At 32.2% G+C, this 72,089-nt stretch overlaps 2 protein-coding genes across 2 annotated transcripts in view; both read left to right on the forward strand.

Moving 5' to 3' along the window:
- Nucleotides 1–15,104: 15,104 nt before the first annotated feature.
- LOC139510730 (uncharacterized) lies at nt 15,105–43,014 on the forward strand. Its single transcript, XM_071297255.1, has 6 exons — nt 15,105–15,294; nt 16,006–16,337; nt 17,006–17,021; nt 31,661–31,820; nt 41,676–41,929; nt 42,371–43,014. Exons 1-6 carry the CDS (start codon nt 15,105–15,107, stop codon nt 43,012–43,014), a joined length of 1,596 nt encoding a protein of 531 aa, XP_071153356.1.
- A 28,757-nt stretch (nt 43,015–71,771) lies between these two features.
- Nucleotides 71,772–72,089, forward strand: part of LOC139510731 (mucin-22-like) — a 12,005-nt gene continuing 11,687 nt past the window's right edge. The window contains exon 1 of the mRNA XM_071297256.1: nt 71,772–71,912. Within this exon, the coding sequence (XP_071153357.1) occupies nt 71,772–71,912 (141 nt within the window). The remainder of the gene's footprint in view (nt 71,913–72,089) is intronic.

A 72,089-nucleotide genomic window follows, 5' to 3' on the forward strand; every position in this document is an offset into this window, starting at 1 on the left:
GTTCTACTAGCTGTTACGATGAAAATGGTACCTTAGTTTTTAGAATAGGTTCAGTAATAAAGATTTTAAAATAAATATGAAGGTTAGCAGTTGATGTTGAAACGCGACAAAAAGTGATTTAAAAATAAATGCTGGATCATAGTGAAAAACTTCAAGTCTGTCTCATTTTTGGGTAAATTTCTAAAACTTTTCCCATTATCTTAATTTAAAATCATAAAATTACCTTAAAAGAGGACAAATTGTACAATTTTTAGGTATTTGAAAGCACTTATAGGTCAATTTTGCTGTAAATAGCATACCTAACCATGGTTTAGAAGCTCTCAAGCAGGGTGTAAATTTCTAGCAGTACTGGCATCATTAAATTTAATTAATGCCAAATTATGATATAAAATCCTGCTAAAAATGTTTATTTGACTTATTCGCATTCAAAAATATAAAGTGATACATTCTGAGGATATCATATAAAGCGCAATCTTTGGTTACAATGGCGAAGCTAATGGAGTACAAATTTAAGACCGCAACATGTCTAAGTGTCAAAATGTGTATATTTGGTTGCTAAGGACAGTAAACAATAAAATAAACATAAATTGCATTCCTAACAGATTTTTTACCTTCAGAACTAAAACAAGAACATAAAATACTAAAGATTTGTGGTCAATTTATCTTAAAAAGTGCATTTCTGTGCTTTCTGATGTGCCATAAGGTAGCACTCCACAGTTAGAAAATAAAATTAAAAATGAGCCACAAAATGTTTTATCATCTCCTATTCCTGGATTTCTAATACATTAACCTAACTGTTTGTGTTGTACATGTGCATATGTATGTAATCAGTATATTCCATAGATTTGATTTTCAAAAGTTAAAAGAGTGAAAATAAATTCCTTTTATGTGTATCCATGGCAACATTCTGCATTTATTTACCATAAAATATTGCAAAAAGGGGGGTGGACATGTCACATATCCCCCCCCCCCAAATTTGGATCAAACTAGAATTTCAATGCCTTTGAGTAATACCTTTTTAGAAACTGTTTTCATAAATCTTCCTAATGATAAAATAAAAAATGGGTGTCTTTCGCCTCATTTTTTCGTAAAATCCAATCACAAAGTTCGTGCGATAAAAAGTTGGAAAAAAACATTACAATAATTGCCGGACCAATGTATGATAGGGACATGCAAATACGGACTGTCATACAGAAAACAGCCTATATTACATACATTACATACTCTTGATGTTCATATAAACCCAATACAAAGGCTATTTTAATACTCAGCTATCCAAAAATGAATTTTATTGCACACTAGCTCTCATATTTGAAAAATCCACAGGGGCCAAAATGCGAAACTACACACCTAACCTTCCGGAGCACCTGAGATCACCCCTAGTTTTTGGTGGGGTTCGTGTTGTTTATTCTTTAGTTTTCTATGTTGTGTCATGTGTACTATTGTTTTTCTGTTTTTAGCCATGGCGTTGTCAGTTTGTTTTAGATTTATGAGTTTGACTGTCCCTTTGGTATCTTTCGTCCCCCTTTTATTAAGATTTTGTATACTATACAATCATCTTGATATAACATGGATCAACTTTTACATACTATTCTGTCATATTACTATCTTATGAAGACATCTTTTTATTTCAAGCTACCACATATTCATAACACGAGTAGACATTTATATACCAGCTGTTTACATCACAAAACCATTGCATTGTACTATCATAACAGAAGAGAGTTCTGTAAATAGCGTCGAACATATTATATTTATTTTTTTTTAAATTATTTTCTTTAATTCTGTGTTTTCAGAAATTCCAGTATGGCAACATCAAGTTAATCTGTAGATAATCATTCACCTTTAATCAACTGGGACGGATGGGAAAATTCTATCAATTTTAAATTCTTAACAATTTCTAGGAAATTTACATTATTTCTCCAAAGATAAATTTAAAAAACAGAGAACTTTTTCATGTGAAACAGATGCACACACTTTCATATAAGATCTAAAGGGCATAATTCTTGAACAGTAACAGTTACAATATCCAAATTGGAAAAAAAACACAGAAACACCAAAATATGATTTTTTTCTAAGATTTCAAGGGCATTACTCATGAGCCGTATCAGATGCAAAACCTAAATTCGAACTTGATCTGTATATTGTGGCGAAAAGCATTGTGTATAAGTTTTTAATCATTCTGCCAAGACAAACTTAAATTCGAGCACAAAAAAACAAATTGTGTGATGGATGTACGGACGGATGGACAGGATTAACACTAAATGACCCCGTCGCCTTGCGGGGGGGGGGGGGTATTCAAATAATACCGAAGTTGCCGAAGAAATTTTAATGTACTCAGTTCTTTGTGGTAAAGGTCTCTAGGTATGTGTACTTTTTTATGCAATTTTTTGGTTTTATTGAATTCATTCATTAGCTAAAGGGGGTCTGTTTTTTATGATATACATTTGACGTGAAACTGTACTTATGTATCCCGTCATACTTTGAACCACACCATTATTTTATTTATTATTATTACTTTTACTGTTAAATCTGGTTTTTGTTATATCTACTTTACGTGAGTCTGCATTTATGTATGCCGTCATACGACAAAATTATTTTTATGTCTACCTGTGCGAATTTCAAACGCGCAATTTTACACCAGTAATGAAAACCTTCTATCATTTATGGGTAGACTTTACATAGATAAATTCAGCCGTATTTGACGTGAAACTGTACTTATGTGTCCCGTCATACTTTGAACCACACCATTATTTTATTTATTATTTTTACTGTAAGTCTGTTTTTTGTTATATCTACTTTACGTGAGTCTGCATTTATGTATGCCGTCATACGACAAAATTATTTTTATGTCTACCTGTGCGAACTTCAAACGCGCAATTTAACACCAGTAATGAAAACCTTCTTTCATTTATGGGTAGACTTTACATAGATAAATTCAGCCGTATAAGAAAAGAAAAATGAGAATGTTAAATTTGATGTATGCCTTTTTGTGCTACTTTGTTACATTTGTTGTTTATGTAGTGATATTAAGATGATAACACAATATTGACTGTTGTACCCCTATTTTTGACATTTTTACTCTTTGAGTATGTTTGTTTTGTTCATGCATCGTTGACAATGTAATGGAATTTGATGCGACTGTCATACAAGTGAGAGGTTTAGCTAGCTATAAAACCAGGTTCAATCCACCATTTTCTACATTAGAAAATGCCTGTACCAAGTCAGGAATATGACAGTTGTTATCCATTCGTTTGACGTTATTGGACTTTTGATTTTGCCTTTTGATTTTTGATTTTCCTTTTTGAATTTTCCTCGGAGTTCAGTATTTTTGTGTTTTTACTTTTTACCTTGCCTTGTATCTTGAGAATGCCTTGCTTGGTTAACTTCGAGCTTTTCACTGTTGTTTTTACAGTGACTCGACTATGGGTGTTACTGTCTAACTTTATCTATTGTTCAACACGTTTTTAAATTTGAAAATACAATTGGGACATTTAAATTGACTAATTGGTATTGTTAGAGTTGACAATAGATGGTCACTCATGCATTTAAAGTCTACCTGGATTCTGTCCCTACATTCCACCTGTTTAATTATTACTGATGTAGTATAACTGACATTGGTTTTTCAAAAATTATCCATGTGACTTCAATTTTTATCTTCGTTAAATAGCAATATATCCAGTCAGTCTAAATTAGTTTATATGTTATAAATAAAGCTAGAGTATGTCCACAAGATGCAAACTTATTTCATGTTCTAATATTTGCTAAATACTGCTGATCTAATAAAAAAAATCACTTTCCCATGTTTTTCATTAGAGAATCCCAAATTTTAATCCTGGTATCTATGATGAGTTTATTTGCAACCACTGCGTCGATGCCACTGCTGGTTGAGGGTATTACAAGTCCAGTAGTCAGCACTTCTGTGTTGACTTGCGTATTTATCGATATGTTCATTATTATAAATTAACTGTTAACAAAACTTTGAAATTTTGAAAAACTAAGGCTTTACTATCTCTGGAAAAGATTACCTTAGCTGTATTTTGATAAAACTTTTAGGAATTTTTGGTCTTCAATGCTCTTCAACTTCGTACTTTATTTGGCCTTTTAAACATTTTTTATTTGAGCGTCACTGGTGAGTCTTATGTAGACTAAACACGCGTCTGGCGTAAATATATAATTTTAATCCTAGTATCTATGATTAGTTTATTTGCAACCCCTAGGTTGATGCCACTGCTGGTGGAGATTTATTTCCCCGAGGGTATCACCAGCCCAGTAGTCAGCACTTCTGTGTTGACTTGAGTTATCATCGATATCTTCATAATTATAAATAAACTGTTAAAAAAACTTTGAATTTTTGAAAAAACTAAGGCTTTTCTACCTCAGGAATAGATTACCTTAGCTGTATTTGATAAAACTTTTTGGAATTTTTGGTCCACAATGCTCTTCAACTTAGTACTTTATTTGGCCTTTTCAACATTGTTTTATTCGAGCGTCACTGATGAGTCTTATGTAGACGAAACGCGCGTCTGGGGTTAATATAAAATTTTAATCCTGGTATCTATGTTGAGTATATCTAAAACAAGTTAAGGAAATAAACATTGTATTGTCCATTTGACTTCTTTATATTTGTAGAAAAAATTTCTTAAAAATTATTTTTTATAAATCAATATTTGTTTCCTCGATGTATGTTATATATGATATATACGAACTCGGACTATTAATTTCATAATGTTTAGTCAATAATTAAAAAAGTTTCCACTTAGGTTTCTATGTTAATTTTATTTTTTGAAGTGTTGATTACCTGATGGAGTAAGTATAAGTAGTGATACGGCCTTCCAATCAAAACAAAAACAACATATATCTGCTTTTAATATTTGTTTATTTATACCATGTGACTTTGCATATTGAAATACTAAGATGACCTTTAGTGGCCAGCAAACAAAATTGGATTTCATGTCATGTGATTGTAATAATTGATCTTTATATGATAGGACTCTGCATTGTCCATTTTATGCTTTAAAAATATTAGATATATATATATATATATATATTTAGATATATATATATATATATATATATATATATATATAACTGGTAAAACAGTACTTTATAGGCAAAGGATATGAAAATGAATATTGTTTTATATGTTTACCTTTATATGTTATGTTAGTGGACTGGAGTTATGGCAGGATTTTTTTCCCTATTTTTTTTTTGCTTCAAAGATGTGCATTTTGCACATTAATAAATGCATTTTGCACATTAATAAATAACTTAATGTATATTTACTTTAATATATGTTTTAATAAAACTTTTAGAGTCTCTTTGTCTTGTTATGCAACTCACCATGCTAAAAGCATGAAAAGCTTGTGTACAGTAAGTTAACTTATATAATGACATAAAATTAATAATCAAAACTAAAAAGTGATGATCATTTTCATTGTTGTTCTTCTATATTTAAATAAGTATAGTCACATGGTACAAATAAACAGTCTATGGAAGAAGCTAATCGATAAAAACGTTTCTTATATCACATAGCGATATTGTCTAATACCAATTGTAAATATGCAGACATTCCATGCGGAAATTTTTGTTTTCGGCAGCGGAAAATAAAGAAAATACGAAATTAAAAATATAAACAACAATTAAGTCTGAATGTACATTCAGAAGTTAGTTAAAAGCAAAAGCTTATGTACGTGTAAAATTTGAAGTGCTGTGTTTTTCTTATGTATACTATTAAACAAATGCTATAAATTCTAATATCAATGCGATACTTTTAAAATATCATAGCGGTATTTTGTTATGTCAATATTTGTACTTATAAGTATTAATATTAAACTGCTGTACCTGTCAAGTATTAGCCGCTGTACATTTACTAAGTAACTGACGTCACTAACGTTACCTATTGTTTACGTAACGTTGCCTTGTGCGCAACGTCACATAACTTGAATACAATTTGATATGAACACAACGCCTTTCATTACTAACCCTAAAGCGAAGTACTAACCACAAGAAACACGATACACGATATTGGTGCCGTGACCCATGGAGAAATTAAAAGCAATTCGTGGTGGTCACCGTAGTGCAGTTACAAGATTAATTAATAGAACGAAGGAAAGAATTTCGCAAGAAGATATTGGACATGAAGAACTTTCGGCTGCCGCAGACAACCTTACAAAGAAGAGGAACCTGCTTGAATCTTTAGACTCACAGATCTTAGATGGAACCGAATTAGAAGACATGGAACAAGAAATTCTTGACGCGGACGATTATGCAATGAATATGGAAGTCGCCATTCGCCGATTCAAGGACATAGTTTCTGGAAACAAAACAACCTCATTTCAACAAACGGTGAGTGAATCAACTTATGTTCCAATAGCAAATACGCTTGCAAATCATAATTCAAACCATTCAGAAAATGTATTTTCCGTAGATAATAACTCCGTTTATACGAATGCAAACCCAACAACAGCAACAAACTTCTATCACAAACTACCTAAGCTTGATTTACCGAACTTTACGGGAGATATATTAACATGGCAGACGTTTTGGGAATCGTTTCAGACAACCATTCATCACAATCCCTCTTTGACAAATATACAAAAGTTCAGCTATCTCAAATCTCAGGTACACAGTGAAGCCGCACAATGCATATCCGGTTTATCTCTATCAAACGCCAACTATGAACACGCAATTATATTGTTAAAGGAGAGGTATGGACAGACACAAACAATTATAAACGCGTACATGCAGAATCTACTAGAACTTTCGCATCCGTCACTTACACCACAAAGCATAAGAGCATTTTACGATAAAATGGAATCGTGCATAAGGGGATTAGAGTCGCTCGGACAATCGCAAGACACATTCGGATCACTTTTAGTACCAATCATATTTGGAAAGTTGCCCGACGAAATGAAAAAACTCATGACCAGAGAACACGGAAAACGGAATTGGGATATAAGGTCCCTTAGAGAAGCAATCGGCAAAGAGATGTACGTACAGGAAACTGGTAATTCAGATAAATTAGACAGTTTCACACCCACAGCGTCATTTCACACAACAGTTGAACCCAGAATCACTGCAAGACCTCAATATGTAATAAATCAGTTCAAACCCAAAACCTGTATTTATTGCAAACAATCGCATTCGTCAGTCGAATGTACCAGTGTTGTAGACAGAGAGAGCCGCTTAGCTATCATTGAACAGAAAAAAGTATGTTACAGTTGCTTTGGAAGTCATTAAGTTTCAGAATGCCGCTCGCGTTTTAGATGTAGAAAATGTGATAACAAGCACCACACTAGTCTTTGTGACAGTAATAACAATCAAAAAGAGGAAAGCGTAATTACAGCAAAATCTTTACCGCAAAATACCATAGTAAGTACAGTAGAGAGCGAAAATGATGCATTAAAATGTTACACGTCGACATTGAACATTAAACCAAGGACAGACGTTTTGTTAAAGACAGCCATCTCACCAGTTTGGGTTGATGACAGGTCAGCTACCGCTAATATTCTTTTAGATGAAGGATCACAGAAGTCGTTTATTAGCAAGGAATTAGCCGCTGAATTGCAATTAAAACCGAATGGAACCTCGACAGTTAGCCTAGCAGCATTTGGAGATGAAAACAGAAATATACGCAATTTGGACATTGCCGTAATAGATTTACAAACTCAGAATGGGAAGAAAATACCCATGGAAGTATTGATTGTCCCTACTATCGCAGCCCCGTTACACAATCGCATGCCATACAATGCTGCTAAACTACCTTACCTCAATTGACTTACATTCGCGCACCCTGTTAGCGACATGGATAAATTCAGGATTTCATTTTTAATAGGTTCGGATTACTACTGGGATATCGTAGAAGACACAGTTATCCGAGGACCAGGCCCGACCGCAGTAGAATCAAAACTCGGATACCTACTTTCTGGACCAATGAAAGACTCAGCTGGACCCACATCCTCATCTTTCATGTTACAACACAAGACAGAAGAAGTCGATTTGAAACGTTTTGGGAAAATCGAATCAATGGGAGAAGTATCTGACAATTCAATGAAATTTAACAAAGACTATTTTGAGACCTATCATTCAAACAGCAACACAATAAAGAACAATGGTAGGATTCACACATTTAGCAGGGAACCAGGAATGATGAAAATCCACGGAGACAGAGCACCGAGTAAAACTGAAGCCAAGCTAAAGATTCAAACATGGACTTAATACTTTCATGACAATATACTTACTGGTATCAAGTGCGCCGTAATTTTGATAATGATCATAGTGAATAGACAGTTTAACAATTTCTATTTATTTACATGGACTTTAAATAGTTAATTATCATTTCACACTTTGTATGTTAATTTCTTTTTCATAATTTCAGATTAATTTTCACTTTTCGGCGCCCCCAGTGTCAAGTATTAGCCGCTGTACATTTACTAAGTAACTGACGTCACTAACGTTACCTATTGTTTACGTAACGTTGCCTTGTGCGCAACGTCACATAACTTGAATACAATTTGATATGAACACAACGCCTTTCATTACTAACCCTAAAGCGAAGTACTAACCACAAGAAACACGATAGTACCTATATTTTGACAGTTTTACCTATTATGTCTGTTTTGTTCACGCATCGTTGTAAATATGATGGAATTTGATGCGAATATCGTACAAGTGAGATGCTTAGCGCTATAAAACCAGGTTCAATCCGCCATTTTAAAATTTGAAAATGCCTCTACCAAGTCAGAAAACACGTTTGGTGGGTTTCATCATTTGGTTTTGCCATTCGATTAGGGACTTTCCGTTTTGAATTTTCTTTTTGAAGGTCAGTATTTTTGTGATTTTACTTCTAAGTAGCATTGTATGCTTAAATTAAAATTGTTTTTTGGTAACATCTTTTAAATTTCTTAATTAGTTTTGGAAGCAAAACAAATCGGATAAGGGTTTTATAAATAATGTCGTAATTAAATAGCTAGGTATCAACATTATTGTTCACACATATAACATCTATTAAATTTCTTAGTGAACGCATCGAAACAATATACACCGATAATCTCCAAACACACGCATGGCAGACTTTCTTTTTTGGTAACATGTGCCAAAGATGAATCATACTGTCCTCGTTCAGATTGATTCGTTTTTTATACAAATTAGACTGTGTGAGCAAAGGCTCCGTGTTTTATGCCATACTTTGATCTACAATGGTATATTTTTAACAAGTTGTTACTTTGGGTGAAAGTTGTCTCATTCGAACTCATACAGCATCTTCTTATATCTATAAATCCGTAAAAATTCCCCTTAAATAACTGCTTTCCAGTCCTCTAAAACCGTCTGCCTACTTCATTGTTTCGCATTGTACATCCATTTTCAGTAGTGAACCAGGTAACATCGGATGACCGCAAGTTTTTACGATGGTCACAAGCACTTGCCTCAGAAAAAAATCATATCTTTTACCTGAAAGAGAGGTTTATATACCAAGATATATTTTTCTGAGACAAGTTCGAGCGTAAATGGTGAATAAATTACATGCATGGTGGACACTTTTCTGTAATAATTCGATTTCTAATCGATTGGATTTTGGTAGGCATTCATATTTTCCTACAAAACTTTCTTCCATGTGTGTTAACATATTTTTTTCTATACCTGTGAATAGATATTTATGATCTTTTTGATAATATATAAAAAAAAATTCTAACGTCAAATGTCTACATATTATTTATTTGTGTTCTAAAAACAATTTTTCATGAGTATTTATTGAAGAATGAATTTATAACAAGCGATAATGATTGTTATTTTGCACTCAAAAAAGTCCGCGTATTCATACGATCGGTTACCAGTCAAATATCTGGCAACAATACACCGGAATGCCCTCACAGTCATCGCGATGTAAAAGAGCATCCAATCGGCGAGCTGATTATGTTCACCGAGAAATCGACTTACGACCGTGAAAAGTCTTTGATATCTAACAAGAACTGTTTCCATCTGAATATTTTTTTATATTGATAATAATGCATCTTCTGTTTGACAAGATTTTTCATTCGTGGCATCTGAATTTTTTCTATTTATAGTCTAAGGCTACTCAATTGGTATCTTCAAAGTTCGGGACATCAGCATTTGTACATTCCTAATTGCTTGAAATATTCATTTTACCATTTGAATATTCATTGCCAAGTGTAATTGGGAACCGTATTGGATTGGATTGTTTGATTGAATGTTTTTTCCCTTATTAGTAATGATATTTTTTGTCTACTTCGATATTACCCACGTGAATACATGCTTTAGCAGTGTGACCTATATTAAAATTGAATAGGTCGGCAGACTTTTTACAGTAGCCGCATTAAATTCCGCCATTGCATCATCACTTCAAATAAAATTAGTCGGAAAAACCATATGCTTGAAAACAATGGACTTTTCAGGTTGTTGACACTGTCAACTATAAATAGGGTCAAGCAACATTTTCGAAATGATTACTTCAAGTAAGCGTTAATTTTGTTACAGGCACTAAAGTTTAGTGATATTGGGCCTCAAACATTAAACCGGTCATGAACTATGTTTGTGAATTAAGTTTGCGGTTTTCTTGACATGCATTATGACGTGTTATCGTATTCATTTTATGTGAGATAACTTTCGCAGTTATATTAGAAAAATATCGCTTTCTTAAATGTTTGATATTAAAAACACATCGCTATTATATAAGACAAATATCGCGTTGATATAATAAAATATAGCAGTATCTTTGACTTATAGGTGATTGTGGCTTATCAAACAATTATATTCATCCCATTTGCCCATTTGCATTCCACTGGATTTGATACATGATATTTATTGGATGTGAACATCTACAAATGATAAATCGTGCATTTATGTATCATTTAATTAAAAATTCAATTTTCTCGTATTAAAACACCTTGCTAGTTTTTGTATTACACAATTCATGAAAATTATACAGCACTTGTATGACGTGTTAAATGTCACCCTGTTTCAAGAAAATAGTCATTACTATATACCGAGAATTATTACTTCCTTCATACAAATGTTAACATTCGTCTGAAATTTCCCACAATGCAACTCGTTGATATAAGACAATATCGTTATTTGATATAAGAAACGTTTTTATCGATTCGATTCTTCCATAGACTGATAAACAAACATTACAAGCACATGTATGTTGTTTTAGTTTTGGTTGGAAGGCCGTTACGCTACTTATACTTACTCCATCAAGTAATCAACACTTCAAATAATAAAATTAACATAGAGACCTAATGGGAAACTTTTTTAATTATTGACCAAAAATTATGAAATTAATAGTCCGAGTTCGTATATATCATATATTAAGATACATCGAGGGGGGAAATATTGATTTATAAAAATCAATTTTTAAGAATTTCTTTCTACAAATATATAGAAGTCAAATGGACAATAATAACAGTCGTTGTATCACTTGAATGAATGTATTCCTAGAAATTATTGGTCAAAAAATTGCGAAAGAAGCAACATTTAGAAGTAAAAAGAGAGATTTTTATTTAACTGTCATTTATTGAATTTAGAAATTTATACATGTTTGGGGTTTTTTATTGCAGGGTATTCAATTGCATGTTGTATAATGCACTACATTTACTCTCTATTTTTTTTTCATAACCAAATACTATTAGAGCTTGGATTTCTTTTATATTGTTGAAAAAACCTATTTTATCTCTTTGCTTTTTATAATGGGAGAAATTTGTTTTTGCTCTTGTGAAAATCTGAATTACATTATAATTTCCATACTTTTATTTATATTTATTGACATGTTCCTTATTCACATTGTTTATGCATTTAGAAATGTCAAAATCATAGATGAATGAACAATTTTATTTATTTATTGACACTGATATTTGACTACTCGTTTAGTCATTTCTTGTTTCACTATTTGAAATAATTTAAAAATATTTATCTATTTTATTAACTTTTTTAAAATATTTCTCACATTTTTCACTTTTCACTAGAGTTTTCTCGATATCCACATTGCATTCTGTTTAATTTCCCATGATATGCATCCCAATTAAACAGGTACAGAATCTTTATATAATGCAGAATTTCCTATCATTATTTTTTTATTATTTCCATTATTATATTCAACATAATTATCCTCACTCAAATATGGAATATTTTATTCATATTTTTCACTAGAATACTTGATTTTACTATATCCACAGTATTCCTATTCATTTTTTATGTCATTACCTGTGATATACTTCCAAATTAAACATTAAAAGATCCAGAATTTTAAAATGATTATTTCCAATTTCACATTCACATAAAAATTATCCTCAGGTAAGGAATATCTTGGAATATTGTACTTTTACTTTTCACTTTATCACTAGATTAGTCTGTATCCACTGCAGTAATTCAATATTTTATTTCATTTCCATAATATATATCCAACAATATTGTATGCACATTGATACCAATAGATTTCAAACATTGAAAACATTAATCCAAAATGAAAATCTTGAATGGGAAATATGAAGAAAAGCACAACATATTCTATGAAAATTGATGACTTATTTAATTTTTGAAACTGAAAAGACCTAAATAGCTATTTCTTGTTTCATTGACAACTGGGCAATACTATGTATAAGGGTTAAGATTTTAGAGAATATTTTATCATGTAAGAACAGTTTTAATTTTCAAACATATTAACATGCAGTTTATAAAATCTTTTTCTGATTTAGAAATTTTGGTAAAAATTAGATAAATCATCAATAATGGGGATTTAAAACAATAAAATCAAAAATATTTTCATCCCTATCAAATTCTTAGTAGAATAATCCTGGGTGAAAAAAAAAACTCATTAAAAGCATGTTGTAAGGTTGGGTTAGGTGAATAAAAACTGTACAGGTAGCATCAAAGTAGACTCACCTCTAACAATACCAACTGGTCAATTTAAATGTCCCTATTGTATTGTCAATTTTACAAACTTGTTGAAAAATAGGTAAAATTAAGGCCTGTTTCTTTATACTCAAATTGGTTACTGGTTAAAAACAACCTGAAACATGTTTTAGCTTAAACTATAAACATGTGGAAAGGGAGAACAAAAGTGCAACGGTTAAAGAAAACTTTTAAGCTATAAACCATTTTAAAAATATCTGAAACATGCTTTTCATTTCGGTTGAAATGGGGTTTTTAACCATTTAACCGCATGAATAAAAAAAACTCATAAAAAAACTGTGAACCATAAAAATGATGAAAACCAGATTAATGGTTCAGAATTTTAAAACAAACAGGCTTTTAGACAGTATAACCATATACGAGTCACCGTAATGATAGTTCAATGCTCTGTATACTATTTAGGTAAATTCTTATTGTTTTCCCCACTAATATGGATTTTTCATATAAACTTGGGGTTGGCAACTATAACATTGTTCGTTGAAATGGGCTTGGAACGACTCTGGACCATTATTTATATTTGTCTTATTATACAATCAGGCAAGTTTTAGCTAAAAGTGTGCTATCGAACATACAGGTAAACGGATTAATATACCCTCATGTCTGCGCTAAAATGTCAACATTAGGTTTTTGTGTATGTCCATTTGATTACAGGAAATATTTCTCTTGACTGTCGAATTTTGAGGGAAAAAAATAGTTATTTTTATTTTGTTATTGATAAAGCGCATTTGAATGCCTCTTTTGAAAATTAATAAGCAATCTATTTTGTATGGCATATTAAAAATATTACACGATTGACGGTTTATTTCAACATTCCTGTCAAAATCAATAAATTTCAAATGATTCTTTAAAAAATGACGTTAAAAGTATTTCTTTATTGAAACAAAGATAAATTCTGTACAATGTTTTGAAAAGTGCAAATTTAACAAAGACTAATAGGGGTAAATTAATGGTGGTATTTCACCTTTATAGAAGTCAAATGTATTGATACTTTTTCCAGATGGAAGGTGACTTAGACTGTTTAGTATTAACGCCAGGTTCACACCGCCTCTATGGTAGATAGTTTCACATATGTTTCAACAGTTGATATATCGCTTTAATATATAAAAAAAAAGAAGATGTGGTATAATTGCCAATGAGACAACTATCTACAAAAGGCCAAAATGACACAGACATTAACAACTATAGGTCACCATATGGCCTTCAACAATGAGCAAAGCCCATACCGCATAATAAGCTATAATAGACCCCGATAAGACAGTGTAAAACAATTCAAACGAAAAAACTAACGGCCTTATGTATGTAAAAAAAAAATGAACGACCACTGAATTACACAAGCCCAGTAATCAGCACTGTTTGTGCTGACATGAATTGTCATTGAAATGGTTATATTTATAAATTTACTGTTTACAAATTTTAGATTTTTTTGAAATACTAAGGCTTTTCAACCTCAGGCATAGATTACCTTAGCTGTATTTGGCAATGCTCTTCAACTTCGTACTTTATTTGGCCTTTTTAACTTTTTTGGATTCGAGCGTCACTGATGAGTCTTTTGTAGACGAAACGCGCGTCTGGTGTATATACTAAATTTAGTCCTGGTATCTATGAAGAGTTTATTTACAGGCTCCTGACTTGGGACAGGCACATACATAAATAATGTGGCGGGGTTAAATATGTTAGCGGGATCCCAACCCTCCCCTAACCTGGGACAGTGGTATAACAGTACAACATAAGAACGAACTATAAAAATCAGTTGAAAAAGGCTTAACTCATCAGATGGACAAAAATACAAGTGGACGTGGCCGGGTACTTATACATCCCGACACAAAAAGACACAATGAACATATCTGAGAGTACTCGCATTTATCTGACAGCTAGTTCAAAGCCACTAACAACTAATAAAAAAATAATGCATCTAAGACTAAACTAAGTTCCTTTTCAGATAGAGTTATCTTTGTAAGCGTAAAGGAGGTATTTTTCTTTAGATATCAGAAGTACGGATATGATTGAAATGTTTGTGATAAAATAAGTCATTTAAGACACAATTTTTTGTATAACTGCACTTTCCATGTTATATAGTAATATGTTTTTTCATAAACAGTCTAACACGTGTCTGGATAGGACTAAAATGGCAGATACCACCAACTTCTCATTTTTCATGGGTTAATAATGAAGAGATGGGTCCGTTTACAAACTGGGACACTGGTGAACCAAACTGCATGGAAGGAACAAATGCTGAACCAACTCCCTGTCCTGCTAAATTGTCATATGATCAAAACTGTGTTCGCCTTCAGCATTATTCAACTACTAGCTGGGTGTGGAAGACGCATGGATGTTACAAACAGTATGCCATAATCTGTCAAACTTGTAAGTTGTAATAATTTATCGACTTTGTTATCCTTTCAAATAAATTAGAACGAAAATCAGTTCCATGTATATATCTGAAAAGGAAAGAGAAATGACAATTTTGTTGAAAAAACATAACTATGGCGAAATTCTGTAGTAGTGGAAAAATGTGTAAGTAAAATTAACGTTTTTATGCCAAAATTTAGTTTGTAATGATTAATATGTTCATGACATAGTAATGGAAATAATACATGATAATTTTAGTGCGTTTTCAATAATTAAAATAAAAATGCTTGTGTCTTCCTTACATGGCTAAATGTTAAATAAACAATTTTTGGAAATGTTTCAGTTAAAAAATCGGTATTGTTTGCATTTTGTTCAAAGAATATATTTCATTTTTGTCTAAATTAAAAAAAAATCTAATTATGTTTGGCATATTTTGTAGGTGTCGCCTAGGTCACCAATAAGTTTAGGGTCAATTGTGTAAATATCAAATATACAATAAAACAAAGGGAATTGACAAAAGGCAACGCCTATAAAAATCCTTCTCCATAATAAAATAATCAGAAAGTATATTTCTGATATATCATAGATTATTCATATTGCAGTGAGTCAGGGGAGGCAATCCCCCATTTCAGGGTTAATTCTTATCAAATTTACATTGAAAGTCCATTTTTTTTAAAATTTGATTCTGTTGACAAATTTAAACCTTAAACACATTGTATTTGATAGTGTCATCATCTACAACAACCTCTATTACAACTGAGGCACAAACTTCCATTGTGTCAAGCACAACTGGTGCACAAACTACAACTGTGGCAGGCCCAACTGATGCACAAACTCCAACTGTGGCAAGTACACCCGATACAACAGTTATGGAAACCACTTCGGAATCAACGAAAAAACAATTGTTCACGTCATTTACATATTCAGTATCCGAATCAGCAGCAACTACTGTATCATCTAAAACTAACCCAACAACCTCACCAGAACCGCAAGAACTACCGATGATTACCACAACCGAGCATGAAACCTCATTTAAACCAAATACAGATTATATACCAGTAGAGTTCACAATGCTTGGAACCTTTTTCATAAACAGCACCCAAATATGCAGCTGTCATTTGCTCTCTAATCAAACTAATTTGCCGGGGGAAAATTGGAATTTTAAAATAGATAAACGCTCGACGAACGCTTACATCCGACGACACACATCTGCTTATGACGGCCGGCTATCTTCTAGAATCTTGGGATACACTGGAATTTTTGTCATTGGTGGAGTTTTATTATTTGTACTTTTTGCTGATTTAACGACCTTTCTGGATAAAAAAAAGAAGTGAACAATCAAACTAAATATGTTACTTCTTGTTTGACTTAACTTTTTTCTTAAATATTTATTGTTGTCATTTAACATTTTAACCTTGTTTTTATTTCCATGTTCATATATTGTGGATTAGATGGATCCGTCGTTCAATCAATGCTATGAACATATATAAAGTTTTACTTTCGTTTTAAATCAGTGTTATTTGTAATGTCGTTTTATTTTGAATAATGAATATATGGAGAAGTAGGCTACATTTATGGTGTTATTTATTTCAAGAACATGATTATTTAAAACATTTTTAACAGGATCACAGCTTAATATGTTTGTTTTGAGATTTCAATAGTAATCTTTTTTAATATTTTATCAGAATAAGTATATTCAATGTATCTGTTTCCGAATCTTTAACAGAGATTTCTTGATGAAGGTAAATCCAGAATCATATGCGCACATCGTACGTTTATGTTAAAACAGCAATTGCATTTGATTTCAAAACGTACCTCGAACATAAACATGTGTCTTGTCTTCTATTTGGTTGTTTTGGTTCTAGTTGTCCTCTAATTCATATTTTGTAAGAAAGGGTAAGAACTCTCAATTAATAGTTTTCACAACAGGCCGCTTCAAGACTAGAAGTCAGCACTGTCATATATCTAACGTATATAAACTAATTGAAAATGCTTCAAGGTCGCTCATAAACTACAGTTTTGAAAAAAATTTGGGAAGATTATAATGAATTTATAAAGTAATAAGTATGAACGACATTCAAAACCAAAAGTGAAAATGTCAGTGTATACTGCAGGGTTCTGTTTATATTGATTTATTATCTGCTTCAGGAGTAGGATATGTATTTAATAAAAATAAAATACATAATCCAATTGATACATCGACCATTTGAATATAGAAATTAGTATTTTTACAGAAAAATTTGCCAGTAGATTTCTGGCAAATTTCTATCTTCAACTTTACTTTGAATGAAACTTACTGCTGATATCAAAATATGGAGATTTGTGATTGCAAATGAGACAACTTTCCAGCAGAGACCAAATTCCGAAGATCACCCGTACGGCAATCAACAATGAGAATAGTGCATAACTAATTACTGATAGTCAGCATTTAAATGGTCGTAAAGGTATGACAAAATATAATACAATTCAAAGTCAAACGAAATAACAGCAGTCTAATATATGTACACAACAATGAACGATAGCAATATGAAATTAAATTGGTAAATAGAAAACAACAACCACGGAATTTCAAACAACTAACCTGCAACAGGTTCATAAAAAAATGAGATTAAACCTGTTAACGAGTGCTCTACCCTCCCCTAACCTGGGACAATTGTGTGACGATAGTAAGAAAGCTATGAATGAGGTTGTTAAATTTGATTTATGGTTTTTTTTAGCTTCTTTGTTAAATATTTGTTTTTGGGTTTTGTGATTAAGATTATAACACAATGTTGACTGCTGTACCCCTTATTTTGACATTTTCAGACATAATGACTGGGGTTTTTTTTCACGCATCGTTGTCAAAAGAATAGAATTTATTGCGACTGTCATACAAGTGAAAGGTTAAGCGCTATAAAAACAGGTTCAGACCACCATGTACCAAGTCAGGAATTTGACAGTTGTTATCCATTCGTTTGATGAGTTTGAGCTTTTGATTTTGCCATTTGATAAGGGACTTTCCGTTTTGAATTTTCCTCTGTGATTTTACTTTTTAGAACAAAACAAACACATAAAGATGCTTGAAGTTACTAAAATCTAGTCCATAGACAATTGCAAATAACAAATAAATATTTTTCACAGGGTAAAATATCGATCAGTATACATCATTCAAAAGGCTTTATTGTAAAAGTCTGAAATAAAGCATGATCTCGTCGAAATACCAAAATATAAGTAAAGATTATATTAATTGTTTACGAGTTTGTTTTGTTTTGTTGACTTTTCAATTTAATTGCCATAGATGTGGAAGTGGTGTTCTTTTTTGTCACTTCCATCCAACAAAACCCAAAAGTGGAACCTTGTTTTATAGAGCAAAAATATTAATGTTTATATGAAGGTCCGAAATCAATGGTTGTTTTTTCTATACATCCTGAACATGCTGAAGGGTTATTGTAGTTTTATCGAATTTAGGAAATCCTTCATCATCTGATTCTCTGTGTAATATATTCGGCATTTTTCTGGGTTCTTTGCAATTAAGTGATTGACACCTTTCATCAAAACTTCTGTTATGTTGAATTTATTATGCCGCTCCCCTATCGTTTTAGGTCATTGTACCGTCGCATTGATGTAAACATCTCTTTCATTGATTCATCTGTTATGCATATAGTCGATAAAAAAATTTAAAGTCTCTAAGTTATACTGACTGGTCTCAGTTTAATGTCATAGCTTGTACAAAAACATATTGACATGGTTATTCAAAAAGATTTATCTATTTGATTCAGCCATTGTTAGCTGCATTTTTATTATGGTAAATGAAAGTGTCTACTCTATTTTTCCCACAAAACATTTACAACTCAAAGGCATTAAGACATCGAATTATAAACTCGTTTCAGTTTGTTAAAATTTAAGTTCTATCCATCATGCCATCCCTCCTTATTTGTATATTATGTACATCATCTGCTTCAATAGATGATGATAATCTTACTACATCGAATGACACAAAGTTGATCAACTGCACTTTTACTTTTTTTTCTGGCTTGAATGTTTCATGTTGATATTCGATAAAATGTGAGTTTACCCTCAGCTTTGGCGTAGCAAATCTTCAGACTTGGAACAACAAATAATGAAGGATTAGCGTTTATATCAGAAAAATAAGTTATTGATAGATCATTTGAAAAATTAAACAACACTTGTAGATTGAACGCTTTTATGGTTTCAAATGTATCATTGATACATTTAAGATTTTAAAATTAATGTATCTTATCTACATATACTTGTAAATGTTTCTTCTGATTTTCAGTTTACTATTAAAGGCATTTTTTAGTCATTGTTTTTGTTATCCATTTTATATATGTTTTCTACTTGTCTTTCTGGTATCTTTTCCTGTTTAAATAATTTAGGCAGGTACAACATTTGTTTTATCAGCCAATTATTGAAATAAGCAAAGAAATATATTTGTCTCGTCTGCACTTATATCATATCTTCTTATACTTAAACACTCGAATAACTATTTTAGATATAACTTTGATGAATGTATGCAGGAATGACTAAACCATTTGTTTTAAAATTGTATACGCCATTAAAAGTTTAGTTGAATAAGGACCTAATTAGAAAAAAATCAAAGTCAAAGTCACCAAAAACAGGCTATTATTTGGTACGTCAGACGCGTGTTTCGTCTACAAAAGTCTCACAAGTGGCACCTCGAATCCAAATTGGATAGGAGCAGTCAGCAGAGGCGTCACTTTGTATTATTTTGTAAGAGGATATCATTTAAATACATTAAAGATTTTATATAGAAATAAGAATATGCTGTATGAATGCCAGTGTCACAATGTGTATAAAATAAGTAAACAATTATAGGTCAAAGTACGGTCTTCAAAACGTCACACTGAACAGTAAGCTATAGGCTAAAGGACCCCAAAATGGCAAGTGTAAAATATTCCAAACAGGAAAACCAACGGTTTAATCTATATTAAAACTAGAAACGGGAAACACTTAAAAACCACACAAGCAAACGACAACTACTTAACACCATGCTCCTGACTTAGAACAAATGCAAACAAATAAGTTTATTTTGGAATGTCAGATACACGGAAAGATAGTCGGGACGACGATGTGACGGAAAATACCAGTAATCATGACATTTAACTCAATCTATCGATATCTTGGGAGAGATACGTTTGCGCCAAAAATGCGTCCTTTTGCGCCACAACTTCTTTACTCCAATGCTACGTTTGTGCAACCTGTTTTAAAGTTACATGGTATCATTTGCGCCAAAAATAAAACATACGATTGCGCCAATTAGAAGAAACATGGCTTCACTCCTCCTTTATTCAGACTTGGAACAGGCAGTTCGAGTACACGTCAAATGTTTCCTTTTCTGAAACATACTTTCTTCTTACTGCTGCTGCATGGGTTCTTCTTAATTTAATGTATGTAGAATAGTAGCTTATAACTTCATTTTATTGTCCAAAAAGACAAACATTGAAGGATAAAATGCATAAAACAGTTCATGATAATTCCTGTGGAATGCTTCTGCTCCATTACTGGTACGTCTTGTGGTAGATCGAGATTCAGCCCATACGGATGGTTGGAACAAAGCACTGCTTCATCAACATATGTAGCTAATACATAACCAGCAAAATCTTCTATTTTCTTCTATTTTTGCATATATTGTGTTAAATATTCAGCAAAGCAATAAGTTTTCTTCTCTCTTTGTACATGGACTGTCTGATGAATTTAAAGTAATTTCTTTCAAGATGCTCATCTGCATGGTGAAATATCTCCGAACATATGTTACTTTTTAAGCCCAAAATAAGAACAAGTGTTAATCATTATATAATATTTATGACAGATATGTATACAGGTAAATTGGCCTAAATGAGTTACGAATATTAGCGCAATTGATACATTTGGAAAACAAAATTTGGCGCAAATGATGACCCTGAAAAACAGTAATTGGCGCAAAAGGACTGTTGCCGATATCTTAAGGTAATTGGGTTGTGTCGTATATATGTAATACTCAGATCGACGTCCGGTCTCTAATCGACGTCTGTTCCTCAAATCGACGTCCGAATCTGATGTCACAATAAAATATCCTTCCAAATCGACGACCAATTGTATGCCTATCTAATCGACGTCCATTTTTTGGCTACCCTTATCGACGTCCAGTTTTTAGCGTCTCTAATCAACGTCCGTTTTGGACACAGAATACAACATTGACCAGAACCGACAGCACCTGAAACTTTTAGACCTTTAAACATATTATGTGTGACAAAAAGGATCTATTTACAAAAAAATTGTTTTTAATTCATAACATACTAAACCAAATAAAACAATTATGTTAACATGCTTACAATTGTGCAGTACGCCAGTCTATGATCCTTTCAATTGGAATTATTGATAACAAAATGAAGCTCAGACACGAAAACATACATAATACCAAGCTTGTTTTAAGGGTAAAATTGAGAATGGAAATTGGGAATATGTCAAAGAGACACCAACCCGACCATAATGCAGACAATAGCAGAAGCCCACCAATGGATCTTCAATGAAGCGAGAAACTCCCGCACCCGGAGTCGTCCTTACCTACTATCTATATTCTAGGAAAGAATTGCATTACACACGATTTCGTCGCATTGAAACAATATCTTCATAGATGGTCAGAACATGTTTCTAACATTCCCTGACGACCCGAATGTGGTGTGCCAATAAATCAATTACGTCAGCAAGAGAAGGAGAGCAACTACACATATTTTTCTGGTTACATTTGGCATATTCTACCAACAATTCGTTTATAAATACCAGTTGTTGTAAATAAAAGAATGCATGAAAATGATATTATTTTAGTTTTTACCTGAACTGTGCAAAAATTAAAAAAGTAATGCATGAACGTATATATTTCTTTGTACATTTCGAGTGTGTATATCAACATTGTCCAAATTTTACAAATCAACGTAAGAATTAACTTTTCTATAGCATTTGCCTTAAGTACCGCCTCAGTGGTCTTCTGGTAGCATTACGGCCCTAATTAACAATTAGCAAAATAAACGATACTCAACTATGATGAAATGTAATAAATGATAACAACTGTCAAATTATCCAAAGAAAAACATTCATTTGCAAAGCAAATACATGTGATTTAGGAAATCTAACAAAGTAAGATAATGAAAACATATCTCGTAATTAAACACAATGCATGGTCATCTTGCGGAAAGTTATGACAAACACTGGCTCTTTAGACAAATTTTTTATCAAACTATAAAATTGCTAATTGAAACGGGGTGTGTGTCAAAGAAACAAAAACCTGACCGATGAGCAGAAAATAGTTAAAGACCACAAATGGTTTTTCACATTTTAAAAGTCTTAATAAAAAAATGTTGTAATATTCTTTGTATTGTACTTATGACGTATCAGAGAACAACCCACCAGCACAGAATCAGGACCCACCAGCACCAGTCAGAACGTAACGTTCTCTCGCAGGACAACCATTCCCACCGTGTAAATAGTCAACGATGAATTTTACGGGGCAATGGATATAATTATTTTAAACATATTTATGTATAGTGGATTGGGAAACAAGTTTTGCAACTTATATTAATCCCTTTCCACTTTGCGGGTGCGAGTGCTGCCTTGTAGAGACATTAGCCTGCTCTTTTTCGAAATCTACAAGGGTGTCTTTAACGTGCAAGATATATAACTCTCTTTTAACACGGGTTAGCCATTTATCGTCTCCTTCCGACGGACTATAAAGTTTCCTCAAGACCATACTCGCAGATGGTGTCAAGGGAGAGCCGAAAATTCAGTCTCTGAAATTTTCATCCTAAACGGGAATCGAACCAGGAACCTTTGTGTTAGTAGTCAGGTACACTTACCACTACACCACGGCTCTCTATGATACAATTCACTACAAAATATAATATATAACAAGTCTAAAAGGGTACAACATCACCAAAAATAACAATAAAACAAACAATATGTTAAATTTTTGGATAACAGATATCCTCCATCAGTATGATCACGATGTAAAATGAATCATGTCAATCTATTTTGATTATACTATCACAATCTTGAAATTTATATAATAAAACAGTTAAGGGCATACGATACAGTTTTGATCTGGTATTTACATTTTGAATAAAATTTCCATGTAAACTATTTTTTACCTGATTAAAACAAATTGTAATAAAAAATATACCTTCATGTGCTACTTTTTGAGTAAAATGAGGTCGAAATTTGGTTTATTTGCTCAAAATTCGGATTTGTAGCCGTATTTTCACTATCGAAAGAAAGACATCACTTTTTGTTTTAAAAGAAAAACACAAATTGTTTTTTGTTAATTAATTTGTAATTTCTGTATTTTATAAATATCCTAAAAATTTATACATTTTTTTATTCAGAAATAACTCATATTTATCAAATGTTCATGAATGTAGAGAAAAAACTTCATTTTTTGCTGTATATTTATCTTTAAAAAAAAATCCACTATTTATTTTATAGAGTTATCATGAACAACACTTCGGTGTATGCTTACGAAACTCTGATGGTCTTCCGGGATCAATGGATTATCCAGGCTTTATGTTGCTTAACAATTGGTTTTCAATGGTTTGTTGATTCATGAATGTAATGTTTTCCTTGCTATATTCTAATTTAAAAAAAAAAATTACTAAAAATACAATGAATCTGACATATACAACATTTTCATTAACATTTGAACGTTTTCTTCCGTGATTTTTTAAGGTTCATGTTGCTCAAATCTTGACATGTCATCTTAATCCTAATCAGCATTGGAAGTCAAGCATTCAGCTTATAAATATATATAATAGAATAGATTACAACAAATAACATGTCCATATCCTTTTTACGTAATGAGATTATGTTTTCAGTATAAACTATGATATCTGGATTGGAATGTACTGGGATGTAGCACGTAAAAAATTAATTTGGGTAAACAATGAAAAGTTGTCATGGACTCCTCCGTGGTATTTATCAAACAAAGAACCAAATTGCATGGATTCACCTAATGTTCATTGTGATCCGGGATATTCAAGTAACGAAAACTGTGTTCGAATGGGGAAAATCTTATTTGAATGGAAAACGCACAGTTGTGACAAAAGACATGGTGTTCTTTGTCAAAGTTTTAAGTATTAATGTAGGAAGAAGGAAGAGCTAATCAAATAGTAATACATAGGAAATCTGTTACAAAAAATATCACAGTCTGTTGCTGACAGCTTGCTTGACAGACAAGGAATGATATTAATAAATTAAGTTTAGTAAATAATATTACAATACGCATATGCTGAATTATTCATAGTTTTTTTTCTGTCTCATTAGTGTATAATCTCTTTTGTATTTCATGAATATTTATTAGTTGTTCCAAAATAATGACAAAAACCAAACGGAGTTAAAAAAAAAAGTATTTTGTCAGCAATTATGGTAGTATATGTGATACTTTTCTTCATGAGATTCACATAAATAAGGTATAAAAAATTTGTTGGAACATCACTTTTTCTACATGGAAATACTTTCGAGTAATACTTGAATAACACACGGTACAATAAAAAGATCGAATTTTATGACAAGAAAAATTCCCACAAATCCAAAACCCAAAAAAAAGATTGTTGCTGTTCGTTATCTGGAATTCAAAATATATATAAAACCCAAAAGTAAAAGCTCCGATATCAACGTAACTTCAGACGATCCATAGAAATGCTTTGTGTCTGTACCAAGTCAGGAATATAACAGTTGTTATTCATTCGTTTGATGTGTATGAGGTTTTGATTTTGCCATTTGCTTTGAGACTTTCCGTTTGGAATCTTCCTGAGAGTTTTAATTTTACTTTTAATTAAGATTTGTTGATCGTCCACTGATACATACCAAAATTTAAAAGCCAGACGTGCGTTTTTGCGACATAAGACTCATTAGTGAAATTCAAATAAAACAAATGTGTGAAAATAGAAGTCAAAATTTAGTACGATGTTTAAATGCATTGAGGACCAAAATTACAAAATGCTTTGCCAATTACAGCTAAGGTAATCTCTTCAAAGGGTAGACAATCCTTAGTATTTCGAAAAATTAGATTTGTCAATACTGCTAGTTAATTTATAATTATGTCCCTATCTCTTTCAAAAACATTTCTGAAACATGTTATTAATTTATAATATTTTCTTTAACAGTATCATCAATTGATCTACCTGCTACCACTGAGTCAAGCACACCTGATAAATCTACTACGAACGAGTAAACATCTACTACGGATAATTCAACATCTACTACGAATGATTCAACATCTACTACGAATGATTCAACATCTACTATAGTGTGTGATAACATTGTGTGAGGGAATTCGATGTTTGATGTACCACTGTTCACTCCAGTGCAAATTATGACAATACCCCTGCATCAATCAGAATTAATTTTTTTGCAGTGTTTTAAGAAATGATTTTGCTTTGTTGTCGCGTATTATTTGTGACACATTCAATGTTTTAAAAAGGCGAATTTTCTTTATAAAGTCAATGATTATGTTGACTTTTGAAGGCCAAACTTTCTACAGCCTTAAATACGCTAATGAAAGATCCAAAAACTATACCAATACATAACGACATGATTATGAAATTATAACAAATCTATTGGTTAACAAATTTTTACTCGTTATTGCAAAATAATGAACTTAATATATCTGACATTTTCTCCCTACCCAGTTTACCCCTATACATTTTTGTGATGTGGACTGGTCATTGTTATTGAATCGTAGGCAATTTGATTGGATTAAGTTGTTATTCAAACTTGTTTATGCTTTTCATACATGACTATTGATTAATTACAACGTGCATGAATGTGACCGGTAACTAAAATGACCTTCAAACTGGACACTGGACGAGTCAATATTATGTTTTATCAATGAAAGTTAAGGTATGAAAGGTAAGAATTGCCGCTTATTCGATTTTCACAAAATTTTCGGAATATACAGTTGGAAAGGTTATTTTTTAAAAGCCTATTGTGAAGAGTAAAGAGAAAGTTTACAAATAATACGTTTTGTTCCATTAAACAAGTCATTTTCGTAAGAGAAATACCGAAATATATTTTACGCACAACTACGGCAGGTAAAATTATTATTTATCATAATAAAAAAAAGCATTTTTCAGTCTCATTGGAACATGTTGATTACAATTAATCCCAAACTTAAGAAGTAAGTAACTAAAGTCAAAATATGTCCGATCTGCCTATTTCTGCACATCAAAAGTCAATACGATCGTTTTAAAGTCAATTTCGTCTACCTCACAAAATCTTGTTAGGCACTATACAAAATTAGCTATCACAACTGTGGCTGACCTATCTCCAAAATCAGAGGAAATGTTCACGACAACATAACGAACGCAACTAGCCACCACTGCAACCATAACCACACGTATATCCAAGACTAAACCAACAGGTTTTATAGAATCCACTGAGCAACCTTTAACTATCAACACAAAATTCATAACAATTAATAAGAACACATCTTCTAAATCCAGTTCAGAGTATACAACGTTTCGAACCTTCTTCAACAACAACATTCAATTATGCACGTGTAAATCGATCTCTATGGAAGACTTCGCCATTAGAGAACTATAGAATTGACAAACATTCAACGAGTGCATACATCCGACGACACACATCTGTTTACGACGACCGACTATCATCTATGGTAATGGGATACACAGGAGCTATTGTAATTTGTTTTGTAGTCTTTTTGATGATTTCATTTATTACTACCAATTTCTTTAAATACAACGCAACACCTAAACAAAAGTAATAATCGATAACGTTTGTCTCTCTCTTTGTGCATTAAATGTGTTGGTGTTTACTAGTAATTTTTATAGAATTGTACATGGTTGAAATATCTTCACTGGAGGTATTATACTTTTATTTCTAAAACCGTAGTCACATATTAAAATATTTCGAATATGTTTTCATTACATGTATTTGATGTCATATAAAATCTGTCTAAATTGTATAATTAATGACAAAACCATTAAATAGACATTTATTTCACCGTTTAACCCAAAATCATTTCATTTATCTTTCAGCAAAAATGTGCAAATATCATTTTCTGCATATGTTCATATAAATAAACTGAATACTTTGTTAAAAAGTATATAAATCGAGTTTAAAATCAGAAAAAAACGCTTATTGTTGATAGCATTTAGAAATATTATCATGTTTTGTAATAAACATATCATACTTAAATGCAAATATGGAAGATAAAAATAATCAAAGATACCTGACTTATAATTTGGTTCATAAAACTCCTCAATGACACTCGAATCAAATCAATTTGAAGTCCAAATTAAATTTAACGTTTAAAAGAATTTAAAATAGAACATTGCAAAACGTTGTGCAAACTGAGGCCATATATGCCTACTTATAGCTCTCACGACTCTTTCCAACGTTGAAAAGTTAGGTCTGAAATTAAAGATGAAATGTATCTCTATTTGTTTTTTGTTGATTTGGTTTTTTTTAATTTTTTAGGGAGAGGTCCCGGAACTTTTTTCATTCCCAACACTATATTGGTTACTCATCTTTTTAACTACAATAACAAACCAATAGGTGAAGCTCAATAACAGTATTATTGGTCTAAAAGATATTCAAAAGTTGCAACGTTAATATTGATATTGAGGGGAAATCAAGCTTATTATTTTGTACGGTAGACTACATAATACTCACTAGCATCGCTCGAATCAAAACATTTGGAATGCCAAATCAAATGCGAAGATGAGTAACATAACAAACCAGAAGTTCTAAGTGTGCCAAATATTGCTCAGTCAAACCTCAGTGTTCACATGTCGTAAATCCAGTCTAAATATCAAAACGGACGAAAACTGCGAAAATCGATCAAACACAAAAAAAGCGTTATACATGGACCATTTGTCACAATCCATAAAACATTTCAGAATACTTTCAGGGATTATAAGAATTCCATTGATTCCATTAGCAGTTTTTGTCTAATAAGCAAAACCATGTTATTGATTGGTTTACTGTCAACATGAATAGTCGAACCATGGAACTACAATGAGTATGCTACTACTAAATAATGGATATTCCTTAATTGGGAAATTAAAATGAATACATTCTAGCAATTCAAGAAAATAGTCCAAACTAATGCAGAGCTTCTAGGTACAGAGATATATCTGTAATTTCAAGTTAAAATACAACATACATGCAATAAGTCGCTGGAATTTGTCCAATTTGTCCTATACGGCGACAGATCATCTCAATATATCTGAATGTGATATTATAAAACTTGTCAGAATGTGTCTTCGTCTTATTTTAGGGAAGGTTTTGCGTGAAAACTTATAAATATGAAAGCAATACCAAATAAGTAAGTAGCAGTCGTTTTCAAGAGTACAAATATTAAAAAGATACCCCTTTAAACACTATAATATATATTTTTTTTTCTCAGAGTTCACAACTTTATTTAGTACTATTTGGCAAAGTCATCTATACAAAACAAACAATTAATGATAATTAACCTAACATTGTCATCATATCAACACAACAATCCTTAACATCAAAAACAGATCACACTTGTTTTTGATCTCACTTTTACGTGTTCATTATTGACACCTAATTGCAGTAATGAATGGCATGATGAACATTGCATAAAGAGTGGATAAAACAAGACCTTATTTTCATACGATTGCATACATCAGCAGAGGACGAACGACTTCCCGCCAAATTAAACGGATATAAAGGACTTTTCAAAATACGTTCATGCCACTCGATCAAATAAATATTGACTGCGTCCTCTATCAATTTATTTGTATTTGATCAACAAAAAGATGTATTGAATTCATCAAATAATCTCATTATAGATACCGGGATTGCGCCAGACGCGCGTTTCGTCTACAAAAGAATCATCAGTGCACTCGAATAAAAAACAAATTAACTATATTTTTGTATACAACAGCGATCAATCGTCCCTACCATAATGCTAAATATGAATTATTTACATGAAACCAAAATTCAAGAGGATTGGTTTGATCTCGTTGATTGCCAATAAGATAACTATCCAACAAAGAGTACATGGTAATTATTTGAACATTTACCCATCATCGTATGGCCTTCAATATTGACAAAAAAAAACATACTTTATATATTAAGCTATAAAATACCCCTTGGTATATTTCAAACAGTGCGTGGAACAAAGATCTAACAATTTTCTCTTCACCTCTGTTTTGGTTTTATAACAATTAAAAATAAGACAGTACATGATTTATGTTCCTTATTCTAATTACAAAATTGATTTTGTGACGAGAAAATCCAGGTACATTTACGACTTCTAATTCTGCAACCTTAGTTAGTGGAAATATATATAACAAACCGATTAAAGCCCAAAGAAAGGTGTACATAAAGGCAAAAGTAGTATACTGCTGTTCGAAATTCATAAATCGATAGGAAATAAAAAAAAAATCCGGGTTACAAACTAAAACTGCGGAAAATGCATCAAACATAAGAAAACTACGACACAACAGAAACACAACATTAAAGTACAACACACACTGACACACATATAGTATAACAATAGCCATTTTTCTGACTTGGTACAGGGCATTTTTTTTAAATGGTGGGTTGAACCTGGTTTTGTGGAATGCAAAACCTCCCGCTTTAATGACAATGTTAATTATAACATTCAAATGACAACATTACATGACAAGACTATAATCGTTTCCAATTTTTCTCCGGATTAAAAGAGGAACGAAAGGTACCAAAGGGACAGTCAAACAAATTAAGTATTATCTCATGTTCAGATGGAAGTTTGTTCACGTTTGTCTACGTTTATGTACGAACTACTAGTATTTAATTTATCGTCTATGTGCTAGCTGTCTAATTCAAATTTTACATTAAATATCTTTGGATATTCTAAGAAAAAGTGGTATGAAAGCTTTATGCATGAGTTGTTCGATAGTTTCTGATCCGAGCAAGATATAGATAGCAGCATCAGAAGTTCTTTGTTTAATTGTATTTTTCTGGAAATTTTCTATTTTTTGCATATCAGTTTTGGTAATGTTGAGAATTTCAATTCCATAAAGCATTCTTTGTAAAACGTATGTTCGCCATAGTTTATATGATTAAAGTGGATTTATACCATTTTTTCCATGTAATCCTGCACCTTACAGTGCATACATTGAAGCAGCAGAGATTCTTTTCCCTAAGTTTGGATCGTCTTCTCTTGTCTTCTATTACCAAGATGTTTAATGTTCTGTTTTTCATCGGTTTTTTTATTAAAAAAAAGAGATTTATTTCTTTTTTCTTCTTGTTTATAATCATTGCTTTTTTTTTTTTTTTTATCAATTAAACAGATCGGCAATATCATTATAAATGACAACAAAGCGAAGCAAAACCCGAGCAAAAGAATATAACTGTATTTTATGAAACGATATATATATAGCTTAACCCTGTGAATATTGCAACCTTACTAACATAGTGATATCAGATATTAATTGACTATTCAAACCTTCATTATTTTAATAGTTTAGCTTTATCAGTTATCTTTCAGCGGTAAAAAAAAAAGGATTTTATTTTAGAATTTTTCATTACGAGAGAAGGACAAATCAAACTTCATATCATTTTCAAGTATTTGTTCAAATGCAAATTGTACAAGATTTTTTTGTAGTTTTACTTCCAGCCAATGAATCTTACCGTAGAAATGGTATCAACTTTATTTGGTAATTGAAGATTTCAATATTTTATGCAATTGCTGATCCACGTCTTGATTCATTATTCTTTGCATCAGTTTAGAACGCGAATGTACCATTTCATATGTGTGAAGTTTTTTTTTCTTACGGATTTCTTTTTTAATTTTAAATAACAATGTTTTTAAATGTGAACAATTTCTCTGTTAAAAGAGTGTGCTGAATGTTTAAATATGAAGATCTCTTGGATGATATTACTTTTAGGTAAGCTTGGGGTTTTTTTTGTTACAATTATTTAACTGAATAGAGGTACTACTAGGGGGATAGATATAAAAGTTCTTCTTACTTGTAATGCTGTTTTTTGGTTAACTTTATAGATAATGATACACAATATTTTTTTTAAAACTCCTGAATAAGAATTACTTCGAAAAATTGTAAATCAGTAAAAAAACTAAATAAGAATTGAATAATTATTAGAATGATATGATTGAAACCAAACATAAACAGACTGTTTTACGCTAGACGCGCGTTTTGTCTACAAAACACTCATCAGTGATATTCTAAAACATATCGTTTTATTTGCGATGTTATATTCAATTGGAGGATTTTTAAAAAAAATTGCCAAAAAAAACCTGTTTCGTATACAGCTTTCCGCTTCACCCTTAAAAAAATGTGGACATCCTAAATTTGTAATCCGAATCACTAGTTTTGTTGCCAATATGTTTTTACAGGTTATGTGTGTCCCAATACTTACAAATTGAAAAAAATAGTTATGTCATGGAATGATTCTAGGACTGCATGTTTCAACGACGGTATGGATTTGGCAGTGATCAGCGACTATGATGTTCTGAAAGAAGTTCGGGAACATTTAAGATCTATACATTTTGACAGGTATGTATACCTAATAAAAAGCGTAAATAACTGCCAGGATTAATATAAGTTAGTCAACTATGTCTTTTACTATCGCGGCAAAAAATGTTTTGGGACAATTAACAGGGAGAATGTCTGATTATTTATTTGTTGTTTAAATAATATTCTTGAATAAACATACACAACTATTTTCGATTGTGGGGTGTAATATTTTCTACAACCTTTCTAGATTAAAGAATAAATAGGTAAAAAGACCATTCAAAATGGTGAATTAAGTGAACCTTGCCTCGAATTTTTAACACGAAGATTGCAAGACTAGTCAATATGATCACCTCAGTAATTTCATTTCTGTGCATGGAACAAAAGAAATCGATCATGTCAAAATTAAAGGACCCTGTTTTGTCAATCTGTACGACCCGGTTTGTTAAAGACAATAGTTGCATAATCGGAAGACGTCAATTAAAATATGAAGATCAACAACAGTTTCTTTCAGAGAATAACTAAGAATCCGTAAACACTTGAATTACTGTTATATTTGAACAAAGACTTACAATATAAATGTATTATACATCTCTAATTAGAACAAAACTAATTTCAATTTTGTTTTGTATAAAATAATATAATAAGGTAACGTGGAAATAAAAAGAAATTAAGGTTTTGTTACGCAATTAGATATTTTATGTATATCAATTATGTAAATAAACTAGTATGGCGTTCATTATCACTGAACTAGTATATATTTGTTTAGGGGCCAGTTGAAGGACGCCTCCAGGTGCGGGAATTTCTCGCTACATTGAAGACCTGTTGGTGACCTTCTGCTGTTGTTTTTTTTTTTCTATGGTCGGGTTGTTGTCTCTTTGGCACATTCCCCATTTCCATTCTCAATCATATATACCAGGACTAAATTTAGTATATACGCCAGACGCGCGTTATGTCTACAAAAGACTCATGTAAATTTAAGAATTCAAACTTAAAGTGTGTATGGCCTTTTAAATTAAAGGACGCACATTTGAGATGTTATTTTCTGTGACAACAAGATGATTATCGTAATGTTCCGCTCTTCTAAAAGGGGAGAGGCAGTATGATCGTTTGAAACTAAATGTTCTGAAACTAAATGATTAATATAAAGAAAGAGTATAAGAGAAATGTATATGCACTCAGAATCGCCCTTAAATCGAATTATCATGTGGCGCAAATGATCACAAGAATAATAAATTGTTCTTACCCCTCCTAAATTGCTACTATAATACTGAGTGTAAATAAGTATATTGGTCTCAGGCAGTCCAGAAATTGCAATTATAACTAGATTTCTACTGCAAGCAAAAGCGAATGTCCCACTCCCCGTTTGCCACTAAGCAATTTGTATTTGTTTTAATATTGAATGCACATATATTAATGCAATATATATATCTGCAAATTTTCAGAATATTTGAAGCATATTGAAAGGAGTAGGTTCAGTAAGACCACTTTTTGGCCCCAAAATATAGCAGTTTTAGAATATTATGAAAATGTAATCTTTAAGCTTTATTTTGGAAAGTAAAATGCTTCTGCTACATAAATATGAGCTGGTTTTATGACAATACAATGCACAAATATCGCGTTCTAGCATCATTAAGTAATGCTAAATTACTGAAATCTTCAAAATGTTAGCATTTCGGTTAATTTTTAGACGGTTTCCGTCTAAAATGAAAGTGGCCGCATTCGTGTTCATTCATAATATTGAAATGTAAGTTGTATTTGATGATAATACAAAACATATATAAAGGTTGAGGATGAACACGGATGCGGCCACTTTCATTTTTGACAAAAACCAACTGAAAAGTGACGTTTTTTGTCATATATGATAGATTTTTCATATTAAGCTTGAATCCGAGCGTTTTTAACGACTTAATCAGTTAAAATCTTTCACATACACTAATCGAATCAATTGAAATAGACACGTAAGTGTTTAAAAAGTGTCCAAAAACTTTCGTTAGATGAATCTGAAATTTGAGGCCAAAATCAGCCCTTACCGGACCTTCTCCTTTTATATATATTTGTTGTTTCATTGGAAATTACAAAGTCAAAAGGTAACTTTGAATATGGCAGTTAAAGTTTCTGGAAAGTTTATAGAGTTTGGAGCATTTTGAAAGTTTTCGACAATTTAGCTGTTTTCATGGTAACACTGGCCATTTCTTTCCAAAATTTAAAAGAAGGCTGTCAGATTGGCATAAATGTCATGTTTCAAACCATTATGGTTTCCCTGGCTTTGATCTATCATGCTAAGAAAGTAAATGCTAATTGATGGTTTTTCCTATAGGGTGTAATGTTTAAAACATATCAAGTTTCCATGGCAATATGTTATTTGGAAAGATTCTAGAAATACATTTATATAGTGGAAACCCCCATTTTATAAAAGTTGGATAGTTCAGAGTGCATGCATACTCAAACTATAAACAAACAAAAACAAATTTCACTTTTGATCTGTTACCATGGCAACTGCAGTCATTTTAAAGTTCCAAAGTTTAACTGCACATCTACTGTAACATATAGTGCTTCTCATTATACTGATGTTTTATCAACATTAGTGCAGTTATCTTCCAGAAATACCTCGAACAAAATGTTGAGGTATAAAAATAATAAGAAGAAAAAGAAACTGTTAGTCAACTTTTTGAAAAAAATGTACTCCAGAAATTGATAATTAGAAATTTCAGCACTTTTTCAACTTAAATACCATTTAACTTCAATATTTAATTGGAAAAATATTGTTCTTGGGTCAGAGTCGTGGGATAATTCCATAACTTATTCACTGTTCTAATTTACTGTTACATTTATACATGTCGCTTTAACCTTCATTTCCAACTCTTACATGCGCTAACAGCTATGATGTTTAAAAAAATCGAACCAAATTGAAAATATATCTACCTCCTTTTAAAGATCCCCTAACGCAAGACAGAAATTTGATAGCAAAAGGGAAGTGATTATAAACTTAGTATACATGTGAGGAAAGATCTTTCTTTTTTGTGCTAGCTTAAGGCTTTATACTAATTCATGTAGAATTAATGATATGTTGATGCACATTACAACTGGACAGTGATTTGTGTGTATCCTAACCTTGCTATCTATGATTTTTATTGATATTGTTATTTTTATGTTGATATACTTGTTTTTAATTTGATTGTATTTGAGTTGTCTCTCTTTGACTTTAGTTGTTATTTACTGTTGTTATTAATTTTGTAATTCAATCCAACTTGTACTGTCTGAGCCTTCTCTGGTGGCCTACTATTGAACCTCTCTTGTCCGACATCATAGTATTGATAGTGATGCTTGTGGTTTGAGGAAACGTTTGTTGCTATCATTAACTTTACTAACATATTCATTCAATCTATTTGAGAGTGATCAATAAATCAATGATGTAGTAGATAGTTTTCCTATCTATAATATTAAAATAAAGAGGTCCAATGTGTCAGCCGTCTTGGGGTAAAAAAGGCAATTCAAAGAATTCAACTTTGTATATAGCTGATATAGGACAAGGATGTAGATTTAAAATACCCCCCCCCCCCCCAAGACCCTTTTGTTTTCCATATAATCAATATTGCAAATAATTAACAAATTCCGGGTCGAATCCGATACCAGGGTTAGCACTACTTAATTCAATCATTGTCAAATTGTTCCCTATAGTATTTTAATCAGTAAGACTTTTTAAGATAACAATACGAATACTAAAAATGTGGACTTAAAATAAGGCGTATAGGTACAGTTTTTAATTTGTTAGCGGGCATGACGTAAAACAACGAATTAAAGAATTCAACTTTATTTACAACTAATAGGACAATTCTGTTGATAATAAAATACTCCATTCCAGGACCTTTTGTTTTCCATGCTTTTTGCTAAATGCGAAAATCATTGTTCTTGGGTCAGAGTTCTTATGATTGTCTAAAGGGTCTTATTTCCGATACTGCCGAGCCTCACACGGTCAACTTTTTTGTTAAAAAATCATTGAAAAGCATGAAGTAGACATGGTAAACTAAATAACCAAATAATCAATATTACCAATAATTGATAATTTCCAGGTCGACGGGTTCAAACAGAAAAATTTGAAAGCAGAGACAAATGTATATCTTATAATCGGCATGACTTCATCAGATAACAATGCCAATACTAAAATAAGGCTTACACATATTTATATGCTTTAATTCAGTCACGGATCCTCGATATCATGGGTCTGTTCTGGTATAAACATAAAATTATCATAACTAACTTTTAAACTGTACACGTATTGAAAAGTTTAATATTAATATTTGCATTATAAATTTTCATGTATTCATGTATCACAATGCTTGGTGGTTTTTGTTCAGATAAAATAAAACGAAACGGAGGAAAAGCAATATTTCACCCAACATTGTCGATCGGGTGACATAAATATTCAATTTATAATTTTATCAACATTTAATATACGATGGTTTATCTCTCCATTGTCCGAATAACTCTTGTACATTGACAAGTGCTCTACAATTTAGGCACTTTGGTCAAGTTTTTATTAATTATCAAAATGCAAGTGTGGACCGAGGATTGTCTAAAGGGTCTTATTCCCGATACTGCCGAGCCTAACACGGACAACTATTTTTGTTCAAAAATCATTGAAAATCATGAAGTAGACATGGTAAATTTATTTCTAGGTACCAAAAAGCGGCCGGCGTTTTCCCTCTACAACCCCTGGATCTTTCACTGAAATAATGTAAATATAATCCTTTCGTTTAAAAAATATTTAAACATGACATGTATGTTTTTCAATAACAAATATATGACACACATTTCTTGCGACGACCAATATTTAGATCTGTGTTAACGTAGCTTTTCATAAATTTTTGGTTTCAAAATAAAACAAAATCGGGTCATTTATTAAAACAAAACAGGGTCCTTACGTAGTAATCAACATTGTCAAAACAGGGTCCTTTCATTTTGATTTAACCAATTTCTTTCGTTCCATGTACATAGATACAAATATTGAAATGCTCATCGTGCCTAGTTATGCAATCTATGTGGTTTTTTTGTACTTTTCTTTTCATACAATGTGCACAAGTTAAAGAAAATTAAACATCTCACAATCGAAAATTGTTATATGTGTATATGTTTTCTTCAACATCATTAAAACAACAAATAAATGAACAGAATTTCTAACTTTTCTATGTCCGTGATTCCCCGTCATCGGACCGGATATTAGATACTATTGAGTCCAAACATTTTTGGCCGGAGTAGTGAAGACACAATGTAGGTGAATGCACAGGATATAAGCCATTAGATTTTAAAAGATTTTTTTCTATTCACACACAAGTAGTTTTTGGAGAAATTCCAGATATTCTAAAAAAGGGTTTTAGATATTTGTTTATACAGTCTTACTATTTACCTGACTTTTTATTCATTAATTGAGAGTTGGTAGATATAATCATGCAGAGCTCCATCAAGGTAAACAATATCACTGCAAAAAATAAAACAAATACGATAAGAACAAAGAAAAATATCAAGTGAAAAAAGAGATATACATTCTTCATTTATTTCAATGGTAAAATGTGTTGTAGAAAGGTTGAGAACTCCTGTTCCACATCTATGAAATTTCAGGCAATGAAAAATCAGAAAAAATTATACTCAACATGTTCAAGGCAAAATTAGATATTTATAATTTAAATTGTCATTTTATTATAATTCACGGAACGCACGTCTAGCGTAAATATGGAATTTTAATCCTGGTATCTATGATGAGTTTGTTCACATTGTGTCAGGTTTTACTCACACTTTTTAATACGGACGAGGACGCCTTTAGTCGAAATCAAGATGTACATTCTTTGAAGAAACCTATTGGTGTTTTTATTTAACAATTGCCTATACAAAACTGGAGAATTATTTTGACTTAATATAAACTAGTTTTATAAGATGAGACATTGACAACACTTTAGCATTTAATGACAATAACTTATCAGACATCTGTTGTTACGGTATCGCAACACACTGAACTTCAAGGAATTAAATTAACCATTTTTTATGTGGACGTTTTGATGTGTGACAATAAACAACATATGCTTTGCACGCATTACACTATTATATGGAATAAATGTAGCAGTTGATTTTTGAAATTTCAAAATGGTTGCCATTACTATCAAAAAGGAGGCTTGTTTGGTGACTTCTATGAATACTTGTTTTAGAAGTCGATCAATTGAATGTAATTTCTAAATATTCTGACTACTGGACCATTCTTATAAAGTTTGTTTAAGTACATCTACTACTGCAGCTTGTGTATAATGATTTTGTACGAAGAAACCTTTTTTTTTATTGTTGCTAACATTTATTTCGTATTTGAGGAGAAGAGAAAAACATTTAATGAATATTATAAATGTACCCTGTATATACAGCTATATATATGACCTCATTATCGAAACTGTTTACCTTTATTTTGACATAACACAGGGTCATGGAATTTTAATGATGCTTTGACGTCTTTACACTGAGTTCGTTTGATGTTTACCTATTAAAACTTAGGGCTGGGAGAACATGGGTGATTTATTATTTGTAATTGGCTTTGAGTTGGCTTTCAATAACTCTTGGTGCTTTGTGTCTAGTATTCTTATGCAAGTTGCTTTTGCCTCTTTCCGATATTTTTAGCCAATTTTGACATTTTGTTCTTATTATTTGCTGTTCCACTTATGTATCGAAGGGTTGCATGGTTCACATGTTCAACCCTTCCTCATTATTCATGTGCCTGCTCAAAGTCAGGAGCCTCATATACAGGATTTTTTTCTTGGTTCATGTATGTCATATGTTTTTTGTTTGATTTGTTTAATAAAAAAAATGATGCCGTTGGTTTTTTCGTTTAGATTGAATTGTATTTTTAGAGGGGGGCCTTCTGTAGACGACTTAACGATATCAGTGTTATTCATTGTTAAATGCCATACGATTTCCTATAGGTGACTATATCAAAGGCATTTTAACTCATGTAGATAGTTGGCAATTATACACCACATTAACTTATTTATACATTGATCTTTTTTGGTTTCTTGAAAAATTTACACCAAAATAGTTCCTAAAACGCGCTTGTCCGTCCAAAACAAACATAAAACGGGTTGTGGAAAATTTGACGGGACAATGTCTGAAATGCGACCCTAGAAGTTAGTTCTTACACAGTTTTAGGAGTGTCCATATTGTATTATTTACGTCACCACTTTGCTAATATCTAGTTCATATCGGAAAATTTGTTCCGTTCACCTCATACCTAAGCAGTCCAAGTACGTTTGTAATCCGTTAAAACCAGTTTAAAACTACTTCTAAATCGTTTTATACGTTTTAAATCATTCTTTCTAGATTAAGTTCTTACTTGATCCTCTTGTTCAAAGACAATTTATTGGACCAATTATTCTCTGTTTTGAACTTAACTTCTTTTGACCACGTGAAAAAAAAAGACAAATAAAACCTAGCATGTTTCTGACAGTACTCGAAACTTGAAGAAATCCATTTGATCGTCTCCCCTTTAACATCTTCAATTAGTGTACTACAGCTGTTCAAAGTTTCATCAATATCAATCCATGTCGATTAGGAGGTGACGAACCGACCTGGACTAGCACATGAACAGCCTGGTGGACAGATCAACTTAATATTCCTTATTTCATCTTGACCAAAAAACTTGTCGTCTCTGTTCCTCCATGTTGCAGAATTCAAAGTCTGGCAGGTTGTCAAATTATCCCTGGCTATATGGATGAGTTGGTATAGAACATCTTCGGTTACACGTCTAGGGATCTTGAAAATTATTTCTACTGTTGTCCCAAGACGGCTTCGTGGTGTTTATACCATAGTGTGTATTATTGTACAGCCGACAAGATGCACGTTCTAAAAATTGTTTAAGAACACAATAAACGATATCAAACCGATTAGAGCATATAAAAGTTAAAATGATTTCGCAGTCTATTATTTAACTATCAAGAACAGATAAAAGAGGGACGATGGCTAAAAATGAAAAAGACAAACAAAAACAGCACACATGACACAACATAGAAAACTAAAGAATAAACAACACGAACCCCCCCCCCCCCCCAAAAAAAAAAAAAAACTAGCGGTGACCTCAGGTGCTCCGGAAGGGTAAGCAGATCCTGCTAATATTCCAAACAATTCTTGTAAATAGTTTACAGTAATCGCATCCTATGGTTTCACACGGTCCACATATTTATCTTTTCTTCTAATTCTCTCTGCGCTCGTCTTGCGGGTATTATCTCATCACGCTGTCCTATGTATTTTTCAGATGTCAGGAGGATATAGTAATTGCGGTTTCTTTATCAGTCTTTTTATTACATTATATTTTCTCCCCTTTGCAATATCTTTGTTCCCTGGTAAAAAGGGGTTGATTTTCATTTCGGGATAAAGTAGCGAAGTATCTCTTGTTATAGTAATTTTTACATGTTGCCTTCTATCAATCTTAAAACCATTTGTTTCTCGTAGTTTTCTCATCAATTTGTGCAATATCAAATGATTGTGTCTTCTATAACTTTCCTGGTCGCTTCTTCTTTCTTTAGTGATATATATTCATTACAGATGTTTGCTGATTATTTCAGCTGGATGTATCATGAAGTGGTCCTGCTAGATTTCACGGCAGTAGGTCCATCTCTAATGATATGGTTTTCTATAATTGACCAATAGTAGTAGGCTCCTACGAGAACTGAGACTTAATAATTGTCGTTCGTAGAAACTAGATTAGCGAGTTTAATTCCGGATAAATATAATAATTTTGCAGCTTTACGGAAGTAAGTTTTGAGTGATGCGGCAATTTCCTGTTAGATCAATACTCTGGTCGGCAACTGTCCATCATTGTTTGCCAAAATTTAAGACGGGTTTAAATCACTCATCTGCTGATACGGCACCCGCTGATTTTGCACCATTAATCTGACAATTTTACCCCTACGTAGAACAACTAAAGTTGTTTCCTTTTTTATATTTTTATATTAACGGATTTTCAATTGAAAACAAATGCCATGTTACTTTATTAATTAATTTAGGATAAATAACAGCTAGACATTAATAATGTAAGATTGCAGAAAAGTATAACTTAAATGGTTTGTGAAATTTGAATACAATTTCAAAAGTTTTGTCTTTTTTTATAGTACATAAAATATTGATTTGGAAAACAATGATGTATTAATTTTGCAAACATAAAAAAAGGTGAAATGAAATTATTTAAACTTAAAGGAGGAAATTAAATTATAGTCCTTTAAAATATATGTCTGTTAGCTTATTGTTTTCTTAATGTTTTAATGTTTGGACACCACTAAAAGAAGTTAATAATACAATTAATATAATTTGCACTATGATTATATAATTAATGCAAAACGATAGATTTGAGTAATTAACGAGATGTAAAAAGGTGGAGAGTAGCCATCCTATAACTTGTATAAATATATACAATTATTATTTATATTATTCACATATATTTTGATAGAGAAACATTTATATCACAAGTGTTAATTTGCTTTATCTTTTTTTCTTGTGTACCAAGATTTACTTTATTAATTACTCATTTTTCAGTTATTCAACATGTATCCCCACAATACTAGCAGAAAAAGTATATTTCATTTACACTGATATTAATACCCTTTTGGAGCACTTGAGATCACACCAGTTTTTTTAGAGGGTTTAAGCTGCTCAGACTTTAGTTTTCTATGTTGTGTTTGTCTTTTTCTTTTTTAGCCTTGGCTTTGTCAGGTAATTTTCCGCTAATGAGTCTTAATGTCCCTTTGGTATATTTGTTTCTCTTTTATAACGGATTCAGAAAAACACATATTGTCATACCACATATGTTATTGTTATTCTTTGATTCGAGTTAAAGCAGTTAAAGGTTTTTGTTATTAATAAATGTTGTAGAAACAGACCAGGTATATGGATAGGATTGAAATGGAGTGAAGTCTGTTCTAGTTTCTTCTGGGTAAACAAACAGCAGTTGGCTTGGCCTGATGAACAACAGCTATGGGCCCCAGAGGAACCTAATTGTCACAGGGAAATATGTGAAAATGAGGCTACTACACATAACTGTGTCCGACTTAGTCAGAAAGATTCATTAGAATGGAAATTGAGAACACATGATTGTAACCAGCGTCATTATGCCATTTGCCAGAATTGTAAGTATGCAGGAAGACAAATATTAAGCTAAAATAATAATAAGTTAATAATACAGTAAATCAATAATGTATGCAAATATCATAAGTATAGATCGGCTTCGAGTTATACCGCTTCGTACTTATAACTCAATGTTTGATAATAACGTTTTTATAAAATATTAAGGATTCAGTTATCTACATTTCATTTAGTATCAAAGTCTGACCAAATTTAATACATAGGAAATCATGTTTTTAAAATATATTATAGTTAAAAGAAAAGTCTTCTTAAAAATATGCTTTCAGAACACTTTTTTACAACGTTTTACATGTCATAGGACGAAGCTTAAAATAGACAGTTTTAAAATGTGGAACAGAAATGCCATCCAAATTCATTTTGGACTATTATTCAAACTTAAGTTCTATAATTATAAATCATTTCTTAAGAATGTTTTACTTTACTAGTATCATCAGCTACAGAAAATGTGCTAACTAGATCTGCGTTATTGACACCAAATTGCAACTCCACAGTCAATTCTGTCAATTCTACCACGATTGATTCACCAACTACCACTTATTCGGTCACAACAAGTTTGACCACCAAAATCAATTCTACTGCAACTAGTTCATCAACTTCTATCGAATCAACTGTAGTTGAAACATCTCCAGAGTCAACAGAAACGCAATCACAAACTCAACTGACAACTGAATCAGCCAAAACCAAACTTTCAACTAGCTCTACACTTATAAGTACGATGGAATCAACCGAACTACCCATAACTGTAACCACAGAATTTATAACAATCAACAGGGAATCATCATTCAATGCAAGTACTGAAAATATGACGAATGGTACACTTTTGAACAACTGCGCTAAAAAATGTCGATGCAAATCGCTCTCTAATGAAATGAATGCCCCAAAAGAGAACTACAGAATTGACAAGCGTCAAACTAGTGCATACATCAGACGACATAGCTCTGCTTATGATGGTCGACTATCTTCTAGAATAATAGGCTACACAGGAGCAGCTGTTATTTGTACTGTTGTACTTGTTGTTATTTCATTTGACATCATCAACATGATAAAAAGGAATGAAGCAAACAAATAAATCTAATCATCGTTCATATTTACTGTCATCATTTACATTTTAGATCTTGTGATTTCAACTGTGAACATTAATTAAATTTTACATTCATAAATTGAAAATTAATATGCTTGTTTTGAATAAATTATTGCATGTTTTTTATTCACTTTGCATTCCTAGCTCACATACCTTTAACGTGTGACCGTGTGCAATGACAACCACGAAATGATTGTTGTTTAGTGTATTGCAAATTGTAAGATGAAAGAACTATACCGACAACAGTTTTTTCTACCATATGTTGAGAATTGCATTGTTGGTGAGTTTTACAATAATGTGTCGATGCTACTGTTGATTTTCGTTTCTTCCCCGAGGATATCACCAACCACACAATCAGCAAATATGTGCTGATATGGAAAATCACTGATGCGGTCCCGTTTTAATGAATGATTGTTCATGAATAAAAACAAATTATTCCCTCCTCCTAGATCTTTTTAGCACGAGCGTAAAAGGCATAAGCAAGATTTTGCACAAGTTTTTTTTTTTACTTGTTTCATGAAGACGAATTCCGATTTTTATTTTCTAACAAGATTTTATATCCATAATTCCATTTATCGATATTTACGATGCATAAGCTTGTTCGTTTAATACAAATAATCGACTAGAAGACAATCGTTCGAAACCATTTGAATTAAATTAAAATAAAGCGAAAATTCCAATATATATTATAAGTGGCTATTCGGTGTGAGCAAATGCTCCGTGATGAAGGCCGTACTTTGACCTATAATTGTTTACGTTGTACTAACTGTGAATGGATGGAAAGTTGTCTCTGGCACTCATATAATATTTTCTTTTATCTACATGCCATTTTTATGATGCATTTTCTTTTTAACAAAAAGCAATGCAAATTAAAAACCAATTGTTCAGAGAACAATTGAAGGTCTTTCCATCAAAACAATGTATTTTGATATGAAAAGTTGTGAAACTAAGTTTAAAATGTCATTTCAATCGTCAAATGATAGCTCCTAGTAAGCTGATTCCAAAAATATATTGTTTCCATACATTTTTTTTAAATAAGGGAGATAATTTGTTACTTCCGGTTTGAAAAATGTTACTTCCGATTATATTTGAATATTTACTTGACACTGATTCCAAAAATATCTGGTTCTATATACTTTTATATTAATAAAGTACAAAAAAATAGCTACTTCCGGTTTACAAAAGGTCACTTCCGGTTGGTTTTTCAAGGTTAAATGGTTTGATACCTTTTTCTAAAAGTTGTATATCTTTATCATGTATACATATAGAATAAAAGCAAAGGTCAAAATCTAGAACGTCAAATTAAGCTATGACCTTGAGATCAATTTCAAGGTCATAAACCAAGGACCTCAATTCAAAAGACCATAGGTCTTAATTATATTTAGTTAATGAGTTATAATCACCAAACGCGTATTTTTAAATACGAGAGGGGAGAAAACTCCCTTTTCATCTTACGACATGTCGCAACTAACAATTTAGTAAAAATAATTTGTTGATATCTTATACAGTCTTTGGATATAAGAGAAAATAAGCCAAATTCAAATATTAGAATATGACCTTGACCTTTGACCTTGACCTAATTTTCATTTTTTGGGACCAAGGACCTCAAATCAAAAGATCCTAGGTCTCTATCACTTATGATTTATAAGATAGAAATTCATATCACTTATATCAGATGCATAAGGGGAAATAACTCTCATATGGAGCGGTCATATCGCTTCGGTCAAAATAGGACAAATCATGCGAAGGATATAACGAGCAATTTTGTAAAATAAATTTGTCATAATCTTTTACGGTTGCGAAGGAGATGCCGTAACAAGGAAAACAGTGTTTGGGGAGATAACTCCTACAAAGAAAAGTATTCGTTTACGCAGGGTAAATTTCAAAAGCGCATAAACTGTTCGATATCATATACAAAATATCTAAGCGACATATTGCGAAACAAATGTTTATCGCAAGAACAAAATTAGGCGGAAGAAAAAAAAAATAATCAGAAGAAAAACAATAGGTCTTTCCACAGAAAAGTGGAAAGACCTAATAAATGATTATTTTTCAAAAATAAGTAAGTCGAACAATATACGCAAGTGGACATGTAGTTTTATTTCGTGTTCAAGTATATGTGTTCAGAGTAAATTATGGTCGTGTCTACAATATTTTTCTTAACTAATGTTGAGCAACACGAACACCCCCAGTTTTTGGTGGGATTCGTGTTTCTCAGTGTTGAGCTTTTAGTACTATTGTTTGTCTATTGGTCTTTTTTATGTTTATTTTCGGCACATTAGTTTGAATGTCTTTCGCCCATTTTTTGATACTGTTTCTTATTAATTTTTTTCACAATTAAAGTTGCGAAATAAGAAGTAAAACGATGATTATTATTGGAAAGTTCCTGTGTATCAATAGTCTGTTAGCAGATGGTGTAATGGAATGACATTACTTTGATATTAATGATTTAGAAACTCTCAGTTTGAAAATCAGTTTCACTGGCTAAATTCCAAGGACATCTTTCTGATGCACAGTGGCCTTTGTGTGATTTTATAAAATTGCATTGCTGTGTTGCTTTTTAAAAGTGTTATTCTACTTTCTAGGCTTTCACATTTTTCAATACAAATTGATACACGTGATTTGATACTTTTGAGATGTCCAATATTTATGTTCAATAAGCCCTAACGAGAGATAGATTACAGAAACACCAACATGGAACAAATAACTTCAAAATCACACATCTGTAATTTTTAGAACTTTTTTGTTAATCACCTTTAAGAATAATTTCAGATTAATAATTAAGAATATAAGGGCAATAAACACAAGACTGTGGGATTGTTCAGATAATCGACGAACTTGCTTCGGAAGTTAAATATTCGAAGCATGTGTCGTCAAGTGCATTAAAATTGGCATCGTACTTGTGTTAAACACCAAATTCGAGGAGCGCAAGTATAGGGAAAACTTGCACAAACTAGAACATCGTTACATAGATTACAGACAATGAAGTTATCATTAGCATCAACTATACAACATATAGCACGAGATGCGGGATAACCGAAGAACAAAGAAAATAGAAAATAAGTGAACACGGATAAAAACAAATTATTAAAATAGATGACACGAAAACAACAGATTATCAAGCACTGTCTATTCAAGGAAATCAATTTTAAACACTCTACTGTGACGTTATTTCTGTTACAAAATTAGAATTATTAAACAAAGAAATATTTATTAATTGATTGGTGAATAAGGCTACCTTCGCCACTATTGACTTTTTCATGGCGGTAATTTTCCATTTGTGATTGAAGCTGGAGTACCCGGAGAGAACCACCGAGAAAATACTAAAAAGATATGATATGATCATCAATGATAAACTACACCAGAGAGGTAATACTGTAGTGAATTTAAGAAACAACATGGCACTCACGTCCATTAACAATGAGCAAAACCAATACCGTACCATCAACTATAAAGGAGAGATTAAAATACCACAAGGACAGTCAAACTCATATATCGAAAATAAACTGACAACGTCATGGCTAAAAAAGAAAAAGACAAACAGACAAATAAAAGTACACAAGTCACATCATAGAAAACTAAAGACTAAGCAACACAAGCCCCACCAAAAGCTGGGGTGATCTCAGAAAATCCGGCTCCACATGTGGCACCCGTCGTGTTGATTATGTTATTATAAATCCGCTAAAATAGTCTAATTCGGTAGGTGACATTCGTGAAAGGGAAAGGGGATTGTAGTTATGACATAAAGAACTTTTCCGATATTATCTTTGAAACGTTTATTATATTATAGATCCGATAAGACAAAATCTTAACTATTCAAACCAAAAAACAACAAAGAATAAAGAATTAAATGAACTGTTTATTATCATAATGGGATCAACATGTCCAGTTGATGAGTTGTTCTTCGATATTTGACAACAATGCTTATTTTGAAAAGAAACTGAGTTATTCTCGCATTGCCACGTGATAGTATTCTCTTTAAATTTTGAAACGGAGAGGTTTGATCAGGTGATGAACCATTACTATTTTTAGTAATCATCTTTTGATGGAATTGAGCGTTCCTGATAACAATTAAATCGATCGTACTAAATTAACATCTATAAAAAAAATCTAGCACTGGGTCGGTACCACTGCTGCAGGTTTGACTGTAATTCCAGTATCAGAACATGCATTTCATAATATTATTTTTGGTTTCCGCTATTTAATTTGAAAATTTAATTCAAGTATCTAAGGTTTCAATCCTTTTTCTTATTTCAGTTTGGTAAAAAACTAACATAAAAGAACGTTTCTATGTATATTTACCCCATGACTTTCTGGTATTTTTAATCAGACTAGAACACATCCGCGAAATCGCGGGGAAATAGTAAACGGTAAAAAAACAAAAAAACTGGAGAATTCCAGGAGATGTATCAAAAGTCAAAGGTACTTTTGGACTGGGCACATTTATTTTCCCTCCCCCTTTTTTCCAAATACCGATTCTTATTCTTTCTGTTTTTCTGTATAATATGAACATACATATACTATAATTACTATATAAAACGGTCACTGATATATTAAAACTTACCCCAGTAAACTATTGGAAATTATAGTAAATTATAGCAAATTTATACAATGTATTCATAGTATATATGTATGAAATATACAGAAATATTTCAGTGAGCGCCGTGGATAGAAAACTATTGGAATTGATAATATATATAGATAGCAAATACATTTTATCTATAGTATATTTTTGATCATAGTATACAGAAAAACGCAAAGAATAATTGTTCTGTCCCAAGTGCTTATGCAAATTATGTTTGATTTCAAAACAGGTCTAAAGGGCAGTGGAAGTCTTTTATATTTCTCAAAAAGTCAGTCTGATGACGGAAACAATATATGGACGCCTATATTTTCGTTTTCTTTCCAAAATAACCCAAACTGAAATACTTTAAGTAAGGAGGATAGATGCTAGAACACACCCGCGAAATCGCGGGCATCAATAGCGTGGTTGAAAGAATGTAAATTTAAGTGATGTAGGATGATTTTTTGTAAAAAGATAAATGACTGGAGAATTTCAGGTAAGGTAATAAAAAGTATAAGTACTTGGGGACAGGGCAATTGTTTTTCAACCCCTTCTCCTTTTTTCCCAAAATTTCCAATTTTTTGTTTTCTATTTATTTCAATATGAACATACGTTTAGTATATTATGAAGTTCAACATAAATTACTATAAATGAAGTGGGTTTGTTTTTTACTATCAATTCTCAGTAAACTAATCAATCCACGGCGGTCATTGATATGCATGTATCATATAGACCCTCTCTATTTCATTTACTTAGTGACCCGATGAAAAAGATTTTATGGCTGAAGAATTTCAGAAAAGGTATCAAAGGTTGTAGGTACTTTGGGACATGACAATTATTTATCTAGCCCGGCTCATAATTTTCAGTTAACTAATCAATCCAGAGCGGTCATATATATATTATAAATAGTCCCTTTCTATTTAATTTACTTAGTGACCCGATGAATTTTTGTAAAAGATTTAAAAAGTTATAGGTACTTTGGGACATGACAAATGTTTTTCTAGCCCGGCTCCTATTTTTTTCCCTCTAAAACTGTTATATTTTTTTTCTATTGATTTCAATAATGTTAGCGTTTATCTGTTTATTATAAACCGTGATACATTACTATTTATAAATAAAGTGTATTTGTTTTTTACTATCAACTCTCAATTAAGTAATCTATCCACGGCGGTCATTGACATATTATATAGACCCTCTCTATTTAATAAACCCAGTGACCGCCGTGGATAGTAAACTTGAAAATGATAGCAAATAGCAAATACACGTTATTCATAGTCTTTGGTATACATGTACAAAGTACAGAAAAACGCAAACCGGATGTCTAGTCTGACTTATAATTTCGTCCAATGACGAAGGAAGAGAAGCGACACACACAATGAGGTCTTCTCGTTTAATAGTAAAGAAGATAACTTTATATTCTTTATGTACAAAGACTGTCAATTAAGATTAAAGTAAATAGACAAGGTTATTATCCACTTTTTTGGTGGTACAAATCAAATCAAATTATACTTTAATACAATATGGTAAATAAAAAATCATCAAAGTACAAGGCTTATGATTTGGTACATCAGACGCTTTTTTTCTTGTCACTCATCAGTGACACTCGAATCAAATCAGTTGGAAGGATAAATCAAATACGAAGTTGAATAGCATTTAAAACCAAAAATTTCAGAAGGTTGTTGCTACGACAATCTATGAATATGGTAGAAATATCTTAGTGTTTGGAATAAGTCAACATTTGACAAACATATATCTAGATTTAGTCATGACATCATGATGTATGTAACTGGATTTTCTTCCCCGTATAAAGTCCTTCATTCCCTAATTTCTAATGCAAACGAGTATTATCGGTTTTTATTCACCTGCTTAAATTAGTTTTCTTCTGTAAAACTGACTTAATAAAAACTTTCCTTTCTTTTGATTATTCGAGATAAAGATTGACTTTCCTCTAAGTTAAAAAACAAAAAAAGAAGATATAGTTAAATGTAATAACATGTTTAGCAGAACTGTCAATGGAACTTCAATAAAATTATAATGGAATCCTTCTTGAAAATAAAATTAGAAGCAACAGTGGTTTATCGATATTCAAATCTCAATAAAATGTTTCAATGCAGATTAAAAAAAATACGAGAGATTCTCATGAACGAGGGCAGACCGGGTGACTTTTACTACACCAACAGCTAATATGAATAGTGAAAGTATGGAATATTTTAATATTTAATAAAGTATCTAAAGGCCATGATGGTCAGGTGTAAGAGATTTTTTGTAAAATTTCCGAATGTCTTGAAACAGCTGCTGTCCACTGGTTATAAAAACATTTATGCATTTGTATAACTTTAACTACTAAACCTGTTTATATCAAAACTTTATTTAAGAGTTATTTGAAACTACAGATGGCGATGCTCAACTTTCTTTTTTTAGTTTAAACATATTTATTTATAGTGGATTGGGAAACAAGTTTTGCAACTTATATTAATCCCTTTCCACTTTGCGGGTGCGAGTGCTGCCTTGTAGCGGCATTAGCCTACTCTTTTTCGAAATCTACAAGGGTGTCTTTAACGTGCAAGAGATATGGCTCTCTCTTAACACGGGCCAGCCATTTATCGTCCCCTTCCGACAGACTATCATCGTTTCCTCAAGATCATACTTGAAGATGGTGTCAAGGGAGTGCCGAAAATTGAGTTCCTGAAATTTTCATCCCAAACGGAAATCGAACCAGGAACCTTTATACGATCAGAATACAATGAAACACATATCCTGTGTATACGCTTCGCTCAAATGCTTTGTAAACTAACCATAGAGAATGGATATGTATTTCTATAAGGTTGTGTCAGTCAATGAAACAGTAATCAGAACTACATGTCTCTCTATTCAAACATAATTCGACGAAGTCTAACCGGTCAGTCCTGAACGTTTCGTGCTAAGCAAAAAAATACCAAAAAGTAGAATAACAAAAATACCGAACTCCAAGGAAAATTCTAAAAACAGGAAGTGTCTAATCAAATGACAAAATAAAATCTCATACACATCAATCAAATTGATAACAACTGTCATATTACTGACTAGAATCAGGCATTTTCCTATATAGAAAATCGTGGATTAAATCTGATTTTATAGCTAAGATTTTCACTTGTATGACATTCGCATAAAATTCCATTATATTGACAACGATGTTAAAACAAATCAAACAGACATAAAACTAGGTAAACATAAAAAAAAGTAAGGGGTACAAAAGTCATCATTGTGTTATAATCCTATGCACTATAAAAACATATATGTATGCCAACAAAGAAAAGCAAAAAAGGAATATAGACAAAGCACATTAGAAAAAAAACGATGGACAAGAACAAAAAATTTATAATAGCACAATAACACAATGACGGGATATACAAGTACCGAGCTGCATCAAATCGATATAACCAACAATAGACAAGGAATATGATTTTCAGCGTTTGTCGTCTGTTTAAGTGATTCTTAAGTGTTTCTCGTTTCTCGTTTTTTTATATATATTAGACCGTTGGTTTTCCCGTTTAAATGGTTTAACACTAGTCATTTTTGGTCCCTTTATAGCTTGCTGTTCGGTGTGAGCATAGGCTCCGTGTTGAAGACCGTACCTTAACCTATAATGGTTTACTTTTATAATTGTGACTAGGATGAAGAGTTGTCTCATTGGCACTCATACCACATCTTCTTATATCTATATAAAGAAAAGAATACTATAGCCTGTCATTAAGATGATAAACAACATCAGTACTTACAATCTATACTTCAAGACCATCGTGTATAACTTGTGAAGTTGATATGGAATATTTTATGATTAACGATGTCTTGGTATCTTTGTATGCACATTTTTAGAAAAAGGACTAGACGTTCTTTGACATACCCCCGGTTCATAAACTTTCTGCTCAAACACTCAGACAGATACCGAATGAGTTGGAAATTATATACTCCATACACAGGTGAAGTTTGTATATTTTTACTTAGGTGAGTGAGATTGATAATTTCAAAATTAATTGTCTCGTTTGTCAGTTTTAAAGGGACACTAGATGCGAGATACATAACAAAATTAAATTATGATTTTTTTTTGGTTCAATCAGTAATGAAAATGAAAAAGTGAAATAATAATTCACTATTAGCAAGCCAGTATGGTTCAATTTTGTCAGAATAAGCTAAGAAACATCGATGATTAATTATTCATGTGAATTTCACTAAAACCCTAAGCTAGAGATGGTTTGTGCATGATTCATGTGTGCAATGCTAATTAATGAAAAGAATGTCAACATTGAGAGTGAAACAAAGGTAAAACATTAGGTTGACTGATTCGATCCCAGAAAAATTATTCTTATATAGGTAAAATCAAAAATTAAAATATTTTTTAACATTAAAAATTAATCACAGACATAGAAAAAATCATTTGGACGGAGTCCATGTATCTTTTACTATTTATGTTTATGTTTATATCGTGGTATGTAACCGTTGGTAGTTTTCGGGGTCATATCGATGGTTATAATTAGTTTGCATCTAAACTAAAATACATGAAACGAAGCTGCATATTATAGAGACAATATCTTGTAAACTATTTTTTTAGACTTTTTATTTTAATAAATGTTTTACACTGAATGAATCTAATATGAGAATTTGAGTCAACTCGGAGAACACGAATTTAACAGCTAGGGTACATTTAATGGAATTTTTTTTAGAGAGGGATGAAAGATACCAAAGGGACAGTCAAACTCATAGATTCAAAATAAAATGACAACGCCATGTCTAAAAATTAAAAAAAAAAAGACAAACAGACAAATAATAGTACAGAAAACACAACATAGAAAACTAAGGACTAAGCAACACGTACCCAAAACTGGAAGTGATCTCAGCTGCTCCGGAAGGGTAAGCAAATCCCTGCTCCACATGTGGATCCGGTCGTGTTGCTTATTTTATTACAAATCCGGTAAATATTCTTATGCGGTAGGTCAAATTCGTGAAAAGGGAAGGGTATTGTAGTTACGACATAAGAACCATATCCAATATCAAATGTGAAACGCTTATTCCATAACGGTCAACCAACTCGTGATTGCGTCCGTAGAATTTACGAAAGGATGATTTCAACTTCACCATTTGGAATCCTTTATCAAGAAAATCATAATGGAAAATACAAGCCCGCGAATATCGTCTCAATTGGGAGATATATACTCCGTATGCAGGCGCTGCTATATTATTTCTACTTAGAAATGGAATTGGGAAGCTGAAATCATCTTTTTTGTCGTAAAGCTTTGTTTTCAACCGACCCTCATTGTCAATTATTAGATGTAATTCAAGATATGAATCAGACTTAACTGTATCAGTAGTATCCTCTATCTGTAGTTCGATGGGATAGATTCGTTCAACATAGTCACAAAATTTTGGGGTTCGTATTGCTTATTCTTTAGTTTTCTATGTTGTGTCATGTGTACTATTGTTTGTTTGTCTTTTTAATTTGTAGCCATGGCGTTGTCAGTATTTTCGATTTATGAGTTTGACTGTCCCTCTGTTATCTTGCGTCCCTCTTTTGTATTAATTAGTGAGATAACATCATCTATATAGCGGAACGTAAAGTTAGAGAAAATTGCTAACTTCTTATCTTTCTTCCTAAGAAGTTCCTGTATGAAGTCAGCCTCATTATTATAGAGAAACAAGTCGGCAAGTTTAGGGACACAATTGGTGTCCGTTGGAATTTAGACAGTCTGTTGAAAAACACATCCTCCAAACGTAACAAATAGGTTGTCAATCATGAAATCAATTATCTTGATAGTGTCAGTTTCAGAGATGTTTTTGTTTGAATTGGAGTGATCCTTTAAAAAGTAGGATTTATCCCTCCCAAGACAAGATACTTGTTTCTACGTTCGCCATTCTTTTTAATGAAACAAAGTAATACCAACTCTTTCAATTTGTATTTAAGTTTGGAATGGAAAATACTTGTGTAAAGTGTAGAAAAGAGTCAAGTGATTTGATACTATTGCAAGATGAGAGAGTCTTAGAATGTATGTACACTAAAAGATCTTTAGATTTTTTTAGTTTCCACATCTGATTCACTCACCTCTAGAATATGCAGTTTCACAATAACTTTAAAGCCCGGCTTTGATTGCTGTTAAAAAAGGATGTAAGTAATTTAGAAAGAGGTTTCGTGACGCATTTTGAAGACCCAGCAATATACCCTTGTTTGTGAGGATACGTATAAAGTTTAGGTATCCAATACAGTGGTAGAAATTACAGTCTTTTATTTTTGTTAAAATTCCAAAGGAACATAGAACAGACCTATGATTATACCAGAAGAACACAGATGCGGTCAAATGGCTTTATTAACATTTCATTATCTAATGTGTAGTATGAAACAAAAGAAAAAAGAAAGTTGAGCAAAACAAACGATAAGCTGAAAACGATTAATCAATATAAACAATAATGCAAGTACAATCAAAAGACTGATATTCAATCCTTTTATGCAAGTGTGCATCCTCGACCAAGCATAGCACAAACTTACAATCCTTTTCTTGCTAAATCAGCATAAAAACTGACTTCTGGATTTGGGAATAATAATTCCCAAATTCCTATAGTTGTAAAGACAAAACTGATGTTATGGATAGCCTTTTAAAATCAAATAATTATAATCTGATATAATCTCTTCCTTTGTTCTGATAACACCTTAAAAAGAGATATCTTTCGTCCCTCTTTGTTGTACCCATATTTTAACTATTTACCTTTTATGTCTGTTTTGTTCACGCATCATTGTAAATATAATGGAATTGATAGGACTGCCATACAAGTGAGAGGATTAGCGCTATAAAAACAAGTTTAATCTACCATTTGGAAATGCCTGTACCAAGTCAGGAATATGACAGTTGTTGTCCATTCGTTTGAAGTGTTTTATCATTTGATTTTGCCATTTTATTAGGGACTTTCCGTTTTGAATTTTCCTCGGAGTTCAGAATTTTTATGACTTTACTTTTTGCTGTGATATTTTCAAATATAGACATAGATATCGTTAGACCACTTTAAGTCATGATATATTATCAAAAGGACCTTGCTGTACCTGTGTGTCAAACACGTATTTGCTCTACCAAAACAGAAAGTCAAAATAAAATTATCTTAAATAATAGAAAGATATATAATTACAACTTGCATTCTTTACATAAACTTTCTTAAATATGATATATTTAAGTTTCGATTTTATAAAATCATTTGCCTACAAGTTGAAGAACTTAAATATTTCAAACAGGTGTTAAATAATTTAATAAAATCGAAACTTGAAAACGAATGAAGTGTTTACTAAGCATGCAACATTAACCAACTGTTATTTACTTTATTTAGAAATAAGGAATATTTTAATTGAAAACTTAACGATGAATTAACGGGTTATGGTTTATTGTCATCGACAACACAAACACACGGGCAGCGAATATTTTATTATGTAATTTTTTATTTAATAAGGCATTAAAAATAGAATAGAGTATAATTTTCTTTTGTGCAGTGCCTTGGATATTCCTTTCATCTATATAGAGAAATTCGATATCAATATTGTTAACTTTTTTTTTCTTCTGTTCCAAGATACCAAAGTTCTTTTAAAACCAGCTATGCACACACGAAATCGGTTTTCTCGTAATTTTTTAGAACCGTAAATTAGAAGTATCAGAAGCTGAGTATGAATAAGCCTTTTCAAATATCAACCAATTGAACTAAAAACAGGTTAAGAACACTTATGCATCTTAAGAAAATAGTATCTTCAAGTTTGAAAGAAATTACATCTCTAGTTTTTACTTATGTGCTTTGTAGATATATTGTCTTCGTGCTATTTTTGTTGTTGTTGAAGAAATAATTGTTTGTTTTTATCGGGATTAAATTTTGAACACGATGATGTTGACTGTCGTATCTTAATTTGAACATTTTTACCAAATTATATCTGTTTGTTATTCTCAACATGTTGTTAATATAATGTAATTTTCCTTTTGACTGTCATACAAGTTAGAGTTGTAGCAAGATATTGACCAGGTTTAATCCACTAAATACATGTACCAAGACAGGAATACGACAGTTGTTTTCCATTCGTTTGATGAGTTAGATCTTTTGATTTTGGCATATGATTTTCCGTTTGAATTTTCCTTATGTTTTGTTTTCTTCCTATATATTTTATAACCTTATCGGCAGTTCAAAACGTTACAAGTTTATATAGTTTTGTCACGAAATTATGAGTGAAGCAATGTGATTATATCCATTACTTGGATGCTGTCATACAAGTGGGCGGTTTAATTAGCTAAAAACAGTTTTATACCACCATTTTCTACATAAGAAATGGTCTGTTCAAAGTCAGGAATATGACAGTTTTTATCCAATTCGTTTGATGTGTTATTTCATTATGTACTTTCCGTTTTGAATTTTCCTCGTAGTTCTGTATTTTTGTTATTTTACTTGTAACATTAAACAAACCAGGTATCTCATTTGTTAAAATTCATCATCAATCAAAATCTTCGGTACTTTCTATAAAATGTAAAGTTATTTCTCAACCGAAACTCATTAGAAATTAGAAGCCGTGCTTTGTAAACATACAAGACATCATCATAAACAATGACATTGATATGATTTTTGAATGATATTTCTTGGAGTTACATTTTGGTAGCATGAAATATGAAGTTAAAGCAAATCGGATAGTTAGAATTTTTTATATGACTACATTTGTTTGTGTGCAAGCAAAATCTAGTCAAAAGGATTAAATAGTGTTTACTTATCAAAGGTATTGGTAGTCCTATAACACACGCTATCGGTGTGATTTTTTCTGATAACAATTGTGTATTTGTTTGGGTTTTTTTTGGGGTTTTTTTTTTGTTTTGTATTTGCTGTTTTTGTTATCAATGGTGCAACCCCAACTGCTTCCGAATTATGAAAAATAAATATACCAAAACGAAAACGTATTAAATGAACTAAGAATGCCACATTATATCATAAAAGTCCGAGAACATTTTACCAAAAATAATTAAGATGCAAATTGATTGCCAGGCATAGATTACCTTAGCCGTATTTGGCACAATTTATTGGAATTTGGTATTTTGGATCCTCAATGCTCTTCAACTTTGTACTTGTTTGGCTAATAAATATTTTGATATGAGCGTCACAGATGAGTCTTATGTAGACGAAACGCGCGTCTGGCGTACTAAATTATAATACTGGTACCTTTGATAACTATTAGATTTCTCTTTAACTTTTATTTCGTAGGAATAGTTTGTGTTATTTTTTAATAAACAAAGGATCTTACGTTTCATTAATAGGAAAAATCTAATGTAATTTTTTATACATGGTTCATGATATTAGTATTGTGTCGGAAAAATCATATTCTTTCAACAGAAACTTTTTGAGAAGAATATATAATACATATTTTAACCAACACAACCTATAAACCATTATACAAAAATATTTTCTTTGATGGATGTAAATATGTATATTACATGTAGTAATTATGTACAACCCCGTTGAGAGGTTCCATGGGTAAACAATTTGAATATTGTTATTATTTTGTATATTAGATTCATAACGATATTATTGGACAATTTTGACAGAAAAGAAGTTATTTTTAGCCACCAAATCTTTATCTATTTTTCTTTCTTTATATATTTCAAATTTAGTAAAGAAACTCTTACAATTTGATAGAGCATTTAGAGACATTTAAAACCATCCAATCAACTAAGCCAATCAAATTCAGATTCAGAAAAAGTAAACCAATTACTCACAATGTGTTCATTATATGATATATGATATATATGATATATATTATATATAAGGTTGGGTTTCGCACTTTAATCAATTACAAATGATGAAACATTCAATTTGATGTATTCTTTTCAAATGCTGAACGGCTATCTGCATATTGTTAGAAAGCGTTAAAGCTGCACATAGCAATTTTCTATGGTTTTATTTTCTGTGAAATACTTATAAGAAGAGGATATTTAGTTTTTTTTGAAAAATGGTCACAATAAAGTTCCTGTTGGTAATTCTATTAGGTATGTTTAACTTTATCTTGTCTTTTTAAATGTATGACCAAAAATTAATGTTTGACATGACAAGATTGATGGCTATAACGTTAGCGTTTGAAAAACGACCTACACATTTATAAATATCTATCTATCACACATTTAAGTTGAGAAAGTAAAGAAAAACTGCAATGTTGTTGGGTTTTTTTTGGAATTGTCAGTTTAAAAGTAAAATAATTATTACGTGTACCTTGAAACAAAGAAGGCCAATTTTAAAGAGAATGAAAGTTATAGATGAATATATCAAGAGCAAAATATTAAGGCATTGTTTTTCTAATTCCATATTTTACTAAGAAAAAAACTGAGTGTTAGTAAATAAAATTTGATATGCCATATATATATGGAAGAACAAAAAATTTGCGAAAGCAATTTACAGATCTAACATTGTAGGGTTGATGTTTAGACGAGTTGTATATATATATACTTTTCTGTGACTGTATCTTGCATTAATTTGTAGGATCCTTTACTATAAATAATTGAGCTGATCTGTAACAATAACATCTCCATGCCTTATATATCATGTACTGTAGTACGCCGCTAGATTAAAACTGACGAGGAAAGGTAACACACGGCCACCGAAAGCTTTATTATTGTGAAGCACAGGTTGTCGTGTGGTCTAGCGGGACGGCTACAGTGCAGGCGATTTGGTGTCACGATATCTCAGTAGCATGGGTTCGAATCACGGCGAGGGAAGAACAAAAAATTTGCGAAAGCAAATTTACAGATCTAACATTGTTGTATTGATGTTTAGACGAGTTGTATATATATATATATATACATGAATATAACAAGTCTAAAAGGGTACAACATCACCAAAAACACAATAAAACGAACAATATGTTAGATATTTCGGATAACAGATATCCTTCCTCGGTAATAGCACGATTTCAAATTAAAACACTATCAAAATCTTGAAATTTATACAATAAAAGCGACGCTGGTAAAATTTTAAAATTTCCAAACACGGCGCAAAGACTTAAAAGATATGCCAAAATAAAAATAGTTATTTGCGATGTGAACTGGCACACCTCTAAATTTCGAAAGGTGGTGACAGTTGAAACGTTGAAAAAACTACGAAGAAATACAGTCCCAATAAACAGTCCTGACCGACCTAAGCTGGTATAATATTTAAATTATGACAATGGTATAGCAATTGCAACAGAGACTGCGTATTTAAACATCCCAAATATATAGTAATTTGATGATAAGAAAAATTAGTAATACATTTTTACTAAGGGTAAGTAATTGAACGTGGCTGCGTATTTACACATCCCTGCCTACTGTAATTAAAACTAGTATAATTAAAAATTCCTGTAAAATGTAAGAGTCCAGTACGGAAGCCGGAGTTACTGGACACAAGTGATGGCAGGAAAATTAGTGATGGTAGGGGAAAATGAGTGACTCTTCTATGTTTTTTCATTAATGCCCTCTGGGGAAACTGTCCTGAGCTTTCTTATCCAAAAACTTTCGCGAGCAAGTCTGTCGGCCTTTGACCAATCCTCGTTGTGATCTATGATGGTGATGGTAAGTTTTTTTTAGATCCGCTTGGGCGTGCCCAGGTGATCTCAAATGACGACTTACGTGGAGGTCGGGCTTGCAGGTGTAGTCACTACGATGACCATTCATGCGTTTGTTGAATGGCTGTTCTGTCTCGCCAACATACTGCATGCCACTTCGACACTGAAGAATGTATACAACATTCCGGTTTTTTGCAAGTTACATTACAAAATATTGTGTACACAGACCCAGTGGAGTGGCAAGTAAATGTTTGAGTATTCAGTATTTGTTGGCAAGTCAGACATCGTTTGTTACCACATGACTTGCACCATCTTGTAGTTGAACAGCTTTTATTAGAGGAGACGGCAGCTCTTACAAATAAGTCTTTAAGACTTGCTGGTCTCCGAAAAGTTAAGACAGGAGGATCGGGAAAGATTTTGGATAATTTTGGGTGATTGGTAATACTTTGCCAATTTGCACGGATCAAACGGAAAGGTTAGTAAAGGCGGGATTGTATGTTAAAACAAATTGAACTATTTTGCTGCGCCTCTTCTTTTTGTACTGTAACAGGTCATTGCGGCTGTTATTGTCAGCTCGCGCAAACTCCTTATCTATGTCCCATTTCTTATAACCTTGTTTGGTTAAAAATCCGCTAAGTTCCTGTAACTATGCGCAAGCCTTATCTTAGTATAGGTACTGTCATCTGATAAAGTCATGCCGATTATAAGATACACAATTTTCTCTGCTTTCAAATCTTTCTGTTTGAACCCGTCGAACTGGAACTTATCAATTATTGGTAATATTAATTATTTGGAAAACAAAAGGTCCTGGAATGGAGTTTTTTTAATCAACAGCATTGTCCTATATTAGTTATAAATAAAGTTGAATTCTTTGATTCGCTGTTTTACGTCATGCCTGCTAACAAATTGAAACTTATTTTTAGTCCAGATTTTTAGTATTCGTATTGTTATCTTAGGAAGTCTTACGGATTAAAATACTACAATAGGTAACAATTTGACAATTACGTAGTGTCAACCCTGTGATTATGACCCGTGTATATAGCATATTAATCCTGAATACACCGTTTGGTGGTGCGCCTATCAGATGCGGAACGTACAGATAAGGTAATAGGTAACAGGTGAATATACTATTGGTATCGGTATCGGACTCGACCCGGAACTTCCTAATTATTCGCAATATTAATTACGTGGAAAACAAAATGGCCTGGAGTGGTGTAATTTTTAATCTACACCTTTGTACTATATAAGTTGTATATAAAGTTGAATTCTTTGATTCGTCGTTTTTACGTATTGACGGCGGACAAATTGGACCTCGTAATTTTAGTATTATAGATATGTTCATATCTTTACGACAAAAGAGATGATCATCGAACTTGAGATAAAGGATACAACAGATACAGTCATATCTTGACTTACATCTAGAAATTGACGATGAGAGTCGGTTGAAAACAAAACTTTTCGATAAAAGAGATGGTTTCAGCTTCCCAAATGTTAACCTTCCATTTTTATGTAGCAACATTCCAGCAGCGCCTGCATACGGCTCATATATTTCCCAATTTGTACGATATCCCCGGGCTTGTATTACCAATCATAATTTCAATAATAGAGGTTGCTGCTCATTAGGAAGCTATTGAACCAAGAGTTCGAAGAGCGGATGTTAGAATCATCCCTTCGTGTAAATTTTACGGACGACATCACGGATTGGTTGACCGTAATGGAATATCCGTTTCACATATGATATCAGATATGTTTGTTATGTCGTAACTACAACCCTGTTTCCTTTTCATGAATATGACCGGCCGAATTAGACTATTCACCGGTTTTGTAATAACATGAGCAATATGAAGGGTGCCACAAAAAAAAACAAATAAATATTTTCAAATATGTAATATATTTAACAAGGTCCATTATGTTTATATGTTATATTTTAAACTGATAATCTTGAATCACATATTATTGTGCTGAAAAGGATTATTTGCTATACGTAATACAAGAATAGAAGAATAAATATACTTGTCAACAGTTAGTACCCTTCCGGAGCACATGAGATCACCCCTAGGTTTTGGTAGGGTTCGTGTTGCTTATTCTCTAGTTTTCTATGTTGTGTCTCGTGTACTTTTATTTGTCTGTTTGTTTTTTATTTTTTTTTTTGCAATGGCGTTGTCAGTTTATTTTCGATATATGAGTTTGTATGTCCTTCTGGTATCTTTCGCCCCTCTTTTATAAATTAACTGTTTACATAACTGAATTTTTGAAAAAGTAAGGATTTTCTCTCGGAAGAATATATAACCTTTCGGAATGTTGGGTCCTTTTTTTGTTCGAGCGTCACTGATGAGTCTTGGTAGACAATTACCGGACTTGCGCACATTATGGGGCACTTTCCACAAAAATTTATCGTAAGTTGAACTGAATGTGTGTTGATTTTAATGTTGAATTCTTAAACATTCTTTTGTTCTTCTCGTGCACATGCATGAACTCTATTTAAATCACCACTTGGAAGCCTCTGACAGACTGAGTGAGCGTAAAATCATTGTTATCGATATCCGATGACATACATGTTAAATGTAATTGATTCAGTATTATTACCAACAAAAGTATTGCGGTTGTCAACACTGTTACGGTAATACCTCATAATAGAGTATTTTTTTTAACAGTAATCATTATACTAGCAACTCAGGTGAGACACAGGGTTCAGCGGAACCTTTTTAAAAGAATTTTTCTTATTATGATTTGCTATATATCCAATGTAACTTATTTTCCTAAAAAGCAGTCCAATTCGCACTTCCTTCAACCGATTTATTTTGTAGATCTTCCTTCCTGGAGACTTTTTACGTTTTCGTTTTGGGTGTCCTTTTAGTTGAACATAATATAGATAATTCTTATCCACATTCGGTTGAAATGAACATTAAATCTAATGGAGGGAGAGACCATGATCTCGGCACGTTACAAAATTATTAAAACAACTCTAGCATTGGTACATACGTGGTCGGTTGCCAGGAGAATTATAAGCATCGTGTTATATGCTCTCCTATTCTAATTGAAGTATTTATTCGCGGTCTCATTCATTTAATCTTATGAATAACTGTTCATTTGATTTCGTACTTGAAATATGTGTCACTTGGTGTCGATCAAAACTCGACTCTCCGCATTTTTAAATGCTGAAATCTTTATATGAGACTCCGGTTTGCCATCTACCTTTCTCTTTATATCATAATTATGGTCTTGAAATTTTCGCAGAAGTTTTGGCTAACAAGTCTGAAATCGTTAGCTTCACTCGAAATAACAGTAACTCTATGTAACTGTAAGACATATATTTTACTGTTACTGAATGCGTCATTACTATAAAGATGAATTGTTGCAATTATTTTCTTCATGTTTAACAATTGACGATAAACTGAAGATGTAGTATAAAGACAACTATCTTCACGTTTTTGTGCTGATATCGCGTTATTAATATAACAAAATTATGATGCTTTAAATGAATGATTTAACATTGGATGTTCAATCTAGGACAATGGCGATACTAGTTATGTCACTATAATAGATAATCTACTTACTTACTTACTTACTTATATATATATATATGTTGGTTTCATTACGAGTGAGAATTGAATAGCAGGCCATTTTCAGTTTTCATTGGTTGTTGAACAACTTTCTTTCTTGTTTAAATCTATCTCAGGCGTTTGCGGCAAGAAGGAATGGAATTCTATGATTATTGTGTTTTCAATGCGATGTTTTAACAGTCATTTGTATATGATGCCAATCTTTTCTTTTTGTCGACGTCCAAATAAAAATAGAGGGGCAGCATATCTAAAATAATTTGATTGTTATATCGTATGGATAAAAGAGGGACGAAAGATACCAAAGGGACAGTCAAACTCATAAATCTATAACAAACTGACAACGCAATGGCTAAAAATGAAAAAGACAAACAGAAAAAACAATAGCACACATGACACAACATAGAAAACTAAAGAATAAACAACACGAACTCCACCAAAAACTAGGGATGATCTCAGGTGCTCCGGAAGGGTAAGCAGATCCTGCTCCACATGTGGCACCCGTCGTGTTGCTTATGTGATTACAAATCCGGTAAATAGTCTAATTCGGTAGGTCACATTCATGAAAGGGAAGGGGATTGTAATTACGTCGTAAGGAACATATCCGATATCATTTGTGAAACGGTTATTCCATAACGGTCATCCAACTCGTGATGGCGTCCGTAAAATTTAAGAAGGGATGATTTCAACTTCACCATTTGGAACTCTTGGTTTAATAGCTTCCTTGTGAGCAGTAACCCTCTATCAAGAAAATCATGATAGGAAATGCAAACACGGGAATATCGTATCAATTGGGAGATATATACCCCGTATGCAGGTGCTGCTGGAATTTTGTTACTTAGAAATGGAAAGTTCACAATTAGAAAGCTGAAATCATCTCTTTTGTCGTAAAGTTTTGTTTTCAACCGACCCTCATTGTCAGTTTCTAGATGTAAGTCAAGATATGAAGCCGACTTAACTGTATCTGTAGTATCCTTTATCTCCAATTCGATGGGATAGATGCGTTCCACATAGTCACCAAATTTTGAATTGTTTAGTGAAAGAACGTCATCTATATAGCGGAAAGTAGAGTTAAAGGATATTGCTAACTTCTTATCTTTCTTCCTAAAAAGTTCCTGCATGAAGTCAGCCTCATAATAATAAAGAAACAAGTCGGCAAGTAGAGGGTCACAGTTTGTTCCCATTGGGATGCCGACAGTCTGTTGAAAAACACGTCCTCTGAACGTTACAAATATGTTGTCAATCAAGAAATCAAGCATCTTGATAATATTAGTTTCAGAGAATGTTTTGTTTGAATCAGAGTGATTCTTTACAAAGTATGATGTATCCCTCCCTAAGACAAGATACTTGTATCTACGTTGGCCATTCTTTTTTTATGAAGCAAAGTAATACCAACTCTTTCAATTTGTCTTTTAGTTTGGAATGTGGAATACTTGTGTAAAGAGTAGAAAAGTCAAATGTTTTAATACTGTTACAAGATGAAAGAGAGTTAGATTGTATGTACTCTAAAAGATCTTTGGAATTTTTAAGTATCCCCATCTGATTCAAACCACCTCTAGAATAGGCATTTCACAATAACTTTGAAGCCCGTCTTTGATTGCTGATAAATAGATGTTAATAATTTAGAAAGAGGTTTCGTGGAGCACTTGGAAGACCCAGCAATATACCGTTGTTTGTAAGGACACTTATGTAGTTTAGGTATCCAATACAGTGATGGAAGATCCAGTTCTTCATCTTTGGTTAAATACCAAAGGAACAAAGAACAGACCTATGATTATCCAGGATTTCCTCTTTGGTAAGTGTCGAGAGGGTATATGTTGAGTTTCCAAGTGAATTGTCTATACCTAATTCGTTTATCAAGCAATTAATGTAGTGACTTTTACAAAAACCATGTTATTTGGGGCTTTGTCTGCAGGGACAACAACATATTTATCATGGAGGTCAGATAAGTGTTTAGCAACATTTAGGTCTTTAAAATTTAAATAAGAGTTACAAATTAATAAAGATAAGAGACTTCGTCCATAGAAACGAATAAAATGTGTATCTTAAACTATCACTTATTACTCGGTGTCTGTTTAAAATAGTTACTAGTGACAGGAGGCATTTAAGTTCAATTTGTACCAAATATTATTTTTTCAGCGTCGAGTGTACTGGTGTTTTATCTAAAGCAATTGCATAGAACGACGCCGTGAACGTTTTTCCTGACGCTATGCTCTTTTTATTACGACAAATTTGACCTCATGTGCCCGTTTGCGATATCTGTATAGAGATCAGGTCGCGGTATTGTGTTGTTTGCTGTTCGAAGGGCGACAAACACAACAACGAAGTATTGACTTGTTACAATTTTTATCACTTCCGCAAGGATCGAGAGTATTCGTCAAATCATTCTAAGTTTGAACTGTTTTACTTCATTAGAACGTGATGAAAATTGCCTGAATTAAATTTGTAATCTATTTATAACATTAAAAATGTCATATTCCTATCCAAATTGCGTGCCAATCATCTGGGTTCTTTTTATAAATTTTCTTCGTCCGACATTGAAATATTTTTCCGAACATTAATCGAACACAGACCAGCTATAAACAAAATCCGGATTCTTGTGATAATGACTACGGACGCTTGAATTTGCACAGCTGACAGAAGACTATTGATTCCAAAAGGAAAATTACGCATTCCACACGCATTAACATACTTTTGTTCTATTATCAATATTACTTTTACTGTTCGATTGTTTAATGAGATATCCATTTAACGTGGCTCGGTACTTAAACATCCCGTCAATGTGTTTGTATTATCTTTCATTTTTTGCTCGTGTGTTTTGTATATGCGACTTTTTGAGTTCTTTGGTTCGTATAACGTGACTCTTTAAAAGATCCCGTCAGTATGATATTGTTCTATAATATGTCATTATTATATTTTTCTATTATGAATTAGAAAATAAGTTGAACAGCACAAACGTCAAAATTATTCAATCGCGTAGTGGAATAAACTATTTGTAGATTCTTATAAATTCCATAGACCTTTTGGACTATTTTAAATCTCGGTCTATTTCTGAAATTAATTCTTACATACTTTTGATTTTTTAACCTTGTATGCTTACATTGCTTATGTGAAATTTTAAAATTGTTTGTATATACATTGAACGACAAATATATGTGACGTATAAAATTTTCTGACGTCAGACACGCGAATCAATGAGTGTGTTTGTAGATAGATGTTTTCGTGGTCTGTTAAATTGTTTCTTTTAAAATTGTTACACGATGATGACTGCTGTACCCATGTTTTGACTATTTTATTTATTATGTCTGTTTAGTTCACGCATCATTGTAAGTATAACGGAATTTGATGAGACTGTTATCAAAGTGAGAGGTTTAGCGCTATAAAACCAGGTTTAATCCACCATTTACTACTTTTGAAAATGCCTGTACCAAGTCAGGGATATAACAGCTCTTGCATATTCGTTTTTGATGTGTTTTGTCATTTGATTTTGTCATGTGATTATGAACTTTCCGATTAGGTTTTCCTCTGAGTTCAGTATTTTTGTGATTTCTCTTTTGATTATATTTAATTGATAAATGTATATATTGTTTAGTAAAGTTGCTGAACTTTGAGAATATTCTACTTATATCATTATATTATGTTCAAGCTTAACCTTATTAAATTTGTATATTTTTTTATGAGAACCACTGAATTTCATAAACATCATATCAGAGTTTTAAGTTTTTTCATTGAATTTTAATAGATATAACAACTTTCTTATCCTTTTTGATATAAAATAAATTCTCTTTTATAAGTGCTAGATATTTTGTTGATTGTTCTCAGAACTGCACATGTGTAGTTTTTGTTGCGTTTATGCTACATTGTATGTTTCATATGTATAGACTATTGGCCCTTTAAAGGGTGTAATTTGTGTTGATAAATTCAATCTTTTATTCAGTTACGTAGTGGTTTCACAGTTTCAATACATTATCGATTAGGTGTCAATAGTAATACAATCATAATTTCTTTTCCAGATTATTCTTCCTGTAACAGTTACACGTTTGTCCCAGGATTGTTTACATTCCAAGAAGGTCGTAATAAGTGTTTGAGAAGGGGGTCGGATTTAGCAATCATCACGGACATCGACATGCATAATGAAGTCCTCAACTTACTGGCGCCTAAAATAGCAGAAGGGTAATTATAAATCTACGAAATTTTGATATAAAGACATCATGTGATTTAATTGATACTAACTTTTATCTACATCTGAACAACTGAATGCTTTAAGCATCGTTAGAATATGGCTATTTACAATCGTTCGACGGGCAAATGAGAATAGGAACATAATATATAGTCACCTGGTCAATTTTATGGTACCAGATACAAATTCTGACGAAATAAAACATCGGTACAGAGAAAAATAGTTCCATATGAAATAAACAAAATATAGTAAACAGTGATTAGAGAGACAAAATATAACAAACAGAATCTGATATAATAGAGCAAAATCAGAAGGATTGACACATTTGTTACTTATTTGATATTAAACCTTAAGGATAGACATATTTTTAAATCATTTGATATAAATCAGAATCATGGACACATTTTTTTACTTATTTGATGTGTAATACTACCAAATCATATTACGGTTACATACGAAAAAGGGTCGACAAAACATATTCCCTTGAATTTCACAGTTGTAGGAAATTCAACCTACATTTCATTGTAGTAAATCATATCTGTGTCATAGTCTTGAGTGTTTCAAAGCACCATTACTTTTTATTTGGTGTTTCTATAAGATATTTTTAGAAACTTGAGGTTACTTCGTTACTTAATCTTGTACACAGAGAAGTGAAGATTTGATTGCTTAACTTCCAGTGAGGATAATTTTCGTAACATTATTTGAAAAAATTCTATAGTACATGACAGGATAAAATTTTACTCGTACCAAGTATATCTTTATTGAAACAAAGATACATTATGCAAAATTTTTTACAAAGTGCAAATTTAACAAAGACTAATAGTGGAAATCAATGGTGGTATTGCACCTTTATAGAACTCAAATGTATTGATACGTTTGCCAGGAGGAATGTGATTTAGACTGTATTTATTCTAACGATTCTTTGGATTTGTTTAGTATCAATGCCTAGTTCACACCGCCTCTACAGTATGTAGTTTCACATATATTGACTTACATCTAGAAATTGACAATTAGGGTCGGTTGAAAACAAAAATTAAAAAAACGAAAGAGATGATTTCAGCTTCCCAATTGTGAACTCTCCATTTCTTGTTAGTTGACCGTTATGTGGAATAACCGTTGCCCACATAATATCAGATATTGTTCCTTATGTCTTAACTACAATATACTTCCCTTTTCACAACGAATGTGACCTACCAAATTAGTCTTTTTACCGGGTTTGTAATAAAAGAGGGACAAAAGATACCAGAGGAACAGTCAAACTCATAAATCGAAAATAAACTGACAACGCCTGACTAAAAATGAAAAAGACAAACAAACAAACAATAGAACACACGACACAACAAAGAAAACTAAAGAATAAGCAACACGAACCCCACCAAAAATAGGGGTGATCTCAGGTGCTCGGGAAGGGTAAACAGATCCTGCTCCACATGTGGCACCCGTTGTGTTGCTTATGTTGCCAACAGACAGTCGGTATTCCAATGGGTACTAAGTGTGCACCCCTGCTGGCTAATTTGTTTTTGTATTCGTATGAAGCAGAATTTATTCAAAACCTTCTAAAAGACAAAAAGAAAAAGCACCTTGCGAAATTCTTTAATTTTACTTTCCGATATATTGATGATGTTTTATCATTGAACAACCCATACTTCAGCCAATACTTACATCTCATATATCCCAGTGAACTTGAAATTAAGGATACTACTGATACTAGAAGGACTGCTTCATACCTTGATCTCTTCCTCAATATTGACGTAGATGGACGACTTCACACGAAAATCTATGATAAACGGGACGATTTCAACTTCCCAATTATCAATTTCCCATTTCTCAGCAGTAACATACCCTCTGCCCCTTCGTATGGTGTTTACATATCACAATTGATACGTTATTCACGTGCTTGTTCACACTATACGGACTTCATATACAGGAGTGTGCTCCTTACGCAGAAACTGCTCCAACAAAGTTATGAGGAGGACAGATTAAAATTGACACTCCGTAAATTTTATGGACACCATCACGAATTGGTGGATCCATATGATGTCTCTTTAACCAAACTAGCTAAGGACATTTTTATCACATGGTAGATTGTGGTTTGTCATTATGTCGTCTAATCTTTTATTTACCAAACGTGACTTATTCCCGATTGTGACTGTTTTGCTGAATGTGAATTCGCATTACTATAAGACGTGTTTCTGTACTTGTTGATCCCAAATTCATGTATTTAGTTTACATGTTTAATGTTATATTTGTAATTCTCATCGGATTTTGTCAAATGTGTTGACGTCTTTTTATTATATTTAGGTGTTACGGATAGAAAAATTAATCACCGCCTTTATTAATTATATTAAATTTTGTACGATTATTTACGTTTGAAGTTGGATTCATAACAAACTGGACATATATATTGTTATGATATTGTAATTATTATGTTTATTTATGTTGGCCTAATTTGTGTTGTATGGCCTGATAGTTGGTTACCAAATAATCTTATAACTGTGCAGTTTAGGAATCACTGGAACAATCACAGAATGATTGGAAATTTCTAGAATGATCCTTATAAAAAATGCGTAATTTAAACTTCTACGATATTCCAGAAACTTCCGTTGTAACTTTCCAGGATTTTCCACAATGTTCCATTATAGAGTGTTCTAGAATTTTCCATGACAACACTATATATACAGACACTAAAGTTAAACTCTCATAATTAAACTTGGACATAGACATTGATAGACATTAGTATTCACAGCATTTGGATTGACACTTTTATTCTTTAAACAACATCATACTGGATTGTGACATTAGTAGTGAACGTAATATTCAAATTGGATTCCGAAAGATTTCCGGATACAGATAAAGATAACAGATTGGACTCATATTTTGACAGTTAAGTTAACAGTAATATTTGTGTAATACCTTTTGTAAACTTTTGTATATTAAATATTGTTAAATTTTACTATTGATTTGTGTCTTTTGTTGGCTACAATTTAAAGGCGATTTCTGGCCGTAACAGAAATTGGGGGCTCGTCCGGGAGACTGAACATATTTTATTCAAAATTTGTTTAATATTTTTATTATAACTAGCCAACAAAATTCTACAAAATGGCATTTGATGCTGGTAAATTTTTGAAAACGCCAGACCTGGAGAGTTTTGATAATTTAAAGAAAGAGGAACTAGTGTTGCTTGCTAAACAACTGAAATTAGTTTTCAAAGTATCTATGAGAAAACAAATTATAAAAAATTTGGTTATAGACAAATTAGTTGACGAAGAAATTTTAGGTGAAGAGGCTCTTGATCTTAAGGTTGAAAATGTTGACGCCTTTAAGTTAAAACAGCTTGAATTAGAACATGAACTTAAATTAAAAGAAATGGAAATGAAGGAGATGGAGAAAAGAAAAGAAGATGAATTTAAATTAAAACAGGCAGAACTGGAAATGAAGGAAAGGTTAGAAATGGAGAAAAAAGAAAAAGAAGATGAATTTAAATTAAAAGAACTGGAAATGAAGGAGAGGGAGAAATTAAAAGAACTTGAAATGAGGGAAAGGCTAGAGATGGAGAAACTGAAAATTGAAATGGTCAAAGAAGAAAGCAACACTAAAGTTCACTCGAAATCAGATTATTTTGATGCAGCAAAAAACATACGTTTGGTTCCAAAATTTTGTGAAAAAACAGTTGATAAATATTTTCCACAGTTTGAGAAAATTGCAAACAATTTGAAATGGCCTATGCCGTATTGGACTACGATGCTGCAAAGTGTTTTTGAGGGGAAGGCCGCTGAAATATACTCCGCACTTCCATCAGAAAAAAGTTCCGATTATGACACGGTAAAACAGGAAGTTTTGAAAGCTTATGAGCTAGTACCAGAAGCATATAGACAGAAATTTAGATCTTATAAAAAGTTTGATTCACAAACATATGTGGAATTTGCTCGGGAAAAAGAAGATCTATTTGACAAATGGCTTACGTCAAAGAAAACAGATAACAATTTTGATAACCTAAGACAATTGATATTATTAGAAGAGTTCAAACTATGTGTTCATTTAGACTTTAAAACACATTTAGACGACAAAACTGTTGAGTCAATACATGATGCAGCTGTCATTTCAGATAATTATACTCTTTCACATAAAAGAAGTTTCAAGGGTCAAAATGTCAATACTTCCAGTGGAAATTACAAAAATCAAAGCAATGAGCGTACTGATAGTAAGCCTGTTGCACAGAATAAGAGTCAGTCCAGTTATAATATGTCTAGTCCAAAATTTGATACTTTTGAGAAGAAGTCACTGACTTGTGCTTATTGTAAGAAGATTGGTCACCTGATGGCTGATTGTTTTAGACTCCAGAAGAAGAATGAACGAGATAATAAGCCGAAGACCAGTGCTTGTACGACACCTTATAATACCAGTACATTGGAATGCCCTGCGCGTCAGGCTTTTAAGTCCAGTTTTTGTGATTACATGGAGGAATACAAACCCTTTATGTCTGATGGGTTTGTTTCTATTGTTGATGATACCACTCTTCAGCCTATTAAGATTTTACGGGACACTGGAGCTTCTCAGACTTTATTGTTAGAAGGTGTGTTGCCTTTGTTCGAGAATACTTCTGTTGGTGCCTCCGTTTTGTTACAAGGTGTAGAGTTAGGTTGTATAGATGTTCCTCTCCATCGTATTTATCTGAAGTCAGATTTGATAACTGGACCAGTTGTTGTAGGTGTTCGTCCTAATCTCCCTGTTGAGGGTGTTACATTATTGCTAGGAAATGATCTAGCTAGGAACAAAGTGGTTGCTGAACCAATTGTTACCAGTGAACCGGTGGTGGATGTTAAATCACCTGAAGATGATGCTGAATTGTATCCAACTTGTGTGGTTACTAGGGCGATGGCTAGAAAACAACAAAATCAGAATTTGCAAGAAGACAAGTTTGATTACATGGACCTTTCTGACACTTTTATAGCTGACATTGAAGGTCCTGGTAGCTCAGAAAAGGCCATTACAAGACCACCTAGTGTTAACAAGAATGTTATTATGCCATGGCCAGACGTTAACAGCCATTCATTAGACCGAAAGAATTTATCTGAAGAACAACATAAAGACCCTGAGGTTCTTCAGCTCAGCCAGAGAGCTCAACCACAGGAGGAAGCAGACAAAGTGGCCGAATGCTATTACCATCAGGACGGCATTTTAATGAGGAAGTGG

Source organism: Mytilus edulis, chromosome 2, assembly GCF_963676685.1.
Source record: "Mytilus edulis chromosome 2, xbMytEdul2.2, whole genome shotgun sequence".
Taxonomy (NCBI): Eukaryota; Metazoa; Mollusca; class Bivalvia; order Mytilida; family Mytilidae; genus Mytilus; species Mytilus edulis.

Coding starts and splice junctions, on each gene's coding strand:
- LOC139510730 (XM_071297255.1), top strand. CDS start 15,105: ATGGGTCCGTTTACAAACTGGGACACTGGTGAACCAAACTGCATGGAA. Junction 31,821..41,675: donor AGATCTATACATTTTGACAG/GTATGTATACCT, acceptor TAAATGTTGTAG/AAACAGACCAGGTATATGGA. Junction 41,930..42,370: donor TTATGCCATTTGCCAGAATT/GTAAGTATGCAG, acceptor TTACTTTACTAG/TATCATCAGCTACAGAAAAT.